Genomic DNA, 52,724 nt, shown 5'->3' with positions numbered 1-52,724 from the left:
AATGTTCCGTCTCTGAGCGCAGAGATTCACAGCCACAGAACATCCTCTTCACCTCAGATGTCTCCTGGACCTTAGAGTCCGGACGCTGCAGGTCCAAACACTCGGACTCTGCTACAGGAGCCGAGCTTTGTCCAAAAAGGATCTGGATTTTCTGATTCGAGCGTTTTTGACAAAAAGTCACAGAAAAGTGTGAGCAGCTGATAAAAGTAGAGACAGAGGAGCTGAGCCTGTGAACGCCTCCTGATGATGTTTGTCCGGTGTCCGGGTACCACCGTCCTGCCCCCCCCCCCGCCCCCCGCACCCACCACCACCCCCCGGGCATCCATGGTGTTCAGTATTACTGCTACCAATCCCACAGTCCTTTGCAGGGAGACCATCATGACTAAGTAAATCCAGAGCAGCTGTATTACCCCCCCCCCGGGATTGAACAGTATGTGTGTATTTGGTGGGGTGGGGGCGGGGGGTAATCTCTGTGGGCGGGGTCTGATGTGTCAGAGTAAAAACCAATAATCCGTCCAAACAGCAGACAGAGAGAGGACGAGTAAAACCTACAGGAATCATTTTAACCTTCATCATCTTCGTCTGAGCTGTCCCCTGAACACCTGCACAGGTAAAACACTTGTTCATACTGAGTGTGTGTGTGTGTGTTTCAGTGATGTCGCTGTTTCATGGCGTCCGATCTGTGCTTCATCATCATCATCATCATGTTTTATTGAATGAGCATCTGATCCGTCAGTTCCAGTGACCTGCTGCAGCTGTTTGTCTCTGACCTTCAAACCACTGAGACTCAGACCCAAGTTTAAATCTGAATATTTCATATTTACTCTCGTGCTTCTGTGAATCTGTGAGAAGTAACAGAATGAAAGTGCAAACTTTTATTCAAATTATTATTCATTTACTTTAATCTGTTTTAAATTCACGTTTCTCAAATATCTGCTTTGAATACAAATAATCACATGAAATAAACTGACATGATGTCTTCCTCCTCCTCCTCCTCCTCTTCCTCCTCCTCTTCTTCTCTGGATGAATCTCTTCCTGCCTCCAATTTACTGGTAAGTAAATCACACACACACACACACACACACACACACACACACACACACACACACACACACAGAAGATTGATTTTTTCAGCAGTCCAGTGTATAATAACATCATATTACTTCTTTGTTGTTGTTATGTAATGAAATGATTATTAATCACCAGTTCACCTACAGCCCGAGGCCTGAATATAATGTCTGTATATGATGTTTAATGGTTCACGTGACGATGAGTTTTAGGGCGGAGTCTAAAAAGGGTTAGAAACTTTATTGATCCCTGAGGAAACAGCAGTGAAACGATGTGTAGCAGCTGAAGTGAAAACACAAACAGTAAACAATCACAAATAAAATCAATACAAACAGCTGGCCCCGCAGCGTGCGTCATGACGTCACTGCTCCGCCGCCCTGCGGTGCCGTGGACTGAGTGATGACGTAGTAAAAAAAAAAGCCTTCGTTACCGGGAGGAAGAGGGCGAGCGTCCTGCACGAGGACAGGTAAAGATGATGGTTTGATTTACAGAGGAGGAGGGGGAATTATTGATCACTGATAGATCTGATTATCAGTTTGTTATCGATCTTTAGAGAGAGCGAGCATCATTTCTGCTTCATCACACTGCGGGTCCGTGTGTGTGTGTGTATGTGTGTGTGTGTTGCAGCGGGGTGTTTCCTGCTGCAGGACAAAGACTCGGACTCACCCTCACCGGGACATCATGTCTCCGTTAGACCGTTTAACGTGACTCTGTAAACGTGTGTCACGTGATTTCATCTCAAACATCTGTTTTTATTCCGGATTGCTGGAGTTTGATTTGATGACCGAGCCCCCCCCCCCCCCCCCCCAGGGAGATGTGGTCTGCTCCTTTGACCCACATCATCATCATCATCATCACTGTCGTCTGCTGTCAGTCCAAACCAGATTACATTAGATTGTCTCTCAGTCCTAATCTCCCTCTCTGACTCCCCCCCCCCCCCCCCCCCCCCCCGCTCGCCCCACCCTAGTTACCATGGTAACCCTTCACCTGACAGCTGGAGGGGTCAACAGATAATAACCAATGCGTTCAAATACCACTTGGAAATCTGAACTTTCTGTCTGACCGAAATCTTTTGAACAGATCAATAGAAATGATTCACACATTTGAGTTCAGATTAAAGTTGGAATAACAAGTCTCCTGTTTCCGACGGCACCTGAACACAGCATTTCCTTCACAGCCACTCGATCCCGTTCTCATGTCACGTCATTCATTCGGTAATCATGGCAACGCTCTTTCAGGTGAATCACCATGACAACAGAGCCAGGTGAGCCACAGGAGGCCCAGCCAAAAGAGGCAGAGTCTTTCCCCGAAGCCGCCGCCCACTCCACACCTAAACAGGTAAGAACACAAAGAAATAATCAATAAATGTAAACAATCTCTTTATAGATTGTCAATCAGGAATGTGAAATGTGACATCACTTCCTGTGTTCTCAGGGTGGGGACGGCGCGCCAACCCAAAGCCAGGCTCAGAGCTCATTTGCCGAGGATTCAGCCAGTCACCTGTCGTCGAGCAGTCGGATCGCTCGCTCTCCAGCCAGAAACCCACTGAGCTTCAGGACGATGCAGGCGAGAGTCACCCTGCTGGACGGCTCGCTCTTCACCTGCACTGTGGAGGTGAGACAGGTGGAGACGGGTCAGACAGGGTGAGACGGGTCAGACAGGGTGAGACAGGTGGAGACGGGTGAGACAGGTGGAGACGGGACAGACAGGTGGAGACGGGTCAGACAGGTGGAGACAGGAGCAAAATCTCCAAAAAAGTGACGCTTAGCAGAACTGCACCCTGAGGGACGATGACAATGATGAAGACGATGATAGTGACGATGATGATGGTGATGTTGACGATGACGATGGTGATGTTGACGATGATGATGGTGATGGCGAGCATGTGCAGTAAACGTCCGTTAAACGTTTCCTCTCCTGGTTTTAGAAGCGAGCTCGTGGTCTGCAGCTGTTTGAGAAGGTCTGTGAACACGTCAATCTGCTGGAGAAAGACTACTTCGCTTTGTCCTTCAGAGACGCCGACAACAATAAGGTCTGTCTCTTTACCTGTCTGTCTCTCTAACCTGTCTGTCTGAGCTCTGACCTTTGACCTTTGTCTTCTAGAACTGGTTGGATCCAGCAAAGGAGATGAAGAAGCAGGTCAGAGGTGAGTTTGTCCAACATCCACTGTCCAACAGTCTGTCCAACACTCTGTCCATCAGACTGTCCAGTTGGTTCAGGTTAACTGCTGTGTGAAATGATTCCCTCCTCTCCGTCTCTCAGGTGTCCCCTGGAACTTCTTCTTTAATGTAAAGTTTTACCCCCCTGACCCCGCCCAGCTGTCTGAGGACATCACCAGGTAGGTTCACTCACCTGTCAATTCAAGCTCAACATTGTCTCACATTTTCACCTGGTGTGCCCTTTACCCTGTCTGTCTGTCTGCAGATACTTCCTGTGTCTCCAGCTCAGACAGGATATAGTCTCTGGTCGCCTTCCTTGTTCGTTTGCGACTCACACCGTCCTCGGCTCCTACACCGTCCAGTCAGAGCTTGGAGACTACGACCCCGGTAAGGACAGTCCCCTGCTCTGCTGTAGCCTTTGGACATATGTTCACATGTGTCCTGACCACCTGTCTGTCTCTCTGTGTATTTCAGACGAGTGTGGCTCAGATTACGTCAGTGAACTTTGTTTTGCTCCCAATCAAACCAAAGAAATGGAGGAGAAGATCACGGAGCTGCACAGAAGCTACAGGTACAAACCTGAGGCCTGAAGCTCAAACAGAGAACGTGCATTTCCCAGCAGGCCGCAGGCTCAACAGCAGCACTTCAACATGTGACTGTGTTTCAGAGGAATGACACCTGCTGAGGCAGAGATGCACTTCCTGGAAAACGTAAAGAAGCTTTCTATGTACGGAGTCGACCTTCATCACGCGAAGGTAACACACACACACACACACACAGACACACACAGACACACACAGACACACACAAAGGCATCAGTCAGTGTGATGGATAAAACAGACCAAAACAGGATTTATTCCAGGTGTCACATTGTTGATGTTTTATGTTTGTTCATCTTAGTTTGAGTGTGTTGTGTGTGGTTTGTCGGTTGCTTCTTGTGTGGGTTTGATGGTTGTTGATGCTAAAGGTTTATTCGGCTTTAAATTCATGTGTAATTTTTATCCTGCTGGACCTTAACAAGCTTTAAAGGCTGGAAACCAGTTTATTCAGTATCAGCAGGTGGTGCATGTTTGAGTTTATATGATATATATCCATCTGTCAGGGTCGCGGGGAGGTGGAGCCTATCCCAGCTGACTATGGGGCGAGAGGCGGGGCCCTGGACTGGTCGCCGGCCAATCACAGGGCCGACATGTAGCTATATATATTTATTTAAATCAGTAGTGTCAATAAATTTATCTCTAAATGAAAATATAAAAGCAAAGAGCGCACAGTGGGAATGTGCTGCTGCTCTCTGCTCCACAACAATCTGATCAATCACCAGTATGTGACCCACTTCCTGTCCATGATCAATCACATCTGTGTGTTTGTATAACAGTAATGATTTTTCCATCATGGCTGGTTTTCATTGAGTTAGTGCCTCAGTAACACAGAGCAGTTTCATCTGGTTCTTGTTGGTCAGATCTGAGTCAGCAATAGGTCCAACTGGTCACCAGACAGGTCCAACTGGTCCCCACACAGGTCCAACTGGTCCACAGACAGGTCCAACTGGTCCCCAGACAGGTCCAACTGGTCCACAGAGACCTGGTCACAGATTGATCACACAACAATGGACCCAGAGGGTTAAAGTGTGAAAAGGGACCTAAGCATTGGACATTGGACACGGCTGGTAGACGCAGCAGTAGATCCTTCAGGGGGCTGAGGACAGAGGACAGTAGCGTTGCCTTTAATGCTTTGACAGGTTTCAGTCACAGTAGTAGAGCTAACACTGCTGTCTTTGAGTGGTGAGCTACATTTAGACCAGCTGTTCTTCTTTTCTATCTTTTTGTTTTGTCTGCCTGTCTGTCTGTCTGTCTGCCTGTCTGCCTGCATGTCTGTCTGAATGGATTAGATGGTAGGAAGCCGCTTTGATTGCTTGTCTCCAGCTAAGTCAGAGGTAAGACTGTTTCCTGTGTGTAGGTCTGTTTCTATGTGAGTGTTCATACAAACATCTTCATGTCCTTGTTGTGTTTCCTGTTGTTGGTTATTCAGAAACATTTTCACGTTAACCTCCCCCCCGCCCCGAACCTGAGCTCTTTAATCCACGAGTCATCAAACATGTTTGTTTGCAGTTTCTCAGTGGTTCATGTTTTATTGGAGCCAGTGTGATTTAACCCCCTGCTGTCTCACAGTGGTTCAAATGTCTCTTTTTATTCATTTGACCACTGTCAACTAAAGCCTCGGTGTTAGTGCAATAAAAGCATCACACAGTATAAACTAACACTAACTTTATACTTTCACAGAGGCAGTGTGATACAGAGCCTTTGGTTTTACTGTGATCTACAAAGAAAGTTTGTATGAAAGTTCACGTGACATAATTGTATCTTGCCAGTTTAGTATAAGCTTAAATCATTGATAACTTTGAACATGTGAATATCCTGTGGCTTTCTGCCTCAATCCAAACACATGCAGATCAGGGCATCGTTGACTCTAAATGACCTGCAGGTGTGTTCAGGTGTTTGCTCAAACCAGAATATCTTAAATATTATCTACATTTTAATGACATGCATTTCAAGTAAAATCACTTTGTGTGAATGATAATAATAATACACAGTAATATTACAAACATAATGATGTAAAATATAAAGTAAAACAATAAGAGTCCAAATGTAAAATAAGCAGCATGAGGTGTAAAGTCCTGTTGGAACATTGGTCCAGCTCAGTTACGGTGGGAGGAGGAAACAATCAAATTGCTGCACCTGCAAACGTTTCTCAGCAGATGATGCTCCATTCAGGGGATGTGGGATTTCACAGGCTTCACGTGCCCTGACTGAACATGCGTAAAGCTGCGACCTGCTGAAGCACTTCATACAGCACAAATTATCCAGAACAACAACAGTAATAATTGTATCGGCCTGGGAGTGAGTCAAGTCATCCTCTGACATGGATGACAAACGGTCCTAATATATAGTTGTATGTATTTAAAATGAGAGATTTATTTAATGAGGGTTGAAACAATTTCCCTCCAACATGAAGACCCACAGTCCTGCATTGTCCGTGGGGACGTGAATGCACCGTGAGAAACGTGAACGAGCAGACCGACAGCAGCGCACTTGCGTCCGCGGAGATCCAGCGTGCGGCGGATTCAGGTGAGACGGGCTTGATTTTTATTGAATTTTGTGAGTTTTAAAAGTCTGCAGCAGCTCTCAGCTCGACTGAAACGGTTTAGTTAACGTTAGTTTAACGGCTTGGTTCAGCAAACAGTCAGTTTAACCTCCGAGTTTAACCGAATAAAGTCGGTTTGTGGCGGGCGACACGAAGCAGGTGTGTCAGGTGCGTCTCTAACGAATTAAGCTTCTGCTGGAACCAGTTTAGACAAGTCTAGAAGAATTAGCCAAGAAACGCAGTTTAACGCTGAAGTGGTTTTTATTGTGAGCGACGCTGATATTCATCTCGTGCTCGCAGCGACTCTGAATGAGAAGCTGTTTCTAAAATGTTACAGTGAACGGCGCCAAACAGGGTTTCAAGGCGGGAGTTCAGGAGGTTGGGCTTAGTGGTTACGTTGAGTGCTAGCTTAGACAGGCAGTTAGCTCTTTGCTAAAGCATTGGCTGGGCTAGGCGGCTACATCCAGAGGCCTCCGGCTACCTCCAGCGTCCGTGTTTGTTTGCCAATGTTCGGATAGGTTTCTGTGACAGTATGGCTTGTTGTAGTGTAGACTGTACTAACCGACCGTCGAAGGAGTCTGTGTTACGGTTAGTAAATTTCTCACTATTTTACCTGGATGTTTGCGCTAATTAGCATGTATTAGCATATTTAGCCGCTAGCTTATGACTTCATTACCGGTCTCTGGTCGCTGCTGATACAGATAGAGGACCGGAGCAGCTAATGTTAGGAACGCTGCTTCGGTGTGTTCCGTGCTCTCAGAGTCCGTTTATCGTGTGAATACTAGGCTACAATTTTATTTGGTCTCATTTTTCTATTTAAAAAGTCCGACATTGCATGGACAGAGCAGCTCCGTCAGTAAGCGGCTGCTGTTGTTTGTGTGCTGCTGTAACTGTAGGTGGATAGTGGATGGAGGCAGCGGTGAAAGCCGGTAAATATTAAATATTTTAATATATTATCATTATTTTTATCATAATCCTGCAGCTCCACCTAAAACCTCTCTATCTGAAACAGTCATGTTTAAAACTTAGCAGCAACATTACGATGTTTTTAAGAGTAGTGTGCCACACAGTGAACCAGGTGAACACTGGTGACAGCTACACTCGTTATGTCACTTTAAGTGCAATAAAATCTACCTGCCGCTTAGCTTGTTAGCCTAGCTGATTAGCCTTAGGCTAGCTCGGTTGCTCCGAGCTAAGTGGGCGGGTTCTCGGCCGGCTGACCCATAGAGTAACCGCCTCTCCGCCAGATATGGAAAGTACACTCCCGCTAAAATCTAAAATGGCGCCGCTCCAATGCCCATGGTTTGGTCACAAAACCGACTCCCCGAAACCGATGGGTGACGTCACGGGTGCTACGTCCATGTTTTATACAGACTGTGGTTTAAGTGGAAGATATCTTGTTTGAATCAGAGCAACTTTATTTAAACCTAACTGGGTTTCAGTGAACACATGCTCTGCTGAGTCAGCTGTTCTTTAACCATAGCTAACAGTTTGTGAACTGATGTATGAAATGAATCAGGCTCAGCCTGAGTTCTCACTGCCTCCTTAAACAGGTTAAAGTTTCAGGGTTGAAACTTTGTACTGAAGTTTTTTGTTTGTTTTGATGGATGTTCTGTGACTGAGGCGGTAACATCTTTATCTGTTTTCCAGAGAATGAGCAGAAAAAGCTGAAACGAGGGAGCGGTAGGTTTTCCGTTGTTCTTGGTCTAAGTTCCATTATTGATTCATTTGCCAATTATTTGCCTGAAAAGTCTGACGTCTTTTTTTTTTTTTTCTGTTGGCTGTCCAACAGTCAAAAACTCCAAGATATTAGATTTATGGAAGATTCAGGAAATCTTCACTTTGGAGAAGCTAAATATTCAGTTTAGGTGTGTTTCTTAATGATTAATCAAAAAATTTTAAATCCATATTATTACAGATCAATGTAGAGTTTTTTTGTCAGTTTTTTTTTTTCCCGTAAAAGTTTTGTGTCTGTCCAGGGCTCCATCACTTTCTGTGCAGGTGGCTGAAGGTTTGCTCACACATTTAAGATTTAAGGTGGTACATACAGTTTGAGGTTTTTGTCTTGCAGGGCACGTGTCTCATGAGTCTTCAGGAGGATCCAGTCATGGTTTGGATGCCGTTGACCTTGGATCCCTCAGGTGATGAAAGCTGTTGTCTGGGCAGAAATTCAGGCAGAGCCTTTTACATCGACCCAGCGCTGATGACGAGGAGCTCAGGTAACTTTATGTATTCCAGAAAAAGGAGACATGAAATCAGCTGGGCAAAAAAAAAAAAACTAAACTAAACGATTTGAATCAATTGTCTAAATTCATGAGACTTTAACGAGGTCCACATTAATATCTCTGTTAACATTAACAGGCAGAGCTAAGATTAGAAGTATGAGGATGTGTGTTGTGATGTGATGTGTTGTTTGCCCTGTGCTACACCACACAATGCCTTCTTATTGTATCACATGGTATAACAGTAAAACACTGTGCAGACTGTGAATCACTGGTATTAGTGTATGTGTGAGCAGGGTGAAGTGTGGGTAATACTGAGGTGACACAGCAGCGAGCACAGAGAAAGCAGGAAACAGCTTTTCTGTAGCTGCAGTTTGTTTCTGCTGCTGTAACATGATGCTTGTGTTGCTTTGCTAAGAATGAATCTTTGTCATGTCGCTCTTCAGTGACATTGTTTTCTTCTCTCACTGCTCCAGAAGGTTTGTGAACATACTCTCAGTTCCAAAAGACACCGATAATTCATCCGTTCACTGGATTCAGTAAATAGTTGCTTCATTGAATTTATCATTGATATAAAAGTATGTAATCAGCAAAAAAACCTAGTCAGCAAGTGTCAGTGCAGTGTTTTCTCCAGCTCTGTAACTGGGAAGCTGTCACAGGAAGGACAGTCATTTAAAACAGCTGGTCAGAGCCTCAGGTCAGTTTCCCAGCAGGTGTGCCCACCTGTGCCGTCCTCTGAAAAGCTGCATCCAGGAAAACACACCCAACAAGGAAGAAGATAAAACCATCCATAAATTATAAATGACTGCTCATCACTTTGTACCTTTTTACATTTGTAATTTGTGTTGCAGGTGTGCGACAGCTGGGACAGCGCTTCACTCTGAACTGTTCCTCCAGAAACATGAAGCAGAATCAGTTCTGAGCAGCTGCCACTGGAAATATGTAAAGAACCAACTGTTCACCTCTGTATCTCAAAAACAAAAACAGGAAAGTTCTGTTGTTCAGTCTGATGTATTATTTCCAAGCAGCTGGGTCAGTATTGTTGTAACTGTTGCGTCGTGTTAGGTCTAATTTCAGTAGTTTCAGTAGAATATTCGGTTCTTGTCTTGGAGCTCGTAGTTGTCGTACTATGTGACGTGTGTTGGACTAAATTCTCCTGAGAGGAGTTTTAGAGTTGAATTCATCTGTTTTATCAAACTTGACTTTTTGGCGCAACAGTTGTACCGTATTGTAAAAGACTGCACCAGAGTACCTAATAAAGTGGACACTGAGTTTATTTCTGGTTATGATGGCAGATGGATCAGCATCGTTCCTTGAATGTTAAAGGAAGTTGCTCAGTTTTTTCAGTAGTGGCAGAAAAATCCTCATGAACCGGATTCACTGTTGGTTTCAGTGTTGGGCTCTGAGTCGTTGCTTCTGCTGAGTTCAGACTAAACATCACATTTGCTGTTTGACTTTCGACGTTCAAATAAAGTAATTCTGGTTTCACATCTTGTACAAAGTCCAGTGATATTAGGAAATATTTTCTTAGGTTCAGTACAACACACTGGATAAATAGTAGTTATTTATTTTTTATTTATTTGTTTATTTAACAGGGACAGTGCATAGCTCTCAGCCATGCCAGAGTTATCTACCAGCTAATTTTCATCTGTAGAAGAAATAATTTCATTTTTTAAATAATTAAATGGCTAACAGTTTATTGAACTGATTCTAACCCTGGAGTTTGTCAGAAAGGTGTGTGTAATATAATAAATCAAAATCAGCTTCGTCACATTAAAACGCTCAAGTCCAAAAGCTCTAAAACTGTGTTTTCATACATGTGAAATGTACATATGGTCCAAATTTGAATCATATCAAATGAGTTAAAACTGGAGAAATGCTGAAGTGTTCGGGGTTAACTGGAAAAATAAGGTGGCTGCAAAGGAAACTCTGCGTCCGAACCTGGAAAATAAAATTTATTTGCTTTATTATTTTTGGAAAAGTGAAATAATGTCCTGAGTTTTTTTGGGGGCAATTCTGGCTCCAGTGAAAGTGTTAGCCCTCACTAAGAACTTACAAAGTGGTGTCCACACAGTAATAAAGTGTGTGTGTGTGTGTGTGTGTGTGTGTGTGTGTGTGTGTGTGTGTGTGTGTGTGTGTGTAGGACTCGGAGGGCGTGGCCATCATGCTTGGTGTGTGCAGTAGTGGTCTGCTGGTCTACAGGGACAGATTGAGGATCAACAGATTCTCGTGGCCGAAGATCCTGAAGATTTCATACAAAAGAAACAACTTCTACATTAAGATTCGACCTGGAGAGGTGAGACGCCGGCACACACCTCAACACCACAGAAGAAAAGTTCAAAATTGAATTTCAAATTTAGTGATATTTGTCTCTCTCTCTTTGTCCAGTTTGACCAGTTTGAGTCTACGATTGGTTTCAAATTGTTGAACCACAGAGCGGCGAAGAGGCTGTGGAAGGTGTGTGTGGAGCATCACTCTTTCTTCAGGTCAGTTGTGGCGTGTTTTAGGTCGTGGTGTGACGTGTGATGTGTTTAAAGTCACGATGTGATCTGTCTCTCACAACCTCTACCACCGTCCCCCACCCACCCCTGATCTCTTTGTCTCTCAGGCTGTTGTCTCCAGAGGACCCTCCTAAGAAGTTTCTGTCTCTGGGTTCAAAGTTTCGGTACAGTGGTCGGACTCAGATTCAGAGTCGTAGAGCCAGCGCTCAGATCTCCAGACCTGCGCCGCATTTCCCACGATGCATCAGCAGGAGGAATATGCTGAGCCGCAGCCTTGACGGAGGTACTGATCCTCGTAGTACTGGTTCCAGGAGTAGTGGTGGTCCCAGTGGTGAAGGTACTTCACTGGGGTAATACTGGTGTTAGTAGAAGTATTAAAGGTCCCATCAGTAGTGCTGTTCTTGATAGGATTACTACTGGCCCCTTTGGTAGTAGTCCCAGTCTCAGTGGTGGTAGTAGTGGTTCTGACTCTTGTAGGTAGAGTTATCATACTGGTATTAGATCTGATCCCAGTTACAAAACTGCACTTAGTAGTAGCTGCAGTACCAGAAATGGTCAACCAGCTGTTCAGGTAAAGTAGCCTAGCTCTGCCCTTCATCACTTCTTTCTTGTACTTGTTGGTGACCTGAGTTTTTGATTGGTCCTCAGGCCTGAGGACCACGCCCACACCCTCTCTGATTGGCTCTCCAGCCAACACAGCTTCCCCCAAAGCCAACGGTGGTACACACACAGGTAGATGTCATTGCTGCTACAGTTGTACTGCAGCGCTGCTCTGTGATTGGCCACAGCTGTGAATGCTTCACTTCATTCAGCTTGTTGAGGAATGCTGCGTTTCTGTCCAATCAGCTCACAGCTCTGCTTCTGCTGATGTAGTTTCAGTTGGTGATGGGACAGGGTTTCAGGGTTTTATCTTCTGTTTTAGCTCCTCTCCTTTGTGTTGGACAGGAAGGAGGTGGCTGCACAGGGTTACCCTCTGAGGCATTATTAACATTATTACCATGGTTTCACTTGTTATTGTGAATGTTGTTAGCTGCGTCAGCTCTGTGACCCAAGATTTCCAAATCATTGTTGAAGATGTTTTAAAGAACAAAGATACACGGTGGTTGTAAGCATTTTGATTTGCTTGGTACTGTTACACACCAGATCCATCAAGTTCCTATATTATATATTTATCTCTTATAAATAAGGACAAACTGAGTCTTCAACCAAAGAATATATAATGTGCAAAGGCTCGGTGGTAGGTTAGTGTGTGACGTGGCACAGCTCAGTTTCAGCTTCTCTTTCAGTTAAAACATATGTTAAGTCTCCAGTTCCATTAATGCTGCTTTAGTCTGCTCCAGCTTCAGCATGATAATTCTCAGCTAGCTTCAAAAGTTGCTCTCCGGAGCAGATGGATAGAAAAGCTGTTCGAAGGTTCCTCAGCTGGAGCCTGAACAAAACTGTGAAAGGAAGCTATAAGATATCTCTGATCCCCTGAGGTGCAATAGAAAATTGCAGCCTAGTCCCTAGTCTCTGTGCAGGGGGTGGTGCAAATTACAGTGCAAAGGGCAATACTGAGCCTTGGGGCACCACTGTGGGCAGGCGATGGGATATGGGTGTTTTCCTTGTCATAACACATTGAAGTAACTGTCTTGAAGCCTTGTGACCTGTTGACTTTGGTCACCTGTGTCTCCTACCTGAGTCACTGGTTCAGACACCAGGACATTTTGACTGAGTGGGCAGTGGTTGGACAGTGAGTGGACATCAGACTGACTGCAGTGAGCACTGAGGAGATCAGAAACCTTCACATTCAACAGGAAATACACGGACTGATCTGTGTTTACGTTTGACTGGAATACAAGCTGGACACCAGAACCACTCATCACTCATTCACACCTGGAGTCATGTGACTCTGAGCTGTCACATGACAGCCAGGTGGGCTGACTACCCACACATGACTGTCCAGGTAGGAACAAGTGTGCAGAACTGTCAGAACAGAACTGTCAATCAAACTCCACTGACTTTTACTTCACCTAGTTTTACTGTAAAGAGTTAAATCGTACATGATCTCGATGGACACGTCCCTGCAAACATACCTCAAAGGAATAAATATGACAGCATGTGACATACATGACGGGACAGAGGAAACCGTCTTCTCAGCACGGAGCACAGAGTCCAGTCCCTCCCCCCTCAAACTGGCTGACTTTCACATATAGCTTTGTTAGCATTGTTAGCATTGCTTGTGTCCTGGTTAACAAGCAGTGTGATGCTCCTGTGCATGCGCCTGGGCTCTGATTGGCTGCGTGTGCCGTTGCAGACGAGCAACCCGTCTGTTGCCGTTGGCAACAAGCTGCAAGTCATGCTTTGCTGCTGATGAACATGAGGAAGGACTCGCTGACTGCATCACAGCAGTCGCTGTGGTAACTGTTGCTGCAGCTGGCTGAAGGTTGCTATGGTTACCATCCCGGAGGGTGCTGATGCTGTGTGTGTGTGTGTGTGTGTGTGTGTGTGTGTGTGTGTGTGTGTGTGTGTGTGTGTGTGTGTGTGTGTGTGTGTGTGTGTGTGTGTGTGTGTAGATATGGGCTCAGGGCTGTACGCAGCATCTAAAGCCATCGCTGTCAGTGACCTCATCACCATGGTAACACCTGAGAAGAGGACAGAGGAAAGGAGGGAGGAGCAAGGTAAGCAAACAAGAAACTAGAGAAGGCACAATAAATCAGCTGACTCAAACTGAAACAACTGACTCCTTGTCTCCTCTTTTTGTCCTCTGTCTCCTAGATGAGGATGTGCTCGTGGTGGAGGAGGTGATGGAGGTAGACAGGGAGGAAGAGCAGCAGCAAGAGGAGGAAGAGGACACCAGAGTGACAGAGATTTCTCAGCAGAGTCCTCCGACTCATCAGAAGCAGGACACCAAGGTAACAAACTCGTGTCCATGTGTCTCACCTGTTCGTCTCACCCTCGCAGACTTCATATTAACGTTGAGTTTGTGTTTAGACTGAGCTGACTGATACAGCTGTGGACGGAGATCTGACAGCTTCTGAGGTACATCTGTACACTGACTGTACAGTTACTAAGACTGTGTGCACAACATTAACCTGACTGTCTTTCTGTCTGTCTGCCTCTCTACCTGTCTGTCTCTCTCTGACAGTCTGATCAGGATGAAGATTTGAAAACTCAGGTAAGTTAGATTTAATTATTCTTAATGTTGTCCTGTTCTCTCCTCACACAGACTGTGTTCATCTGTCCTCTCACCTTTGTGTCTTCAGGACACGTTGGGGAGTCCTGAGGAGATGCAGAAACCTCAGAGCACCATCAGCGCTCTCAGACGCTCCTTTTTAGAGGGGGGAGGAGGAGGGGGGGGGGTGACAGAGTGGGACAAACGCCTGGCCTCCTCACCTCTACGAGGGGTTGATGACTCCCCAATGATTGAACCTCTGGAGCCGGATGAGGTGAGGACAAAGAAACAGAGGACATTCAGTCTGAAGTGCAGTATCACATCCTGTTGTTTGCTGGTAAACATTCTGTCTCTGTCTGTCTCTCTCAGCCCCTCCCATTGGACAGCAGCTCCACTGAGGTAGGTCGACTAAGCTGACATCACAACACAAAGATATTGAAAACACCGAACATGTTCCACATTTTTCAAAACGTATAAAATAATCTGTGAATGAAAATGGCTTTTTCCCCCCCCCACAAACAAGTTCAATAAAGTTGTTTCAGATTGTTGAAGTAACAGAAGCATCTCCTCATCGACTGCAAACGTCAGAATCTGTGCGTCTGTAGAAACTGGTGCTTTGTAAAGTTGAACATCTTGACAGCAGATGTTTCCTGCTCTGCTGTAAAGTCTGTTTGTGACCTGTAGGCTTCAAGTTTCCACATCACACTGGATCCTGATTGACTCCAAACAGGTGTGATGTCATAAATCCTGCAGGTACATCCAGGTGTTAAACTGTGATTTAGGGTGAGAACAGAGGAACACAAGCAAACACGTTTCCATTCAACAGATTTACCAAGGAGGTAGTTCAGAGAAAGGATTTGATCTCACAGCTCTGAAACAGGTCATCAACACCTGCTGGTCAGACTGTTCACAGACGGTGAGCTGAGGCTGAAAGCTACACTGAGGTGTGTTTGTGATCATGTGCTGAATATGGTGATAAACAGTGTAATCACTCAGTAACTGCACATCTGGATCTGAAACACTGGAGTCCGTTAGTCATTCAGTTTCAGTAGAACTGAATGAGCCAGAGCAGACGTTCATTTATTGGGAGCGTGAAGTCACCGTACCTGTACTCACCTCACCTCTGCTCCTCACCTGTCACCTTGTTTGATGTTACTCACCTGTGCGCTCCAGGAGGGCATGGTCATAAACCCAGCTCCCACTCAGCCAATCAAAGAGAAGAGCTACACTGTGGGGCAGAGTTACGACACCACCTCGGGCTGGATTGTCACCATGACGACCAGAGATGACAGTTCAGATGTCACCATGACAACGAGTACTGGTATGGGCCGGCACGTCCGAGTCATCCCACTGTCTACTGCTGATGAAGTCATCACAGGGGGACCGCTGATCACGATTCGTGAGGTGATGACGCCAACCTCGCCGTTGGAGCCACCGCTTGGCATCTCCGGCGTCATCAGTGATGTCATCAGTGAGACCAGAGGACACGGTGCTGGGGCGCTGGACCTTGGAGGCGGCTCCGTCTCTGTGATGTCACCTCTTGCTCCCTTCCTCTGTCCGAAATCACCGGTGGACGAGCTGAACCTAAGCCCCGCCCCGAGCAGAAAGTCGCCTTCCATGACCAGAGTGGTATGCTGATTGACTGGTTGGTGGTCAGCATGGAAACCAGCATGAGGAGCAAACACAGTGACCTTCTCTGTTAACCCTGAAACAAAGTGTGGCTGAATGCTGGCTCACCTGAGCCTGTTCAAACTAAGCACCTCAGCTCTGAGAAACTGCTGAGACCTGATGGACAAGGTGGATGTAAGGTCAGGTGTGTGGGTTAGGTTAGTCAGGGCTTTGATGTCATGCTGAGATGATGCAGAAATACGGTTTTAATCAAGTTTCATCAGTCAGATCAGTGACAGGGAAACTACAATCACGGCCACTCCTCCTCCCAGAGCTGACAGGTTCTGCTGTTTGGACTGTTTTCTCCTGGAGTGAGTCCAGCAGGAGGCAGTGTGGAGCTGCAGTGAGTCCAGCAGGGGGTGGTGTGGAGCTGCAGTGAGTTCAGTGAGTCCAGCAGGGGGTGGTGTGGAGCTGCAGTGAGTCCAGCAGGAGGTGGTGTGGAGCTGCAGTGAGTTCAGTGATTCCAGCAGGTGGTGGTGTGGAGCTGCAGTGAGTTCAGTGAGTCCACAGGAGGCGGTGTGGAGCTGCAGTGAGTTCAGTAAGTCCAGCAGGAGGCGGTGTGGAGCTGCAGTGAGTTCAGTGAGTCCAGCAGGGGGTGGTGTGGAGCTGCAGTGAGTCCAGCAGGAGGCGGTGTGGAGCTGCAGTGAGTCCAGCAGGAGGTGGTGTGGAGCTGCAGTGAGTTCAGTGATTCCAGCAGGAGGCGGTGGGGAGCTGCTGTGAGTTCAGTGAGTCCAGCAGGGGGTGGTGTGGAGCTGCAGTGAGTTCAGTGAGTCCAGCAGGAGGCGGTGTGGAGCTGCAGTGAGTTCAGTGAGTCCACAGGAGGCGGTGTGGAGCTGCAGTGAGTTCAGTGAGTCCACAGGAGGCGGTGTGGAGCTGCAGTGAGTTCAGTGAGTCCACAGGAGGCGGTGTGGAGCTGCAGTGAGTTCAGTGATTCCAGCAGGAGGTGGTGTGGAGCTGCAGTGAGTTCAGTGAGTCCAGCAGGGGGCGGTGTGGAGCTGCAGTGAGTTCAGTGAGTCCAGCAGGGGGCGGTGTGGAGTTGCTGTGAGTTCAGTGAGTCCAGCAGGAGGCGGTGTGGAGCTGCAGTGAGTTCAGTGAGTCCAGCAGGGGGTGGTGTGGAGCTGCAGTGAGTCCAGCAGGGGGTGGTGTGGAGCTGCAGTGAGTTCAGTGAGTCCACAGGAGGCGGTGTGGAGCTGCAGTGAGTTCAGTGAGTCCACAGGAGGCGGTGTGGAGCTGCAGTGAGTTCAGTGAGTCCACAGGAGGTGGTGTGGAGCTGCAGTGAGTCCAGCAGGAGGCGGTGTGGAGCTGCAGTGTTCAGTTTAAACTCTCCTCAGCTTCTCCTTTCACCTCCTCACAGAAACCATTTTGTTTTTCTGATCAAAATGGAGCACAGGAAGCAGCTGATTTTTGTTCTTATTGGTTTATTTAGCTGTTGTTCATTGGCAGTTTTTATTTGGCAGCCGGGGGGTGGGGCTTTTTCACTCTTCACTTCCTTTGATTAGTTACTTTGGTTTTTTGCTGCTTTTCACTTCGCTGGAATCAGAAAACATCAGAATTAAAAAAAACAACAACAAACTTTCAGTTTTAGTCGTAGCTCCGTAACATTTAAACCTGTCAGGGTGTATAACGCTTTATGGTCAGTGTTTGTTTTGTAGTTTTGTTGCTTTGTTTCATCACTTCCTGAATGTGTGTATTTGTTTGTGTGTTCAGAGTCCTGTACTACGAAGCAGGACCTGTGGTTAGCCAGATAACTTCAGGTTTAACTCAGAGTTACGATGGTGGTTCACTTCTTAATGCAGCAGCTAACCTGCTCCAGATCAGGTTAACTTCAGAAGATCAGATCAAAACCTGTCAACAGCCCAAACTACTGACCAATCAGATCACTGGAAACACTGAGTAATCTTTCCTACAGGATCCTGACAGGGACAAAAGAGCATCAGTCTCTCTGTAGGTGAGGGGATGGTTTTTCCTGTTGGAGGTTTCCATACAGAGGGAGAGTCTCTCTGAATAACTCCATCAGGAATATTCCAGCTTCATCTGAACACAGAGTCTTTAACGGGACAGAATTCCCTCTGATGCTTCGATCACAAACATGATCCACGCACTGATCAATATTTCATCTGATCACAAATGAACATGCCAGATGTGATGATCACATTCAGGTGTGTGTTGAACTTGCTTCATGGTACAGGTCTCTAGTCCTTCTGTCTCAGTTTATCTCTGCTGTCCGTGTGTAGAGGAACGTCTCTGCCTGTCTGTTCGCAGTATAAAGTATAACAGACGTTTGATGCATCATGTGTTTATTATTAATTGCAAACATGGAAAACATGCTCACCAGCAAACACTGGTTAGTAATTACAGATGAATTACTAATGAATCATTGCCCCACCCCCTTGTATAATGCACCATTTGGCCCCGCCCCTGCATGGCTGCAGCCTGTCAGGTTCTTCTGAGAATCTGTTTTTATTATTCTTCATTATATTAGTGAAAAATCAGAGCTAACATTTGAAGACCTGAAGTTTCCACCTCTTGTCTCTCTCACGTGTGTGTGTGTGTGTGTGTGCGTGTGCGTGTGCGTGTGTGTGTGTGTGTGTGCGTGTATGTGTGCGCACAGCCCAAACCCACATTTGATGAAATGTCTCCTGAACTGACGGCTCTGCTGAAGTCAGCCAGAGAACAAAAGACTGTCAGAGAACACAACCTGCTGAAGGTGCCTGTCTGTCTGTGTGTCTGTCTCTGCCTGTCTGCCTGTCTCTGTCTGTCTCTGTCTGTGTGTCTGTCTGTCTCTGTCTGCCTGTCTGTGTGTCTGTCTCTGTCTGCCTGTCTGTGTGTGTCTCTGTCTGCCTGTCTGTGTCTGTCTGCCTGTCTGTCTGCCAGAAGACAAACTGGTTTGCTTATGATGAGGAAACAGGACAGAGATGTGCATTAGCATCATAACAATGATCAGAGTTTTGTGTTATGTCTGTAAAAATCTTGTCCTGGTTTAATGAATCCAGGATTACTCTGATAGAAACCTGGATTACTCTGATAGAGACCTGGACAGTGAGCCCTGCAGACACCATGTTTCTGGGTTTGGGGTTTTCTCTGTGGTGTTGTTTCCAGCTGCAGGCGCAGCTGCAGGCAGACGATCAGCTTCTGTTAAACATGGTATATAACACAGTCCAACAGCTGGAATCTCCAGCTAGATTTTTTTCTACATTGTGAAACGTCGTGCTGCAGCGCTGCGATGTTTAGCTGAGGAAACGTCTCGTTCACAGCTTATCTGTGGAACGCCGTCGCACCGAGATGCATTTCAGACTTATTCAGATTCTCGTGTTAAATCATGAATCTGTGTAAACGTGTTTCATGGGTGAGTGTGATGTTTGTGTGATGTGATGCTGACTCAGAGCTACAGTCACACCTGTTAGAACTCCCGCACCTGTGCATCTCATGTTCTCCTTTATCTTCACTTCCTCTCTCAGACCTCGGAGAAGGTGGAGACGCTGCTCTTGACGACGGATTCACGTGACCGGGACCAGCCAATGGCAGACCAGCCTCAGGTAGCAGTAGGAAGTGCTGTAGGCCCAACTTCCCCTTCCCCAGGGGCCGGCATGACGCATGCTGATGATGTCACAGAGGGATGGGCCCGCGATGATGACAGTAACAATGTCAATGATGCAAACAGGGTTAATAGTCCAACAGACAAGCATGAGGTCGGTGATGATGTCAGCGATGATGAGCCGTGCAGCCAGGTTAGCGATGACGATGCTAGCGAGGCTAGTGAAGATACTATCAGTGTGTTAGCGCAGGCAGCAGTGGAGGAGGCCATGGAGGCTGCAGTCAGACAGGCTCAGAGCCCAGACGCTAATGATCTGTCTCAGCGTTACCATGACGACGGGGACTCTGATGACTCAGAGGAAGACAGGGGAGGGTGGAGGTCCCCTCCCCATTTTTTACCTCACCCGACCTCAAGGTGCTCCCCCTGCTTGACCAATCAGACGCAGCCGTTCGACCACAGTGACGACGACGATGATGAATCCAAACCTCAGCGGGAGGTAACACCTGGGTCTGATATGTTACCCATCAGTGACTCCCGCCCCAGCAAAACCTGTCCCAGTGACCCCCGCTTCTGTGACCCCAGTGAAACCAGTAAAATCTACCCCAGTGACTCCTCTCCCAGTTTCCCCAGTGAAACAGCTTCTGTGACTAGTCTTCATATTAAAGGGAGAAAGTTTCCATCTGTTGTTATAAGTTTACAGTTTAGGAAAGAATTTTACATTTTCTTGGGTCTGAATATTTTTAATTCTTCCTCTGTGGATGTTTCAGGAGGTCCCAGTGATGAGGAAGACTCTCACATATGAAGCTCCAGGGGTGAGGACATCTTATTTCTAACATAAGAGATGAGCATCACTAACTTTCACTACAGTATGAATAAATTAAACATTATGAATGGTCCCTTTAAAAAGATTATTCACTGGTTCAGTTTGTAGTTTGTTGAATATCTGTAGGAAAATTAACTACGAGAAAATAAAAATTCACCTGAAAATTTTAGATTTTGTGACTGATTTCTTTTTCTGTGATAATCAGCTCATAATGGTACAGATGACAGTTTAAGCACTTAAACAGATAGCACTTTTAATTTCGTTGTACTTTCTTTGTGTAATGACAATAAATGGATTCTATTCTATTCTTTAAAACACCTGCTCCAGCTTCTGTTTCATGGCCACGATCATGTCAGTAACAAATCACTGAGTCTTGATGTAATGACTCATATTAACGTTCTCACTGCCGTTCATGTATTTGTGTTTTTCAGAGCCAGGTGGACTCTGATCCTCCTGCAGGTCTACTGCTAAGTTCCCAGACTTTCACCTCGGAGACGTCCAACACCACCACCACCACTCACATCACCAAGGTAACACAGATTACCATGGTAATTCACCTCACTTTGGTAACGCTCATCAGCGATTTACATCTTCACTGTCTCTGTTTCAGACAGTGAAGATGTGATTTTTGTGGGATATGACAGAAACTGGAGGAGTAGAAACATCGCAGCGTAAGAACCAGTGAGGATGTTTCCTTAGGTTCCAATGTCTAAATTTCTCTCTGTGTCTCTTTATCCTCAGATGGTAAAAGGAGGAATTTCAGAAACCAGGATCGAGAAAAGAATTGTAATTTCTGGAGACACAGAAATCGACCACGACCAGGTAACTGCCTTAAGTTGATCTGAATTTCAGCCAGATCGGTTGTTGTTTGTCAAGCAGTTTGAGGGACGTCGATCAGTGATCTGACTCCGGGACTCCTGTCTGCAGAGAAGGCAGCTCTATATTCTTTGTATCTTCCAGACGTTTGTGGCTATTTTTTTCTTACTGATTCCTGATAATTGTGAAGTTGAAAAAGTGTTGTTTCTTTTCTCTCTTGCCGTCGGTACGTCGCACAATGTCTGCCCAGTTTGACACATCATGAAAAACTTATTTAACGGCCTTAAAATTCCACCGACGGGCCGTCATGCTGTTTCTCGGACATTTCTGTGTTTAATCGTACCTACATAACTACTACATTTAAGGTGATGCACATTCAGCACAGCACAAGCTGAAAGTCTTATCTACTCAGAGATATAAACATTTACAAGATACAACAAATATACATCTTCTAAAAAAACATCAAAGTAATAATGTCGACACTTATTGTTTTTATTTTTCCTCTGCTCACCCTGTGGCTCCAGCTCTCATAGCAACAACAAAAAAAAAAAAAAGGTCTTTTGTCCGGAAATTTCCGAAGAATCACGTCCAGTGGAAAAATACAGTCAAACACAGGATTTTAGGTCCATAAATGATCAAAAGCTTCAGTCGTATTGTTCCAGTTTGAAAATATATCCCACTATTTCTCCTTCGTTTCTTCGTTTTGTCGCCTTGTTGAAAGTTGATGGGCGTTTTTGGCAAATTTTGCAGGAATGTTAAGGGTTTAAAAAGACTAAGAGGACCGGCGAAAACCTCAGACCTCCATTAATCCGGGACAGACCTGGACCTGGTTTGACCCAGAACAGATGTGTGGATATGAGGTGTACCTGCTTCCTGGTCTGTCCTGGGTTAGTCCAAACCTGGACCAGGTCTGATCCCTGTGTCTCTCTTGAAGGCTCTGGCAGCGGCGCTCAGTGAGGCGCGCCGACAGCACCCTGAGCTGTCTGTCACACGAGTCGTTGTCCATAAAGAAACTGAAGTCTCTCCTGATCATGTGATTGATTGACATCACAGGTAACAGAAAGGGTCCGGCCCCACCCCTACAGGTGAAGGCCTCGGGCTGGATGCAGATTGGCTGATTGCTGCCTGGCAGCACTCATTTAGTTTGCATGTGTCACGCAGGTGTTTGTCAAAGAACAAACGAATCCATCGGGAACTTACAGCAGTCTTTACCCACAAACCCACGAAAAGACGACACACTGCGAAACTGTCCATCACTGCTACGCTAACGCGCTGTTAATGTTACTCACTGTTCTTTCAAGTGTGAAATCATTTGAGTCTGGCCCCGCCCCCTGCAGCAGCACTGGGTCAGGCTCACATTCTGGGCCATGTTCTGGTTCTGATGGTGGATTCACATCTGCTTTGAAGCTTGCTGTGCTATGTTAACATGCTAATTAGCATGGGCATGTAGTTCTTCAAGCTAGCTTTGCATGATCTCAGGGCTAACTGTGGACTGATGGGAAAATGTTTTTCCCTCCTGTGGCCACGTTCAGTTTAGCTTTGAAAAATCGAGCTCACTGATTGGTCCGACATCACGGCCGACGGCGAGTGGACGATTTTCAAAGTGAAAACATGCATTGTTTTGTTGTATTAATAAATGTGTCCACCAGAGGGCGACTTTCTTTGAATCTCAGTAGACGAGTTCTCATGTTCAACATCTGTCTCTTTTCAGGACTGAATCTTGAAGCCTCTGCTGCATTATGGGAGTTATAGTCCAGACAACAGCGCCAACAAAAACAGTTTGCAGGGGTGATATACACACACACACATACATATATGCATGTCCACTTTATCCACACACACACACACACACACACACACAGAGCACCTGTCTGTCTGACAGGGCTGGGGCCAGTTAGCGTCAGTTAGCATTAGCTTGAAAATATGTCTCTGACATTCACACATTTCACAGAGAATGATTTCTGTATGTAACGGAATAAAAACGTGAGACAGACGGGGTGCTGCTGTGATGCCCTCACTTCGTTTCTATAGCAACCAGACAACCAGAGTTGGTCGACCTCATGTGACCCATCCCCACCAAACCTCACCCACACATCTACCTGACTCCCTGGCAGGTTAAAGCAGACATCTGATTGGCTGGTCAACTAACTCAGGTGTGTTTGTTTCTGATTGTATGATGGACAGCTTTATGAATCATTCAGCAAATAGTTTGCATCACACCTGACAGATCTGTGATCACCTGACTTCACTCCTGACTCTTACCTTCCTCACGTGTAAGGAACTGGATCTTTTATTTTGACAGACTGATATAAACTGTTTCCTGTCTGAAATGTAAAATAGCATGGATGCTAGTTACTGCTCATTATTTAGCAGCTAAAATTCAGCACTGTAATTACCCATAATGCAATAGTAATGTGCCATTCTTTCACCTTTGAATCCCCTGTTATTAACTGTTTCTCTCATCTGTCTATGCATTTCTTTATTTATTGAAGTTACCCTTTGACCCCTCCCCCTGGCGTCAGATCACACTCACCGTGTTTTACTTTATGACGAACACTCTGTGACTTTACCCACTGAACTGAAATAAAATGATTAACAACCTGACTTTGTGTTTCTCGCTGAGTTAAACTCCAGCAGAACTTTCTGTCCTCGGTAAGTTTGTCTCAGAAAATCTTCTTGTTGTGTCTTCTTCTTCTTCTGCAGCGGTCTAATGGCAGCAGCGACTCCACCAGCTGTTTGTCTCCATCAGCCACTCAGCTCATGTTCACACAGCAGGAGGGAAACAGGACTAACTCTAACCCCTGAGTTTGTGTTTGGATGCAAACCTTATTCTGTATACCTACAGAGTGAATCTGAAGGTTTTTATGATGTTTGAAAACTAAGTGAATAAGTTTAGAGAAGACTAAAGTTTTCAGATCATCTTTAATGATTCATGTAGAGAAAGTAGAATCAGTGACATTGGAAATGTAAAAACAATGAGCTGCTAACGGGCAGGAAAGTTATCTCGTCAACACGCAGATCGATTCCTCTGTCAATCAGACTCAGTCGACCGGTCAGAGCCAGGCTGAGCGTTGCTAGGCAACAGGACAAGAGTTAGGTGTGACACCCAACAGGAAGTGGGCAGAGCTCAGGTCAGGAGTCTCACTCAGGTGAGACTTAACAAGCTGCAGGTTCCTCAGACAACCTCTGAACCTGGAGCTGATGGACAGGCAGTTCTGTTTAACACCCACTGTAACAAACAAGTTAACAAGTCAGAGAGACAGAGATGGAGACAGACTGGTTAACATGAGTCGCTAACAAACCGGTTATGATGCTTCTATTTATGTCTCTACGACTGACAGCAGAGATTCTCACCTGGATAACCTCCCAGGTACACGGGGTTGTTGGTCTCAGCAGAGGTAGATTGTGGGTAGGGGTTGGAGGTGGTGTAACGCTGCCCATCTACACTCAGACTCAGGGTGTGTTTTGTTTTTCTGGCCAGCAGGTGGTGCCACTGTCCATCACACAACACCTGACCAACTGAACGTACCGACACTCGACCGGCCCCGTTATTGACGTGAAACGCCACCTGAGAAAAACACGTTGCAGAAAATACGTACGTCGTCATTCTGAGGAGGAACGCAGGTAAGACGTTTATTTACATGTTATTTACAGAATGTGTTAATAAGATCATTGTGAGGACTGAGGTCAGTTTTATTTCTGTATCTGATTCATAACACCAGTTTTCTCAGAGCAGACTCAGACTGAATAATATGATCGATTAGAAAGATATATGTGAAGAACAGGTACGTTCAGATAAATGACTTTACTGGTTACATGTGACAGTGTAATATGATGCATCACCTGACACTGCTGAGCACCAGCAGCTCACCTGTGACGTGTAAACTGTTTTTACTGTTGTTTGTGGGGCTTCATGGTCAGCCGGGAGTTTTCTGGCAGCAGGTGGCGCCAGAGTCAGCAAACTGAAAACCGTTTACCTGTCTGTCTGTGCTCACCTGTCCGTCGATCATCTCCAGTCCAATGGCGTCGACCTTTGCGCTGCTGATTCCCAGAAACACTCCCTCCGATTGACTCGTTCGAAACTCCAGAGTCACCGACATGTCCGAGCCGACTTTATAGCCATCATGCACTGCACACACACGCATGCAGGTTAACAGCCTGATCGGGCATTATTAAATTACAGAAGGTGTATGTTCTTTGTGTCAGACTCACTGAGGATGGCGTAGCCGCTGCCGTTAAAGTAACTTCCTCTCTGGTCTTTAGTGAAACAGGAAGTGACATTATGCTGTGAGACTGGTTTGGTCAGATCCAACATGGCCCCGTTCAGACTGACGGAGCGAACACAACCTGGGAAACTGCTGCTCACCTGAGGGGCAGACAGGTGGAGCAGCTCAGATCCATGATACATTAACAGCAGGTCTGATCTGATCTGCATCAGGTGACATGTTTGAAACAGCGCTCCGGCGTGTAAACATCATGGCTGACAGTAGATTAAGTGAAATATTTACCTTTGAACACAAATGGAAAACGTGTCTTTCTGTGTTTTAATCGTGTATTTTTCATGTCTGTGTGGGATAAAGAATTGAACAGCTCGTACATTGATCCTTCTGGTGTTGTGTGTGTGTGGTATTCCTCCCAGGTAAAGTCTGTTGTCCACGTCCAGCTGGTTTCCTTTAACCGTCACAGAGTCCGGACTCGATCCATCGACTGAGACCGACACCGACCGCCGGCTGACCTCAGCACTCACCTGAGAGACAGACAGGCAGGTGACTATGTAGGTAGTTTGAACATGATCCTGACGACAGGATAAAACATTTATGATAAATTTATTTCTGAGTTTGTTAAATTTGACAGTTTTCACTGCTGAGTCCATCAAACGTCTGACTTTGTATGTTGCTGCTGCACAGCACCCTCAGAGTGTTTCGTGTGTGTGTGTGTGTGTGTGTGTGTGTGTGTGTGTGTGTGTGTGTGTGTGTGTGTGTGTGTGTGTGTGTGTGTGTGTGCGTGTGCGTGTGTGTGCGTGTGCATATGAACTCACAGCGTGCCAGTCTCCATCGTTAACGGTGACGGACGAGGTAATGGAGGCGGGGCCTTTCCCCAGGTCAGCTGACAACATCACTCTCCCCCCCATCAGTCTGAGGACGATGAAGTCCATGTGTTTAGAGTCAGAGAGGAGGAGGATCAACCCGTCCAGAGCCCGGCTTCGAACCGACAACCTCACTGAGACACTGAGGACGAGGAGGGACAACAACAGAGACACAACAGTCAGCTGCTTAGACTTATTTTGCCCAGAGAACAACTGACTGGAGCCGCGTCACCTTCGACGCATCGATGGATTTGATGCAGCGGAGACTTGCCTCTTCCTGACTGTACTGGGGTTGATGATGAAGGTCATGTGACTGTGTTTGGACAAACCAAACTGAGCAGCTGATGCCAGAAAACTGGGCTCTGCCTCCAGCGTGCACTGCAGCATACACATATGGATAATCAGAAATCTGATCAATAACCAATAATCAGTGACCAATGATTAATAAGCAGTAATCATTAACAAGTAAACAGTGACCAGCGATCAGTAAGCAGGGATCAATAACCAAAATTCTGATACTGATTACCATTAACGGTCCAGGTGTGAGGGAGCTCAGGTGTGTGGGTGGGGCTACAGGCAGGTGGGCAGGTTCTGGAGTTGCTTCTGCGTCCTGGTCATCGGGAAGCACCACCCCCCCGGCCCTCTCCTCCAATAAGCAGCTGTCGAGCCTTGCCCCTTCATACTTCACAGCTCCTGATAGGTCAACAAGTCTGTAGAGAGCCGCCAATCAAAGAGTTAACCAATCAAAGAGACAGAAAGCTCTGTGTGTGTGTGTGTGTGTGTGTGTGTGTGTGTGTGTGTGTGTGTGTGTGTGTGTGAGAGACTTACGCTCCACCCACCACCAGGTGTTTGATGCAACCTCTGAACTGCCTAGCTAAATCCTGTAATCTGATTGGTAGACGGGACTCCTCCCCTGAAGGCAGGCCACCAATGAAGAAGGAGGCTGTAGATAAACTAGAAAATCCGCCCGGCAAGAGAGAGACAGACTTCAGGTGGTCCTCGTCCACCTGTAGGGACAGAGACCTGAGAGACAAACAGGTGAGACAGGTACCCCAGGTAAGACAAGTGAGACAGGTTCGCACGATGTGTGTTTTCCAAATGACACCTACTTCCTGTTGATGGTGATAATCACAGAGTGTGTCTCTCTGTCACTGAAGGATCCTCCGTCAGGTCTCATCACCATCACCCTCCAAGTGGCCCCTCCCACCTCACCAATCTCCGCCTCCAATGCACCTGAGAGAAGGTGGACAGACAGGAAGTGCTACACACACACACACACACACACAGTAACACAGGTTACAGTGACACATCAACATTACATCCATGTGAACATGTCCACACACAGACAGAACATCTGGTGTACAGGTGTCTGACGGGGCCTCACCTGTCTGTGTGAGCGGCCGTCACTGAAGGCAGCCAGCAGGACTCCTGATTGGTTGTTGGAGGAGAAGGAGAAGAGAAGCTCTGCCTCCTGACCGAGAGATGGAGGAGCGATCTGAACAAAGCCTCCGCCCAGCACCGACACGCTCCGCACCGCCTGAGAGATAATCGATCAGGGTGATCATTGATCAGGAAGATCAGTGAAGGTGATCGGTGGGAGGTGCTGATGTCTTTAACCCTAACCCTCAACAGGAGGAATAAAAATGTTCTTGATGCTTCACTAACTTGATCTTAAGCTGGTTACAGTGTGTGTGTGTGTGTGTGTGTGTGTGTGTGTGTGTGTGTGTGTGTGTGTGTGTGTGTGTGTGTGTGTAGTACCTCGAGGACGCAGCCCTTCCTCACGCCGTACGCGTCTCTCAGCAGATCAAAGTTGGACCGAGCGATCTCCACGTTTTTTATACAGCCAATGTATGACCTGGACACCACCTGTCGCCTAGCAACCACAGAAATACAAACAGGTGAGTTAAAACACACTTGTTCTGTGACCACATGTCATCTTCACCTGGTGACATCACAAGGTGCTTTTCACCACCTTCCTGTCTGTTCTTGTGTCACAGGACAGGAAATGAGACGTTTTCCTCCAACGCGTCTGCAGCCTCGTCTCTGCCTCTGAGCTGCGTTTCAGTCGGTGATTATTCTGTAACTTTGTACCTGATGCACGAGGATTTTCAAGCTGATAGAAAACTGATCTTTCTGATTTATGCTTCATCAATAATCAGACCCGTAGTCATCACAGATCCAGTCACTGAACGAAAGGGCGAATCATCTTCCAGCTGAGTTTAAACTGTGATGATACATCAGATCAGCTGCAGCGTCCAATCACACGCTGATGGCAGCTGGGGATGATTCCCACGCCATCTGAGGAGCGAAGACTCAAGCGCCCGCAGGCTCACCTGATTGGTCTGGAAGCAGGAAGTCCTCCAATGTAGATGGGGTCGAGGTCGGAGCGGTTCAGGTCGGAGGCCGTTCCAGGGGACTCTGCCTCCAACACCTCCTTCTCTGATGATTGGTCTGCAGCCATGATGGACAGGTAACCTGCACACACCAGGTAATCAGCACCGTCAGACACAGGAAGACCAAGGCAGCTTCAGGCCCCACCCCCACCACACACACAGCTCTGGTGTCAGGCGTCTGTGTCTGATACTGTGACCACAGTCACCTCGATCAGTGATTGGTCAGGTGTATACTATGATGGTCTAATTTAAGCCACACCCCCGACCCGACCCTGTACTGTAGTGATAGGAGCACCTTTGCGTTTGTTCCTCTGCAGGGTGATCTTGTACCACACTCCGGTGTTGTACTTCCTGTTGGAGGTCAGGATCAGAGCACCTGAACCAAGGTCAAAGGTGAGACGGACATGCCCCTCTGCCAGCTCCATGGACAGGAAGTCTCTCTGCAGTAGACAGGAAGAAGGTCATGTCTTTGTGTCCTTTTACAATAAGAGCTTCATCAAAAACTGTGTGTGTGTCCTACAGTGTTGTTGGAGGCCAGGTACAGCATTAATCCACTGGGTGACAGAGTTTTAAACAGCAGGACGATGGAGGTGGACGTGGCACGCAGAGACTTCTGGACCAATGAGAATCCAGATCCATCAAAGTGAAAGGAAGTCTCCTCTGCCTGAGGACTGAGGGACAGACAGACACAGAGGAGTTAGCTAGTTGGTTTGACAGGACAACTGTAGTCACACAGGTGTTTTGTTAATGATACACCTGTGTGTTTCACCTGTTTGTGGTGCTACATGTGTTTGTACCTGCTGAAGCAGCCGCCACACTCCCCCTCCCTGCTGTCGTAGTTCCACAGGCCGATGTTTCTCTCATTGAGCGACGCTTCACCCAGACAGCCCTGGAAGCTGGAGGACCTCAGTGCCGCAGGGCTCTGCCGACACACACACACACACACAGGGTTATCACCTGGTCACCTGCACACCTTCAAACACACCTGTTTACCTGACGTATGTGTCACCTTAATGTGAGCTCCCAGTCCTCCAATGTGGATCACTGTGTTTCTGTTGATGTCTAAAATCCGGGACGATCCAGGTGACGTTGCTGTTACCACGGGCAACGGAGGCAAGGTCGACTCCAGCTGATGGACCGATAGAGAGACGTGGGCCCCAAACCTGCGGACACCATGACATCATCACGTCGCAGTGAGTCCTGCCTGCTGCTGTAACACGTGACTCATTCTGATCAGGTGACTTTTGTGTGTAATTACCGTGTAGCATTGATTCTGGTCCACCTGTTGTTGGTGATGTCCAGTCCAGGAAAGTCCAGTCTGGTGCCGCCTGAACCCACATCCCACAGCAGAGACACCTTCCCATCGTGCGTCTCTAATGCGAGGTAATCCACCTGAGCACACAGAGAACATTCACACTCTGCTGAGTCGTAGCACAGAGATCAGAACTCCTCTTCACCTGAAACCTCACACCTGAACCCAGAACCCCACGGTGGGTTCAGTGGAGACACTGAGTCAAAAGTACAAAGACACCTGTGTCTGTTTCTACAGCTTCATTATGCACAAGCATGTGTCGCTTTCAGTGTGTGTTGTACAGGGTGTGTGTGTGTGTTGTTACCGTGGTGTTGCTGCCCAGGTAGAACAGCAGGTTATCTGGACTGGACGTCTTCACGATCAGACTCAGAGTGTTGAAGTTGCTGGACTCAGTCTGTGGTCTGTAGGATCGAACACAGTCTCTGTCCGCCTGCACGGCCACCTTTATCTGATGACATCATCATCATCATCATTATCATCGTCACCTTCATCATTCAGACATTCAGCTTTGTAGAGTTTTACTGGATATTTGTGTTTTCATCCATTCTGTGTGTGTGTGTCAGTGTGTGTGTGATTGTGTACCGATGCGGCCTGTCTGCGGGCCTGATCGATCAGCTCTCTGATGTCAGACAGGTTCCTGCTTAGTTTTTCTCCCAGAATGCTCAGTGGCTTTATGCGCTCCATCAGACGCTCCGTACGATGCTCCGCCTCCTCCAGCTTAAGCTGCACCTCATTGGCTGAGCACATGGGAAACTGGAAGTGTTAGAACTCCAAAGAATGTGTATTAAACTGATTGTGTTTCAGTGAGCCTTGTTCACAGACCTGCGGCGTGTGTGTGAGTCACCAGCTGATTGGTCTCCCTCACTGTGTTGGTGGTGTTTTCCACCACAGAAGAAGAGTCCTGCAGCTGATTGCTAAGTCTCTGCAGCTGCTGCAGTGCCACCTGTAGGCCAGAGCGTGCAGCTGCAGCTTGAAGCTGAGCCTGCTGCAACAACATGGATGAACCTGATGGACAAATCAACATGTAAGTCAATACATCAACGTTTGGATGTATCAGATCATCAATACATTAAAGCATCAGTGCTGTAACGTCTCACCGTTAGAGAGGCTCTGCAGCTCTGTGATTGGCTGAGGGAGGAAGAGACTGGCGCTACGGATGCTCTCTCTGACCAATCCCAGTCTGCTGGTTACCCTGGAGACACTTCGCTGCAGATCTGGAAGAGAAAGTCATATGTTACGTGTTAATCTCCAGAAAATGTTGAAACAGGAGTGAAGCTTGTTTTGCTCCTCTCCTGCTGATTGGCTGATGGAGATAAACAGCAGGTGGAGCTGATTGTCCAGTTTCTGCCATGAAACCACCACAGAAGAAGATGAGCTGAGTCAGACCGCCGCCGAAGCTCAGACGATGGAGAACCACGAGGACAACATGGTGGAAGTCTGACTTTTCTGACTGTTTTCCAGGAGTCCACTGTGCTTCAGAACGTGTTTGGTTTCAGTTTTCAGCTCAGAGCAGTGAAGAGCCTCGGAGTTAATAACCGACACAGGGCGTGAGACTCAGTGAAGCTTCATGGGAAAGGCCCCAGGTAAACAGACAGGTACACCCACCTTCAACTGTCTTGTTAGTTTGTCGGCTTTCTTGTAAAACAGCAGAGCTGACGTTCAGTTTGGCTCCACCCTCCTCTGAAAGCAGCTGCTGTGATTGGATGGTCTGAAACAGAAATCAGGTGTGTGTGTAAAAACACAGCTTGTTGTGTATGTGAAAGGACCTGACTGACCGGTGTAACACAGGTGTGTTTAAATACCATGTTGAGAGCCAGGGAGGAGGAGACACGGGCAATCGAGGCCACCTGCTGGGCGGAGTCAACTCGCTCTGCGATGTCACTGTCCAACTGAACCAATCGGCTGCCGCCCTGAGACATGTTGCACATCGACGACAGAGAGCTGAGAGCGAACAGACACACTGTTAATTACTGTTTCATTTTGATGGTGGAAAAGAAGGAAAACACACACAGTTACCTGTGCAGGGACTGGGCGTGGCTCTGCAACGAGTGGGCGTAGCTCTCTGCGCGGTAAACCTTCTCTAGAGCGTCTGTCATCTTTAGCCCAACAACCAAAACGTCCACCTGTTTTCTCAACGGGGGGCGCCACTGATCCAACTGACTGGCCAACACCTCCACCTGCTGCACAGGTGAGTTAGCATTCATTCATTATATATTTATTCTTACCATTTTCATCTGGAGTATTATTACTGCAGTATTTGTCTTACTATGGTGGTGTTTGTTAACTCCTCCGTCAGGCTGAAGGTGTAATCCAGCAGCAGCTGACTGTCCTCCATCAGTCCGTCCACAGAGAGACACTCAGCGCTCAGGTTCTGATGGACAGACTGAAGGACAGTGAGCGACAGAAACATTTTTATTTTGGACTAAAAGCAGCAGAGTTTGTGTGTGTGTGTGTGTGTGTGTGTTTACCTGGTATTGGTGCAGGAGAGTGTGTGCTGTGTCCAGCAGAGAGTCTGTTTGTGCGTTTCTTTGTGCAGTGTCATTCAGGTGTGTGTGTGCGTTTTGCAGCGTTTCCATGCCGGCAGTGAGGGACATGGAGATGGGGCGGAGCCTGCTGTCCACCACTGTCCTGCTGGACAGGAAGTCCACGTGCAGCGAGTTGACAAGAGACTCCGACAGGCTGCGGAAAGAGAGAGCGATGACAAACACACAGTTAACATGACGCTTCATTGGCTCCTCAGCAAAACAGCTGCCATGTTTGAAGTGGATCAGATGAACAGCTGTCAGAGACAGAGACAGACACACAGAGACACACAGACAGACACAGATTCTACCGTTTATAGTTTCATTAATTTTTCAAGTTTCTATGTTAAACACACACCTCAGCTCCTGATTGGCTGCAGTGTGGGCGGCCGTCAGATTGACAGTCCTCATGGTTTCCAACATGAACTCCAAGTCCTCCAGCAGATGCGTCTGATTGGCTGACTCCAGCTCCGCCCCTGTGGTCTGGTTCAGATGCCCCGCCTCCCTCTGCAGCACTTCACCAATAAGACATCAGAGATGTTTCATGTCATTTGAATTCAAACTGGTTGGACTGGTCACCACATCTGTGTGATGAATGAGAGACGCCTTCACTGTTCATATTGTTAACGTTTACCCTGAACGCTGTTTTGCAGGACACTGATGTTCCCCAGTAGCAGTGCGCCCTGGGAGAGGCTGTTGTTGGCGGACATGTCCACTTCCTCCAGGCTGTTTGACAGACGTGTGACCTATCCAAACAGAAGATGGGAACAGTACAACCTTTCTCAATCAGTTCCTGCAAGTCTGGTTTTATTCCAGCGTTTTCTCAGACTGTGAGAGAGAAAGCTGAGTCAGCAACATGGATTAATGGGATGTGAATGTGAAGAGAGAGGGCGAGCGGAGCTCGTGCATCACGGTCTGCCTCCCAGACGCAGACTGTCCGATGGTTCCACAGCAGACCAGCCTGTGTTCTGGGAGCGCAGTGTTCTCGTGGGGTAATGGGTAACGACGAGCTCCTTCAGATCTGGTGGTGTCAGAGAAGCTAACAGGAGAAATGTGAGGATTCTGGATCAGCTGGAGAGTCTTGATGGGGGCGGCCATTTCCTGAGGCAGCATGTACCAGGTTCCCTTCAGTGTGATGTGGGCGGAGAGGCTGAGCCTCACAGTGTTTTATCTGCTTTTTACTCTTTTTACATGTTTTATATTCGGAGCTGTTTAGTGAGGTGAGCTGTGTTCTTTATATGTAACGTGTAATGGGTTTACAGTCTGTATGTATTCTCTTAGAAACAGCTGAACATGAGAATTGAAAACACCTTCACCTGAGTGAACCGTGCTTACCTGCTGCACTAAAGCACTGAGGTCAGAGGTCAAATGATTGAACTCGTCTTCCACTCTTGACAGATGGAAAGTGATGGAGCGGTTGTCTGAAAGCAGCACCTGGACAAACACACATCAGGTAACATGTTACCTTATCCAGTCACGTGTTCAACAAACAGCTCATTTCTTTAAACCCTCAGTCGGTGTGAAGTTGCTCAGCAGAGTGTCCGTGTCGTTAAACCCTGATTAATATCACATCCTTCCTGTTTAGTGTTGACGTGTGTCTGAACCTGGATATCTCTGGTCTGGTTTGCTAGCACCACCAACTGGCGGTACGGTGCCATGGCAATGCCGCTCAGGTTGACGGACAGGAAGTCGTTCTGTAGTTTGTCCAGGTCATCCAGCAAAACGCCCGTGCATTCGTCGTCACACGCTGAAGGTAAAAACAAACACGCGTCACCTCTGGTAATATGCACCATGTGAACACGTGTCCATAAATGTGTGTCGCTGGTACTCACACACACACTCTCCTCCCTGCAGGACGTGCCTCTCGTCACACTGGTCACATGACTGACCTTGGACCCCGGCCAGACACTCGCACTGTCCCGTCAGTGTGTCACACAGTGGGTGGACAGACCCCCAGCCACTGCAGTCACACCTTGAACACCTCCCGCTCGGCAACGAGGGGTTACCATAGTAACCAACAGAACACCTGCAGGATGGCAGCTTACGGTTAGTGTCATATCAGGAGCAGCGGTTCCTCTGACGTCCACCAGAGGTTGCTGCAATCAAACTGTTTAATGTGAACAAACATAAAATCAACACGTTCACAGATTCACTGAGTCGAATCATAACTGATAACCTGAAATCTAAAGTCAGGTGTACCTGCTGTTCACCTGAGGTCGTCTCTCAGACCTGATAACTCACCTCTCACAGTATCTCCCCTCGTATCCTGTCTGACAGTTGGTGCAGCGAAAATCACCGACTGCTCCGTCTGCCACACAGGTGGGACTGAAACTGCACACATGATCAGTTAAAGTGGATCAAATCAAATAAGTCGATTCAATAAGATCAATAATAAATGATCAGGGTGCAGTGTTACCTGTTGTCCTGTAAGGGGCAGGCACACAGTGAACAGTCACTGATGGAGCCACTGACGTTCCCATAATACCCTGGAGCACAGCGCTCACAGCTCCGCCCACTGGTGTGATGCTGACAGTCCTGAAAAAAAGAAGAAGAAGAAAACACTTTACTGACGTCTGCTGGGCTTTACTGTGTTTTCTGCAGCTTCTTAACTTGACGGTTTCCAGTGTCCGTTTCGTGTGTGTGTGTAGGTTAGCATGTGTCTTAGCACATGTTAGCATCTGACCTGGCAGTGTCCAGTCTCCATGTCACAGCTCTCACTGTGGTTGTTGCAGCGGCACTGAACACATGGACGAACAAACATCGACTTCTGACTCTGACGCGACAGCTCCGACTGAGGCTGACGGAAATAACCTGCTGCACAGTCCTGCAGACAGACAGGTACAGACAGGACAGAGACAGGTACAGACAGGACAGAGTCAGAGACAGAGAGATGTACATCATGAGAATTTCAGATTGACAGTAATTTTAACAACAGCGTTCCTGATTTTGACGAGACAGCAGCAGCGTTTCACTCACTTCATCCAATCCCCTGACAACATGAATCACAAGCTGCGACAGGCTCAGACACTGTTTATTGATCCCGACGGTTAGAACTCAGTAAACGTAGATAATAGTGAACCAGCTCCTGCTGTGCTTGAAGTGCTGTGATCGCCATGAGGTGGAGTCGTGTGCTCATTTAAAAGTTCATCGTTACCTGACAGGACAGCCCGCTGTATCCAGATGGACAGACACAGGACTCGATCAGTCTGGCCACACCCCTTGTAACCTCCGACACCTCATCTAACTCTGCCTCCGCTGCTGTCTCCATGGTAATGTTAGAGATCCTGAACAAAATAGTAGAGAGGAAATGACCGTAAGCTGCTGATGTCTCTGTTGCTATGGCATCCAATCAGAAACGTCAGAGACATTATCATTAGCAAACTAACAGTGACATTTCCTCTGAGCGTCCACTAAAGGGTGTTGTGATCAGACTGTACTGAAGTTGTTGTGTAGTGTGTGTGTTCTGTGTGTATATGTGTGTACTGTGTGTACTGTGTGTATATGTGTGTACTGGTGTGTGTACAGTACCTGCTCTGCTGCAGTCTGCTCCCATACGAAGCCTTGATGATTATGTACTGGATGTTGCTAAGGACGGACATGAAGTCAGCGTGACTCACGGCCTTCTCCGACACCGAGTTAAAATACTTCCATTTGTGCTGTAACACACACACACACACACACACACACACACACACACACACACACACACACACACACACACACACACACTCAGTAACCTCTCCCGGGTTTTTTGTGTAAACATGGCTTTGTTTTCCCAGTATTCCTTGCAGCTGTACCTCTGTCATCCTGATGTCATGCTGAGTCCTGACGCCGTTGCCGGGGGGGGGCATGTCAGTGTATATAACAAACTTCCTCAAGTTTCCGCCCCTCATCAGCACCTGAGGCTCGTGATTGGACAGTCCTGAACTGTCCTCAGCGTAGAAGGTAGTGACGTAAGACAGCAGGCCGCCGTACGTCAGCAGCTGAACAAAACACACAGTACACAGGACAGTGACGCCCTCAGGATGGTAAACAATAACTAACAACAAACAAACAACTGTGCGCACATTATAGTCAACAATGGACACACAGAACACGACACATTGGCTTCCACACAATATAGAACCTGCTGTTCCTGCTCACACACACACACACACACACACACACACACACACACACACACACACACACACACACACACACACACACACAGAGACAGAGACAGAAACAAACTCAGTTTGGGCTAAAAACAGAACTTTGTGTTTCCAGTACCTGGACGCCTTCAAACTGGGAGGGCAGTCTCCAGTAGAGCGGCCCGGCCATCCTGCTGGAGTTCAACTGACGGGTATCAAGCAGCATCTCGCCGCCCTGCTGGTAAACTCCAGATACGACACCCTGCAGGTTAGACTGACTGACCAACGGCAAGAGAGCTGGAGCGTGAGACAAGGTGATCTGTGGAGTGAGACAGAGAGAGGGGGGGGGGTTATCACGTGTTGTCTGTGATAAAGGGGTTTTAGCACGGGGGCAGTTTGATGGTGATGGTACGAGCTGTTTTTCATCACGGTCTCCTGCCACGTTTACACACACAGTCATCCGTGGAGCGCACAGATCCCCTCTCTGTAAAAGTCGGTCAGAGTGACATCGTCTCCATGGTCATTCAGATCCTGGGTCACTGTCCTGGTGGAAGAGCACCGCTCTCGTCTGAAGAGATCAGCATTGTTGGTTCTGTGAGCAGCATTCCTCCTTTCTCATCCCAGGAAACGGAGTTCGGCACCTTTATGAGCACCACGCTGATTTAGCTTCCGTGGAAGTCGGAGACTGTGTTGATTGTTGTTTCATGGTTCTGAGTTGCCGGAGGAATCTGCTGGGATCGTCTCAGAAATGTCACGATTGTCTCATGAAATGTGTCAGGGAGCTGATGGTCATCTGGAGTTTGTTGTGTCTGACTGCATGGACACATTCCTGGGACATAGTTCTGTGGCAGTGTATACGATCGTGTCAGAAATCTGGTGAATGATCTCCTGTGCAGGGACAGTGCCTGGACGTCCAGCAGCCCACTCACATCCTGTGGGCAGAGCCACCTTCCTCTGGTGCTGCCACCGTGTCTTCGTAGACCTTCTTGGGACCAAGGTAGCCGACGACTGCACTAAGGCTCATGTTTAACCGTTTAACCCACAGAGACTGTACAGATCCCTTTATGTGTGTGTGTGTGTGTTTCTGTGTATTTGTTTACATACAGAGTGGGGACCAGGAGTAATGGGAAAGTGCTTTCAGATGTGTAGTGTCTCACTCACAGCTGCTCTGCTGAGTCCTCCCTGCTCCTCACATTCTCGGCTCAGTCCGGAACAGAAACAGGGAGAGCAGCCGTCAGGATTCACAGCTGACAAACCGAACCAGCCGGAGACGCACTCCTCACAGCGCCGACCCGACACCCCGACCTGAACATACACGTTTATTTACAGACAAAGAGGAAAACAAGTGAGATCTGCTCGGATGTTTTTCATCTCAGATCGCATCAGTTCCTAAACGGAGGTCGGACACGTGTTACCTTGCACACACACTCTCCGGCGTGTCGACAGTCACACACTCCTGTGGACGTGTTGCAGAACTTCTCTTCTGTTCCTGCCGTGTCGCAGCCGCATGCTGAGCATGCTGGGTAACCATGATAACCAGGAGCACATCGGTCACACGACCTGCCAGAGAACCCCTCTCTGCACTGACACCGCCCATTGGTGAGATCGCACTGAGGGGCGGAGCTTCCTGCTACGCTGCAGCTACACGGCTGAGGAGAGCACAGGTGGTTAGTGTCTGTCACACCTGTGGCAGTTGTTGCCCTCTGTGTGTGTGTGTGTGTGTGTGTGTGTGTGTGTGTGTGTGTGTGTGTGTGTGTGTGTGTGGATGTGTGTTTACCTTGCAGCCTGTGGTTGGATCATGACCCCAGTAACCTGTCTCACACTTGTTGCAGGTGTCTCCCTCTGTGTGGGCGGGGCAGATGCACTCTCCGTTCCTGGGGTCACAGTTCCCACCAGTGTGATTACAGTTGCATGCTGGGAGAAGAAAAGATGAAGCAATCAGAGATGAGAGAGTCGACCAAACGGCAGCCAGACCGGTGTTCACTTCGTTTACCTGTGCAGCCACTGCCATCGAAACCATAGTAACCCCGACTGCAGCGGTCACACTTATCTCCACCCACGCCCTCCACACACTGGCACCGGCCGTCTCCGTCACACGACTCAGAAACAGATCCAGATGGGCTGCAGCTGCAGGGCCAGCAGCCCTCCCTGCTCTGCAGCCCGAAGAATCCCGACTGCCAAAAAACAAATGGTCACACGACACCTGGACAACTGCAGCTGCTGAGGAAGCTCATGAGCTGTGACGAAAGCTCCAGACTCTGTGATGACTCGGTTTGGTTGTATTTGTGTTACTGTGCGTCTTACCTGGCAGCGGTCACAGGTGCGCCCCGTCACATTTTCTCTGCAGGGACACTGACCTGTTGTGACATCACACACACTGGAGAGGGCGCCGCTGACATCACAGCTGCACTCTGAGAAAAAGAGAGAGAGACAGCCGCCGTCCGTCGGGGACATGAAGTCATTTTTTAAAGGTTAAAGTGTTTCTGCAAACATTTGAATAACTACAGCTCCCATGAGTCTGTGCTTCTGTGTCTGCGGTCTGACTGAAACGTTTGCACACTGACTCACACCAATGTTTTCAACTTAGATGTAAATTTTAAACTAAACGTAAAACTTTATGTGACTTTATCTGATGAAAGAAGATTCTCAGGCAGCAGAGACTCGAACATGATGATGAGATCAAATCAGTACGACATGTTAAACGCTGCTGAATAAACCCAGTGAGCAGTGAAGGGGTTAATACTGTCAGATCATCAGACTGCTGTTTGATGAGCTCTCTCTGTCTCTGTCTCTCTCTCTGTCTCTCTGTCTCTCTGTCTGTCTGTCTCTGTCTCTCTCTGTCTCTCTCTGTCTCTCTCTCTCTGTCTGTCTCTGTCTCTCTCTGTCTCTCTCTCTGTCTGTCTCTGTCTCTCTCTGTCTCTCTCTCTCTCTCTCTCTGTCTCTCTCTGTCTCTCTCTGTCTCTCTCATGTGAGAGCAGAAACAAACAGGTCAGAGGTCGAGTCTAATCTGGATTTGAAAAGATCAACATTCCTGTTGTTGCACAGAGGAATGTGTGTGTGTGTGTGTGTGTGTGTGTGTGTGTGTGTTCAGCAGTCTAAACTTCAGGATGTTTTGTCTGTTAAAACGAATCTTGTTACTAACGACACGTTTCTTTCTGTGTGTGAAAGGAAGTTCAACCTGTGAGACAGAACCCAGGGCCAGAAACCCAGTTCCAGCCCCACCAGTGATGTCACAGCAGGTGTGAGTCTCACCCCGACAGTCCTTGGCATGCACAGCGTCTCCATAGTAACCAGGTTGACAGACCTCACAGTGTCTCCCGGCCGTGTTGCTGAGGCAAAGCAGACATTCCCCAGTGACGGTGTCACAGTGTTCCGGATCCCTGACGTCCACGTTACCGTTACACTCACAGCGAACACAGGCCCCGCCCATCACCTGTGGGTTACCGTAGTAACCACTGTCACACCTGCAGACAGAGACACACAAGTGTTGGACCAGATCCCCCCCTCCACTGCTAAATTATCCTGTCCTTCCTCACCTCTCACAGTTGGTTCCTGTGTATCCATCCTGACACTGGTCACATGACACCTGACCAGGTGCCTCCAGCACACAGGTGGGACTAAAACTGAAACACACACACACGTGTTTACACGTGTTTACATGTATTCAGTTTACATTGTTTATACTCACACACACATTTATGTATATTAATGAACTGAAGACACACACCTGTTGGATGGCTCTGTCAGAGGACACGGACACAGCTGACAGTCATCTGTTGTCCCCTCTGAGGTGTCGCCATAGAAACCAGGGAGACACTGATCACAGTGAGGACCTGTAGTATTGTGGGTACAACCCTGAGAAACAGAAAGGGCAGAGTGAGACAGGTGTTTTAGTCAGCTGACCGTCTTCACGCTGACGATCTCCACATTCTGTCCTTACCTGACACGTGACACGTTACCGTTCCCTGACACGTTACTGTTACCTGACACGTTACCGTTCCCTGACACGTTACTGTTACCTGACACCGCTCCTCGTCAAGTTTATTCACTTTTTTTTTTTTTTTTTTTTTTTTTTTTTTACAATCATTGTTTGTTCAACTCACCAAACAAACTCCGTGGACGTCACACTCGGCGGCGTGATCATTACACTCACACTGCATACAGTTTCCTCCAAACAATACTCCGCCCACTCTGTAGAAACCTGGGAGACACGCCTACAACACGCAACACGTACAAAAACACACAACACACACAGATAGGTCGTATTTGACATGTTCTCAGTTGCTGAGCACTGACATTAATAATAGTAATAATAGTAATAACAGTAATAACAGTATGTGATGATGAAGTTTAATGAAGTGAACTCTGACCTCACAGGAAGTTCCACTGTAACCCCACGGACACTCACAGGTCTCCACAGCAACTGCCTGAACCCCAGGAACTGATCCAGAGTCAGCAACATCCAGAGATACTGAACTGAGACTGAAGGACAGAGAGACAGGAAGACAGACAGGCAGACAGGCAAGATGATTATCTGTTTGGACGGATACGCTGTCCCTCTGTTAGACGCTCTGTTATAAAGGAGTGGACAGGCCTGGCAGCAGTACAGTGTGACTCAGCTGGTTCAGGATCTCCCTCTGATCTGCCACAGTCAGAGAACACATCGCTGCCGACTCTCCTCAACTAATTAATGTTAGAAGTAATCAGATTACTTTGTGTTAGCTGTAAAGTCAGATTCCGTTTCCTCACCGTATCGGCCCGCTGGCAGAGGCGTTCAGATGAACTCTGACCCTCAGCGACGTGATGTCAGCGAGAACCGACAGCAGGTCGTCGCGGGTTACGTGAACACCTGTATGATCGTTTACAAATCGCTGTGGGACCATTGCCACGGCGATCGAGCGCTCGGCCAGCGGAGAAAGGAAGAGGAGGAGAAGAGGCGAGAGACGAAGAGTCTGGCCGTGACCCTGGAGACAAAACGGAGACGAGCAGTTGGGTCCAGTTTTTTATTCAGACTTTTTAAGTTTGAATTATTTTCACAAGTTTTTTCTCACCTCAATGATGATGTCAGAGTGGGCGGGGAGAGAGTGGTCTTCATTGTCCAATGGGATGTCATAAACCACGGAATAGTTCAGGTAACCTCCATATGACACCAGCTGGAGACAGGCAGACAGGAAGTCAGACAGAGACAGGAGGTGATGTACTGAGTGATGGAGTCACAGAATTACAGAAATGGCAGCCGACCTTGTTGCCGAGGAAACTGGCAGGTGCCGCCCAGGAGAGCACTTTGTGGGCGTCGCCTGATGATACGTTGCTGGGGCCAGGGAGGTCGTTACCGTGGACGACAGTGGGTGTGTGGAGGGACGGAGAGGGGTGGAGCCAAGCGTCTGTAAGAAACACCTGAACACAAAATACCATCAGAAGTGATGTGAGTGTACCTGTGTTACCTGGATACAAGTGTGGATCTGCACAGGTGTGTGCATGTGACTTTGTATGTTTATGTGTACAGGTGTGTGTTACCTGAGCCGTGGACCAGGTGGAGCTCTCGCAGACGTCGGACACACCGAAACAGAAACAGTCAGTGCAGCCACCTGGGTTTTTCTCCTGCAGGTTGTAGAATCCTGGTTTACACAGATCACAGTGGGCTCCCATCACGTTCACCTGAGGAGTGGAGACAGGTGAGACATCTGAGGCCGTTCTGTAAGTGAAGCTGCGAGCAACCCAGCTGTCCCATGATGATGTCACTGTTTACCTTGCAGGTGCAGGGACTGCAGGGGTCGGTGTTGATGCTGCCTGCCAGGTTACACTCACAGCGAATACACTGAGGAAAGTCTCTGTATCCAAACGCACAACGATCGCACTGCTGACCTGCAAATCCCTCCCGGCACACACACTGACCTGCAGACACACCTGAACACACACATCGGACACACACAGTCAGACCTTTGATCTTTGCTGCTGCTGTATCACACACAAACACTGAAGCACAGCAGTGACAGTGATCTGACCTGGCTGTGTGTCGTCTCTGGTGCAGACCGAAGACTTCGATCCTCTCAGGTCACAGTTACACTCAACACAAGGAGAGTCTGCGTATGGAGAAATCTACACACATGCACACGACATGTGACATGACAGTTTCCGGCTCTTAAACACAAAATGAGTTCAGCCTGACGTCAGTACTGTGGGTCTCTGTTTTTATTTGTAGTATTTGTGCGTCTCGGCAGGTCTGTAGTATTGTCAGCAGTGTGTGTCAGTACCTCAGCAGGTCTGTAGTATCCGTCTCTGCAGGTCTCACAGTTGATGCCAGCTGTGTTTTGTTGGCAGTTGATACAAACTCCGCCTCCCCGACGAACTCCGCGAGAGTTTAAACTCAAAAACAGCTCAGAGACGGTTTGATTGTAGAAACAGTCGAGTGATTTGTTGTGACAGTTACACTCTGAGAGACAGACAGGTGAGACAGTGCAGAGACAGGTGAGAGGCGGTGCAGAGACAGACAGGTGAGAGGCAGTGCAGAGACAGGTGAGACAGTGCAGAGACAGACAGGTGAGAGACAGTTTGGTGTCTCTTACTTTCACACGTGTTTCCCTCTGAGATGGTCCCTGGTTGCCATGGCTGCTGGTGGTAACCAGGGCAACACTCGTTGCAGTTCTCTCCGCAGGTGTTGTGTTCACACACACACTGCAGCTTCTGTGTACACACACACACACGCATACACACGAGGTTGAAGTCCATGTAAACGTTCATTTCACCACCTGTCAGATCCGTGTGCAGATGTACATGTAAACTGGAGAACAGGTGTGTGCAGTTACCTTGGTAACAGGGTCCAGTGGGCAGCTCTGAGCGTGTCCGTAACAGATACACATCCCGCCCACAGACACGTCTTTGATGGAGTAATAATACTGAAGAGAGATGAAACAGAAAGTGAACAACTGACGTTTAGTTTGAAATAACGAACTGAAACATTGTGATCATGTGATCATGTTCAGCTAAATGATTAAAAATGGCGTCTCTCTCTCTGCAGCCTGTCTCACCCTCCGGGTGACGATGGGGTCGATGTCTCGGGGGTCGCGAGCGCTCAGTGTCATCAGGTCGGCGTTCAGAGTTCTGATTCGCTGAAGTCTGAGTCTGATGTAACGAGCTGATGTGAAGTTGAGGAGGTCAGAGGTCAAATCGTCAGCTCCGGGTCGCCCGTTAATCAGAGAGGTGTGGATCTGATAGGTAGAAAGAAAGACAGGTCAGAGGGAGACACGCAGGTACGTGGTAAGACAGAGACAGACAGCGTGTCTCACCTCTCCGTGCTCCAGTGGGTTCAGTCTGGAGTAATACGACGTACAGATGACCTCAGTGTCGCTCTTATAGGTCGGAGGTCCGAGTCTCGGTGTGATGTTGTAACGAGTCAAACATTCAGAATCGCTGATGGCATAAAACTGCCAGGGGTCAAAGTTCACACCATCCAGAGAGCGCTCCAGGATCCAGTTACCTGAGAGACAGACATGTTAATATGTGGTGTTACTACCAACGCTGTGACTGACAGACAGACAGACAGACAGACAGACAGACAGACAGACAGACAGACAGACAGACAGACAGGCAGGCAGGCAGACAGGCTGTTCTCACCTGGGCGAGGAGAGTTCGCTGCCTTGATGATGATGTAGGCGACCTGAAAAATCTGAACAGGAAAAGACGTTTCCACATCAGTGAACTCACCGAGGTGAGAGACGGGTTTACCTTTGCCGTACTCACCTGGTCTCAGTGAACATGTTTACATATAACAGGTTTCTCTGCTGGTTTCTGATTGGTTCAGACCCTGCCATGTGACTCTCAGGCTCCAATGTGTGTTACCTGTTTGAGGTCCAGTGTGATGGTGACCCAGTGAAACTGTCGCCCGTTCTTGATACTTGGACTCTGCCACCACTGATTGGTTCCATCGATGGCGTTTGTAATTGGATGACGTTCTGAAGCACACACACACACACACACACACACACACACACACACACACACACAGACACACAGACAGACAGTTAATAGTATTCTACTGCCGCAGCACTGTGGAGTGCTCACTGATGAAACAAGATAAATTCATAGTGAAGGTAGAACGAGGTTCAGTCTGCTGTGTCCATTCAGAGTGATCAATAATCAGATGATCAATAATCAGCTGCTGATGCACATGAAGTGTTGTGTGAGTTTATTAATGTATTTTGTGATAAAGTAGAATCGGCTCAGTTTATGGGATAAAAGCCGCAGAGTCCAGCTGCTTTAAGATTTTCATCTGGAAACGAAGTGGAGCTGAGACGCAAACAGGAAGTGATGTTTTAACACTGAGATGAACGTGTTGCTGGCGTGTTGCTGGCGTGATGCTGGCGTGATGCAGTGTAGCTCAGGTGTGAAGAACAGTGAACTGTGTGGATCTGGATCTGCTGTGGCACCTTTGCTGAGGACGGAGTTGGCGTCACATTTGGGACAGTGTGGGTTCTTGATCCTTCGTCCTGGAACGTGCTCGACCAGTTTACAGTAAACTTCGGGTTCTGGGTCGCCACATGTTGCGTTGCTGCTGATCACTGCGTTACTGGCCAGGTTCAGGATGGCCGGGAACAGACCTGAAACACAGACAGCCTGGCGTTAGCATCCTGAAGCAGATGTGTTTCCTGGGCTGTGACTGAGCCTCACACCATGTGATCATGATGTGAACTTACATGTGATGATGTAACGGTCGGTGCAGAAGGCGGAGGTTCGTTAGAGCTACGGTGTCGATGGTCCAGAATTTATTGCGATTAAAGATTGAGTTAGTTTATTAATCCAAACAGTTTCTGACTGACGCACAGAAACTGTTTGGATTCACACCTGAAACTTTTCTGACTCAAAACAAAAAAACGTATAAACTACACAACAATTATAGAGACACTTAGAATCTAAACTAAACCTGATAAAGATCATTTCTCTTTATCACTGATGGAAAAGTTTCTCTACAGTCGAGACGAAGTTTCACTGAAAACACTGCAGGTTGTTTATATTTAACGAACTGGAGTCTCAGAGTGAGAGACAGGAGGCGCGCACACACACACACACACACACACAAACACACACACAGCTGAGTGTTGACTCAGCTGCTGCTCTCCTGCTGTGACTTTCACTCATCTGTGTGTGTGGTCATGTGATCTTCACAGGGAAAGTATCCGAGTGAAACATCCTGTCGACATAGACAAGCTTAGATTTTTGTTTTAAGGTCAAAGGTGAAATCACAGATTACTCATTAACTGATTGAATGATTGATTGTCACATCTCATAACTTTAATCACTAACAGAATTACCCCCCCCCCCCCCCCTCCACCCCCACCCCCGCCCCCACCCCCCCCACCCCCGCCTCCCCAAACATCTGAAGGTGCAGATCCACCTCAGTCTGTGGGGGGGGCGTCAGTGTGGGGGAGGTTTTAGGGTGGTGAAGAGGAAGAGGGTGGAGTGTGATTGTTAACACTCAGTCATCACTCACCTCGTACCCACACAGACTGTTTCACAGCAGGAGACACAGTCTGTCTGACGACACTCGTCAATATGTTAATCACAGTGTGACGAGCTGCTGATCGATCAAACTCTGAGTCAATCAAACTGTGATGATGACTCAGCATCACAGATCAGACTGGAAACCATCTGATCTGTGCAGCACCAGCTTCTGTCCCCAGTTTACAGAACGCTGAGTTCGACCAGTGAGTTTCACTGCACTTTACTGTTCTGCAGTGAAACTCACTGAAAACACACACACTCACACTCACATACACACACACATACACACTCTCTCACACACACACACACACACACTCTCTCACACACACACACACACTCTCTCACACACACACACGCACGCACACTCTCTCACACACACACACATACACACTCTCTCACACACACACACACACTCACACACACTCACACTCACATACACACACTCGCTCACACACACTCACACACACTCACACACACTTACACACACTCACACTCACACACACTCACACACACTCACACACACACACACACTCACACACACACACTCACACACACTCACACTCACACACACACACTCACACTCACACACACACTCACACACACACACACACTCACACACACACTCACACACACACTCACACACACACACACACACACACACACACACACTCACACAGAGTAAAACATAAAAGTAAAAAACTGAGTGAAGAATAAAAACAGACCAAACAGAAAATAACTGGGTTTGTTTCCTTTTCAGAGATTTTCCACTTTGAACATGATTGAGGACAAAGATCAGACGACATGAACGGATTCCTCACGTGTTGAAGGTTTGAACGCTGAACAATAGAAGGAGGGAAACACTCAGGTAACTCACTGATGACTTAGCAGAATTTTGTATTGATCCATTTGATTTTAAATTTGATTTCTTCAGACCAACTTCGTGGAATTACATCGTTACTGATATTAGTTTCATTTGTTCTGAAAATTCAGTAAACACGACTTCACAGAGCAAACGCTCACAGGCCTGCAGAGCGCCTGATGTAACACTAACACAATAAGCTGAGGACGGTTTGATTTCATGTGTTCACACAGAATAAAAAACGTGTAGAGGAATGACACGGCTCAGAGCTGAGCTCAGAATCAAAGTGCTCAAACACATTTACAGATAAAATTCTGACGTGAAACTCAGAGTCTTCATGTTTCCTAAAAAAGTTTCAGACTCCATCTTTGATCTGAACTGAAGAAACGTTGATGCATTAACATTTTAAAAAATGTTTAACACAAAGTTCTGACTTCAAACACGACCTGCAGGTTCTCGGTCAGCAGAACAGGAGAACAGAGCAAAGACAGGAACAGTGAAAGGGAACGTTCTCACCTCTCTGCTCAGCTGCAGTTTGTTCCATCAGCAGCAGCAACAGCAGCAACTTCATGTCTGCAGACGCTGCTTTAACTGGAGTTTGTCACTGTTTCTAACTGGAATTCAACTAGACTTACTGGAGTTTAACCAGTACTAACTGGAGTCAGACTGAGTGGACTGCAGGCCTGGTGCAGTTGAACCAGTATAAACTGGCAGAATAAATGTAGTTCAGAGGAATGTGTTGCTGCAGAGTCTCTGCTGGAACGCCACAGTGACTTTACCTCTCTCTCCCCCTCTGTCTCTCTCTTTCTCATTCATTCAGCTCAATAAGAGGGGGAGGGGAGGAGGGGTGGACTGTACCATCTGACCTGTAGGTGGGTGGTGAGTATTTCTCTGTTTTAAAGGATCATGGTGCTGGATTAGTGAAACACTGAAAGAGAGAGAAACACATTAAATATACACAGATTTGTCTAAGCTTTGTTGTTGTTGTTCACAAAGTTTTGCTAAATTTAAAATATAAATAATGTTTTTGTTTATTTGTCAGGGTGTGAATGTTTTACTGGTTTGTTTATTAAAATTCACTTTTCATCAGTTTTTAAATCAGGTGTGAATAAAAGAAAAACGATTCAGCAGGAGTGAAAATAATCACAGGTCAGTTGATTCAAAGTTAAAACATCAGACATCAATCATCACTAATCAGTTAAACTGGATCAATGATGATTGAATCAGAAATCACTGAAACTACATTAACAACTGCTTTCACACTTAAACATGAGGACAGAGGGCTGTGCTCAATCTGTATTTAAACGTTTCTGTAGCAGAGAAGAAGAATCAGACAATAAACATGAAGTGATGTGATGCAGTGGAAAGGGTTAAATCCTGAGAAAACAGCGGTCTACTCCTTTAACTGCCTCCACTCATTCAGCTCAAACTATTGTTCCATGTGATGGGGGGCTGTACCAACTGTGATTGGGGGGGGGGGGGTGTCTGTGTCTTCAAACTGTTTTTGTCACTTCAGCATCAGGTTTTTTTAAATAAAGTTTCTGTTTCAGAAAAGTCAGAAAAAAGAAAAAGGTTGTTATTCAGACACACAGCGGACACACTGCATGTGTCCGCTGTGTGTCCACTTCAGTGTTAATACAGAAGACAGAAAAACAGTGGCTCTGTCCTGAAGCAGGACAGTTTTGGTGGGTTAGAGTTGGGAGGTAATCCCAGATGATGTGTACGGACGGAGACGGCTGAAGCTGAAGCTGAAGCGGAGTCACAGCGAACACACAACGAGCCAAACACGAGCTAAATGTACAGGTAGCAGTCAGAGGTAACATCAGAGCATTCACCCTGACCGAGTCGTTCCTCTGTTCTCACGGTCAAACTTGGTGAAGTGTGAAGTTTGGTTGTGCCGAGGCAGAGCTCGTAGGACGGATCCATGAATGTGTTGTTCACTGTACATTATGAAATGTTGGGTCTTTGCACTGCAGGTGCTTCTTGATGATTTTATTTTTCTGTTTGTGTCACGCTGTTCTCAGATGAAGTTGTTGCTGCTTTTTAAAACCTGGTTCCTGAAAAATAAACGCAGGATGAGACTCGACCTGAAAACCTTTATTCAGCTTTTTAAAACGATCTCTTGTCAAACTGCCGCCTGGACGTGTGTCGGTGCTGATCATCCAACCGAGAAACTGAGAAAAATTCTCTCTGTCAGTGCAGCTGTTCATTTTATGGTTGTTTTGTCCTGAAATGTCCAGTTTGACAAAAGAGACCCATAAAGGACTGACCATACAAAGTCTGTCCATGTTCTGATCAGGGACAGTCTGCAGTCTTTGTGGACTGTTGTGGACCTTCCTGGACTCACTGAAGACTCTTGGCTTGGTTTCTGGAGAGTGTTCTGTATTTAGTTTTATTTTGAAGTCCTGTTACTGGTTCTGTTTTTCATTTCCTGTTTTATTTTTGTAGCTCTGATGTTTGTGTGTCAGTTCTTGGTCTACTTCCTGTCATTAGCTTGCACCTGTGCTTATTGTTTGCTCTGCACTAATGACAATCACCTGTTGTCTATTAACCCCAGTGTGTGTCTCATTGTTCCTCTGTGTGGCAGCTCATCAATTGTCAAGCTGTCTTTGCTGTCTTTGCTGTCTTTATGCCCCAGCTTGAACCTGCAGTTGTCTTTGCTGTGCTTGTCCCAGTGGATGTGTCTGTCCCTGAGCTGCTGTCTTCATCTTTGATGCCGATGTTCTTCCTTCAGTGCCAGGTTTGAGTTTTTTCCCTGAGTTTGTGCTTCTGCTTTTCTTCTCCACTGAGGAGGAATGTTTGTCTCCTGTCCTCAGAGTAGTGGAGGACAGTATCATTATCCGTCTGTTTGTGTCCTTTTGTCCTGTGTTTGGCTCCAGCTTTTAGAACAGGTTGTTCCTGCTGTGTAGAACCATCTGCTGAACGGTTGTAGAGTGTAACTGAGGCTTGAAGTGTTGTTAATTCAGGAGTGAACTTCATCAGATCTGAAATGTGTGTGTGTGAAGTTTCATAAGAAATGTGAAGAACTTAAATGAAAAAATGAATAAAAATAGACAAAATTAAAAATGAAAAAAATCAAACTGTTAAAATAAATTGTTGAAATTGTTTAAATGAAATAATTCCTGTTTCCCAGTGACGACGTTTGGACCTGAAACAGGTGCGTCCTCACTGTCATTTGCTTTTTCTCCTTTGCTGTTTTAAGCCTATAAATGCCAAATCTTTTAGATTTTAGTACTTTAACATAAATGAAATTATTTTTATTAATTATTATTTCATGGAACATAAACTAAAATAAATAAAAGTAATGTTTAGAATTAATTAGAGATCAGATGAACCTTTATAACTCCTGCAGTGGGGAAATTACACACCTGAGCAGCAGATTAAAATTCGGACCAGTTTTGGGATGAGTCCAGTTACTGGTGTGTTTAGGAGACTAACTTTATCTCAGCTCCTTCCTCATCCACTGACTGCACAGTTCATATGGAGTCAAAGGCAATAACGCAACGCACTGGCTGACATGTTATCAGTAGCTCTCCACACCTCACCACACCACAGTGGTATTAGAGTTCAGTCTGTTGTCATCTTCTTTCAGAGATTATACTGCACCACTTTACCTGTGTTAATGTTTTGTAGGTTGGAGACAGGTGGCTGAGGATTCACGTCTGAATCAGGTGAGTGCTTCAGTTTCTGTTTAGTGTGACTTCGACTTAACCACAGGTGATGTTCGGAGTCCAGGTGTGTCTGATGGAGGTGGAGTGTGCAGTGTTGCTCAGTCTCCTGAGAGAGAGGACGCAGCGTTTGTGTCCAGATGTTTAACGTCTGTGGAGGACGCATGTCCTCTGGGACCTTGGTTCATGTACTGATCCGGTCAGAGCGTCGGTCCACGCCGGGCATAGTCAGGAGTGTTGGATTGGCGGCGGATAACTGACACGTACAGGTCTGGTTTGCTGGAACAGTGTGAAGCCCAGGGACAGACCTGCAGGTCCCCCTGCTGGTGAAGCGGAGAACTGCAGTTTAGAGCAGTTTCTGTTTGTGAAGTACGTTTTTCTTTGAAGAAAAATTTAATGTCTGATTTGGTGCTTTGAAGTTTTCATCTTTAACTGTGGTGTTTTTCAAATAATACAGTGAAGTACAGGTGCAGGTTTATGTTACCTGTACAGGTACGTGCACACCTGATGTGGCAGAAACATGTAGTTTCTGAGCTTTCACCTTCAGCTGTGAACATGTTAGCTAGTGCTCTGAATATTAACTCAGATCAGCTCTGATTAATTTATTTAGCTGCTTTCACTGTCAAAGAGCTTTACACAGACCCAGAGTCTGATCCCAGATCAGCACTGAAGGCAAGAAGCAGCTGTTTGAACAGGAAGGAACGTTGAGCAGAGCTCAGAGAAACACAGCGTGGTTCCCGTTTCCTCTGACAGTGAGAGGAGGTTCTTTCTTTTTGAAGAACTTTTTGTTATGAAGCTGGGGGGAGGGGGCAGCGAGATGGATGGAGGAGGAGGATGTGGGTAGGTGTGGCAATATGGAGGAGGTGACGGAGAAGTATTTTGTATTTGATGTGATGGGAGTGGACAGGGGGGGGGGGGGGGGGGGGGTCAGTAGGACGGAGGGGCAGTATAGTATAGTAAGGTATGTATAGTATGGTATGGGTATAAGTTGCTGGTGCATATGTTCAATTTTAGAAGAGAAAAATGGTCCCATGGTTTTACAGAAAGCAGAGGAGGACGGGTGAGGGGGACAGCTGAGGGGGACGTGAATCCAGGGGTTTGTAATGTGTGTGATGAGGAGTAGAGGCTGTAGATTTCCATTCATTAGAACTGATTAAATCAGAGTAGTTCATGGATTTGATCTCAGAAATAGTTTGTAGTGGAGAATGTGTGTGATCACGTGTTTATGCTCAGTGACTGGTTTTTCCTTCAGTGCTTCAGGTTCACATGGTTTGGTTTTAACTGTCTGAGAGGAGCAGGATTATTTCAAAGCTTATGGAGGCGGCGGCGGCTGTTGTCGTGGTGTGAGAGCCATTCATTCTTCACTGGGTAGAAAAACAGTGGGCTGCTGCTGATACTGGAGGAGAAACTACAAGTTCATGTCGTTCGTTTTCAGGAAAGTTCTAATGTGTGGAGCTCTGGATCTGCACAGGGAGGGGCACTGACAGGGAGGGGCACTGACACTTCAAGCCTCAGTTACACTCTACAGCAGCAGGGAGGGACTCAGCTTTGTAGTGAACAGGTGAAACACCTGAGCAGCAGGTTAAAGTCTAAATATGTCATTTAATGTGTGGGACAGTCAGTGTGTTGCTGCTGTTCAGACAGAATGTGAAGTGTTTGGTCATAGAGTGTTTGAACTGCAGAGACTGGCTGTGATTGGTGGGTGAGATGGGGGGGGGGCAGGTTGAGACAGGTGGCAGCAGTAGTGGGAGTAGGTGCACAGAGCTCATATACAATGGTGTCAAATGAGCAACAGACAGATGTGAGAGCTGCACTGTCCACAGTGGGACGATGCTGTCTCTCCTCATCACTCCAGGTTTTCCCACAAAGTTTCCCAGTTTTCTGTGAAGGCCACGTTGTTTGCTGGACACCACCCAGACAGATGGAGTGATGACATGAGGCTAAACATGTCCTCACTGGTCAAATTGGACAGGGGTTATGTGATTACTGTATTTGGGCGTCATTACCCAGTTTTATTTCCAGTTTGACCAAATGTATGTTGATATTTCAACAGCAGCTGCTTTGGCTCCAGGAATTCATGTTACTGGTCGCTGGAGTGTGTGAGGTCAGATGTTGTGCAGTGCAGCTGCTGATTGGCCGAGTGTTTGCTTCAGCAGTTTGCTGCTG

General features: G+C 47.2%; 2 protein-coding genes across 6 annotated transcripts; one reads left to right on the top strand and one right to left on the bottom strand.

Moving 5' to 3' along the window:
- Window positions 1–1,465: 1,465 nt before the first annotated feature.
- epb41l3a (erythrocyte membrane protein band 4.1-like 3a) lies at window positions 1,466–23,688 on the top strand. Of its 5 annotated transcripts, none has more exons than XM_041066252.1 (26): window positions 1,466–1,534; window positions 2,307–2,406; window positions 2,503–2,682; window positions 2,996–3,100; window positions 3,172–3,214; window positions 3,331–3,406; window positions 3,493–3,614; window positions 3,702–3,798; window positions 3,895–3,982; window positions 10,734–10,886; window positions 10,979–11,076; window positions 11,199–11,374; window positions 11,740–11,823; window positions 13,647–13,751; window positions 13,849–13,985; window positions 14,065–14,112; window positions 14,219–14,248; window positions 14,337–14,519; window positions 14,615–14,644; window positions 18,525–18,620; window positions 19,372–19,449; window positions 20,216–20,260; window positions 20,703–20,801; window positions 21,013–21,093; window positions 22,022–22,140; window positions 22,799–23,688. In XM_041066252.1, exons 2-25 carry the CDS (start codon window positions 2,317–2,319, stop codon window positions 22,130–22,132), a joined length of 2,355 nt encoding a protein of 784 aa, XP_040922186.1. In that variant the 5' UTR covers window positions 1,466–1,534; window positions 2,307–2,316; the 3' UTR covers window positions 22,133–22,140; window positions 22,799–23,688. The 5 variants fall into 5 exon arrangements, with proteins under 5 accessions (XP_040922186.1, XP_040922184.1, XP_040922185.1 ...); XM_041066250.1 differs by having other exon boundaries at window positions 19,372–19,944; XM_041066251.1 differs by lacking the exon at window positions 11,740–11,823 and having other exon boundaries at window positions 19,372–19,944.
- A 386-nt stretch (window positions 23,689–24,074) lies between these two features.
- On the bottom strand, window positions 24,075–47,461 carry lama1 (laminin, alpha 1). Its single transcript, XM_041066249.1, has 64 exons — window positions 47,407–47,461; window positions 44,960–45,130; window positions 44,373–44,485; window positions 44,148–44,199; window positions 43,820–44,010; window positions 43,562–43,741; window positions 43,340–43,429; window positions 43,100–43,217; window positions 42,788–42,966; window positions 42,539–42,632; window positions 42,283–42,440; window positions 42,051–42,191; window positions 41,775–41,930; window positions 41,585–41,686; window positions 41,283–41,497; window positions 40,904–41,015; window positions 40,637–40,747; window positions 40,261–40,388; window positions 40,070–40,156; window positions 39,786–39,997; window positions 38,838–38,944; window positions 38,527–38,707; window positions 38,311–38,447; window positions 37,949–38,182; window positions 37,695–37,838; window positions 36,673–36,852; window positions 36,198–36,383; window positions 35,929–36,056; window positions 35,555–35,684; window positions 35,084–35,224; window positions 34,817–34,935; window positions 34,642–34,731; window positions 34,233–34,426; window positions 34,005–34,147; window positions 33,736–33,834; window positions 33,035–33,146; window positions 32,759–32,915; window positions 32,347–32,557; window positions 32,145–32,261; window positions 31,895–32,058; window positions 31,681–31,819; window positions 31,484–31,586; window positions 30,976–31,092; window positions 30,701–30,883; window positions 30,461–30,615; window positions 30,183–30,326; window positions 29,825–29,958; window positions 29,576–29,729; window positions 29,364–29,488; window positions 29,087–29,237; window positions 28,862–29,006; window positions 28,507–28,648; window positions 27,932–28,046; window positions 27,558–27,710; window positions 27,283–27,434; window positions 27,002–27,196; window positions 26,700–26,883; window positions 26,445–26,551; window positions 26,126–26,315; window positions 25,685–25,834; window positions 25,300–25,453; window positions 25,083–25,216; window positions 24,442–24,655; window positions 24,075–24,316 (listed from the first exon to the last, which is right to left on the bottom strand). The coding sequence occupies exons 1-64, from the start codon at window positions 47,459–47,461 to the stop codon at window positions 24,162–24,164; spliced, it is 9,234 nt and encodes a 3,077-aa protein (XP_040922183.1). The 3' UTR covers window positions 24,075–24,161.
- Window positions 47,462–52,724: the final 5,263 nt, after the last annotated feature.

The sequence above is a fragment of the Toxotes jaculatrix genome, chromosome 20 (assembly GCF_017976425.1).
Source record: "Toxotes jaculatrix isolate fToxJac2 chromosome 20, fToxJac2.pri, whole genome shotgun sequence".
NCBI lineage: Eukaryota > Metazoa > Chordata > Actinopteri > Toxotidae > Toxotes > Toxotes jaculatrix.
The sequence above is the reverse complement of the archived record's forward strand: the minus strand, read 5'-3'. Positions and strand labels throughout refer to the sequence as shown.

What these genes read in the sequence shown, in the direction of transcription:
- lama1 (XM_041066249.1), bottom strand. Translation starts at nt 47,461, where the DNA reads ATGAAGTTGCTGCTGTTGCTGCTGCTGATGGAACAAACTGCAGCTGAG. An exon ending in ACAGCGGGCTGTCCTGTCAG is followed by an intron (nt 35,225 to 35,554) that starts GTAACGATGAAC and finishes GTCTGTCTGCAG; the next exon opens with GACTGTGCAGCAGGTTATTT. An exon ending in CTCTCCTGCACCAATACCAG is followed by an intron (nt 32,262 to 32,346) that starts GTAAACACACAC and finishes ACTGTCCTTCAG; the next exon opens with TCTGTCCATCAGAACCTGAG.
- epb41l3a (XM_041066250.1), top strand. Translation starts at nt 2,317, where the DNA reads ATGACAACAGAGCCAGGTGAGCCACAGGAGGCCCAGCCAAAAGAGGCA. An exon ending in TCGACCTTCATCACGCGAAG is followed by an intron (nt 3,983 to 10,733) that starts GTAACACACACA and finishes GTGTGTGTGTAG; the next exon opens with GACTCGGAGGGCGTGGCCAT. An exon ending in CAGAAATCGACCACGACCAG is followed by an intron (nt 21,094 to 22,021) that starts GTAACTGCCTTA and finishes TCTCTCTTGAAG; the next exon opens with GCTCTGGCAGCGGCGCTCAG.